Here is a 72,089-nt window from a genome sequence, read left to right as displayed (position 1 = left end):
CCTGACCAGTCGATTGTTCGAAGAGCCTGAATTATTTCAGTTGGCCAAGATTTCCTTTGGTTGGCTCCAGCCCTATTCATTAAGAAGTATGTATTTATATTCAGCAAACCCCCGTCATGAGATCCTCACTCAAATGTTGCTTAATCTAAGTAGCGACTTTGTGGCATCATGCTTTTCCTACTCAGCCTCACCCACTTTAAACCAATGAGAAAAGGACAGAGAAAAAAAGAAATACAGAAATTTCTCATGTGAAATGACCAACACGAATAAAGGACAGTGTTCATGTACAACCCTGTCATTTTTAGTAAGCAGCTGATTAAAAAAAAAAAAAAAAAAAAAGTAATAAAAATAGGGTCTTAAAGGCTGTCAAATGAAACCTCTAAGCAGAGTAAAGTAAGTGACCAGTATCACAACCATCTCGTGGCCAGTCATACCTCCAAATACATGTGCCTATTTAAATCTTATACACTGCTTAAATGCCAGCTTAATCAGAGATGGCAACTCCATGTGCAAATCAATTTGATATCTACGGGGACTGAAAAGTGCACATCACACATTACGAGCCAGGATCAAGCTGGGGGCAGGTGCCTCTCTTCTCAGAATTACAAGGAGAGTTTGCAGACAGATATGAATTTACAATTAGTCTCATCCTGGCGACTTCTTAAGGTTTGTGACAGTGTCTGGGGTTCCACTAAAGGCCATGTGTGTGAAGCCATGAATTTCTTGCGACAGGCTATGATACCAGAGAGGCTATATTTAGGGAGGATAACTAGTACTGCACGGTATAATCTGACATTTGTACCACAAGGGAGTCATACTGCATTGCTCACAAATGACAGTGTCACTGTTGGTTTGTGTCCCCGGTGGAATAGGTTAAAGAGAACAAAACATGTTTTTGCAGTGGAGTGCCGCTCTGCAAGACAGATCTAATAAAACTGTATTTGATTGTGGGGGTATGATCTGACTGTGGCTGTCACTGGTGAGTGAGCCCCCTGAGCGCGGAGACAGCAGCAGTCTGGTTGAAAAGGAACAAAGAGTCCCTGGGAGCGGTCTCAGTAGACTCAGAAACAGGAGTCTGCATGACTGGCCCGCTTTTGATGGCTGACTTCAGCAGGGCATTTCCACTTCCCCTCTACTTCTCCGGCCCTCTAACCAAGGACAAAGAGAACATGCAAAAGTCCACCCATTGTTCTTGTGGTGGTAGTTGTAGTATTTCTAAAAATATATCCACTCCATATCAGCTATTCATGAATAAACATCCCACACATCCTGGGAAACGTAACAATTTATCAATCTACAGTAACAGTTTCTATCTGTTCCCTCATGTGGTGTCGTACTTTAAATTATAACGTCAACCAGCATATTTGAGCACCTGTCAAATCCTTTTAAAGAAAACAAGCATGATGTAATTCTGTTCAACCAGGCAATTCATTAGCCCAAGTCAAACGCTCGTCCTTCTGCAGTTAGCTGCTGTTGTCCTCCCCGTGGACGCCGTGAAGCCACTTAGGTCCGCATTCACCAAGGTGATCAAACCTGCGTCAGCCTACACCTGCCTCCCCTCTCTGGAGGAACCAGGACAGGCAAGCACAACAAAGCTGTGGCGGCACACTTGGGGAGTTCAGCTAACTGCGTCTTCAATCACCACATCTCAGCGCCATCCAAGGATTGCGGGCGTTTAGGTAAAAAAAAAAAAAAACGAAGCCAGAGTGTACATGGTGGGGTTTGTTTAGGATGCATAATGCACCAGCTGATTGATGTATGAGGCATATTCCAGCCACTTAGCCATTGTAGTGCTGTAGCAGTTATGTGACACCTTGCGTTTCCTACACAGCCTTGGCATGCTCTTCCAAAGTACTCTGCAGGAGGAGAAACAGTATCACTAATAAATACACATATGGAATATGAGTGCTCAAGACATCTTTACTATAAGACAGTAAAGCCATGTTAGCAGAGGCAGTGGAATATTATACCCGCTAGATGCTGAGTGGAGATTTGGGGATCAGCAATGTGCAGGCTGTTTTTTTTCAATGATATGTTTGAATTATTTCTTATGGGTGTGCATAATGGCAATATAAATCTTTCTGGGTGTGCAATTACAAAGACTGGCATGGTCTATTCCCCGCTGGGTGATCGCCTGCGAACAATGACATATTACCGGCTGGCCAGCAGTGGTCATTAAGAACTGATATGGGATTTATGGCCAGTCTTTAAACATGAGATGGCATTAAAGAGATTTGAATACAGTCAAAATGGCACAAAGAATCCTGCCTGAGCAAGATGGAGCTAATGAACTGTGGTTGGAAAGCACAGGGATATAAAGTTATTTTGGGTAAAGCCAATTTCTCATCAAGCAAAATGAGTCTGATTTTAATCACGGGTTGTCAGAGTCCATAACAAGCTCGCTGTGTTATTATGGTATTGTATCGGCGAGGTTTTATAGGGCTGTAATGAGCAAAGTTTAACAATTAATATATTAACACGTGGCTCAGTTTGCAACGCTGAAATGTGCGTTGAAAAGCACATGACAAAACACAAAATCTCAACGTGAAACATGACAGGCGCGATATTTGGAGAATTTCGCAGTGATACAGACAGTGCAAAATCACCAAGGGCTTCTGCATGACGACAAAGCTCTCTATATAACCACGCTACTAATTTCCAGTGGCAATTAAGGAGTCTTACATTCCACACGATACCTGCTGAGTGAGTATAAGGAGCTTAAACATCAGATGTGTTCATTGGAAAGTGAGAAATAAAGACTTTGCCTCATCATATTAGTGCCAGCCCTTAAAGTGACTGTTTATCATGAGGTAGTGCTCAAGGTTTTAATGAGCTCCCTGCCTGTTCTAGTATAATTCCAATTAGTCCCTCCGTCTCATATAATGGCATGATTACCTTGTGAAGCCTCCATTGTTTTCTGTACAAGCCTTGAAAGGAACCCTGACTATTTTAATCTGTTTCCCAGTGGCAGCACACCTGCCAAGCCAGTTACACCTCCTGCAGAATGATCACAGGTATTGGTTCATTAATACAGAGAATGGCAGTGTATGAATTCCCCCGGTCGCACCTAGCGGATAGATGAGAAAATTAATGTTATAATCTGATTTTGACTGCATTTCTCTCTCGGTGGTAAATTTACACTATTTCAAAATTACGTTCACTTAAGGAGGAGGTGGAGTTTAGAAAATTGGGATTCACAAAACAGCAACTGTTTCTGTTTCAGCTTCTGGTTGCGCTCAATTTTTTATTTTTTTTTCCTCAAAAAAAAATCTGCGCCCACTTATAAAGGGAGACTGATCTCAGTCAAAGTGATAACGAATCCTGCAGCTGTGTCAGCGTCTTAAGTAAGGGCCATTACCTCAATTTTGGTCGCTGCCATTTCAGAGGGAGAGAGGAGAAGGAGCTATTTTTGATCAAAACCCAGGCGAGAGGAGAATCAGTCATTAGCAGCAGTCATTTGCAGTGTCATCTTGTTTGGACAGCCTGTGGCTTCCACTTGAAGACAGTTCTGATTCTAAAGGAAATGCATCCACCTTGTCCCTCACAGTCTCAGCGCTCCCCCGCAAAGGCTGATTTAGCAACAAACTCACAGCACAATCAAAATGACTTATTACTGATATCGTTTGTCGTCAGGGCATGTTGTAAAAACGCATAACGAGAAGAAAAATGTGCAGTAACTTCATGCAAACTAATAATTGAGCTAATGTTGTCGATTCAATAACTTTCGCAACTGCAAGGGCAGCACGCTCTAAGCACATCATATTGTTGCCAGTATCCCGGTAATTGATTCAGAGCTCTGAGGACACTGTCTTGCACAAGGAATGTTTCATTCAAATCATAATTTAACAGGGTATCAGCAACAATGAGCACAATAGGAGAGGATGGTAATAGCCAGAACCTAAAACTGAATTTAGATTTTCTCTCAGATTTGACACTCGTGCAGAATAAGAGACAGGAGGGAAGAAATGGTAATCTGCAAGAAAACCCTTAAAAGAATCAATTTGGCAAGGTGTCTAAGAATGTGACTTTATCCGGCACTGTGATTCCGACTGTCTCCTGTAAGAGTGGGATGACTGTCTTTCTTCCCTGCTGACAGGCAGACCCAGGCCAAATTGACAGTTCTTTAAAGCGCCTGACAGAAAGCCGCATTAATTAAGTCATTGCTGGACTTTAATTGTGTTAAGAAGTTGAAAAAAAAAATCTAATATGAGAAAAGGTTACCAAGTCCTCCGTGGTGTCAGATTTTCTACTTTCTATGAATATTAATGTGCCTAATGAAGACAATCTTCGCTTCATCTCCCCATTGTTCTGTATTCAGGTGCCAAGCTTTCACAGCCATTGATTTGTTGTTAAAGAACAAATATGTCACGGGAGAAAATGACTGCCACGTCTTTTATCTTAAATTTATCAAGAAAAACGCCTCTCTTTTCAGTTGAAGTGTGGATCTTCTTTTTTTTTTTGTTATTCTAAAAAGATTTTAGCTGAGTGAATGTCATGCAAAAGTTGTCAAGGTGTGTTTTGGTGTTAATTAGATGTGGTAAGCCAATTTTGCTTTTCTGCTGTTAACAGGGAACAAAAGGAAATTCAGATTTCAGATGAGGTGCTGGGGACAACAAATAAATACGAAGCCAGCAAAGCAAACCAAGTCTTTGTCTCTTGCCAGTGGCATAAATTTATTTTTGCTGTTAGCATTCAGGGCTTGAGAATAACCATTCAGGTTTATATTGGTTTGTAAAGACAAAACACATTGAATGCTATCAGGATAGCGAAGAGTAAACACATTTAGAGGATCATGATGTGGACAAGGTGGAGATCTGCTGATGTGGGACTGTCTGCCATTGCTGGCAGATAAAAGTCATGTGATAAGATATTTGATGGCAAGTTACAAGTTCTTTGTGCCTGCCACAGAGCCTGGGGGAGAACAACACCAAGCACTCCCCAAACTTCAATATTAAGCGGGCATCATGATTGCCAGGCATATTGAAGAGACAGAAATTCAAATGAACCTCTCTCCCCGTGATAAGACGACCTGAGTCCTTGTGAAAGATGAGCTATGGCTATTTCTGGAGAACGAAGTGCTCGGTCTCGCCACAGGGCAAACCCTGAATAGCCGGGGTTGGAATTACTTGAAAAGAAGGCCTGGCTGATGTACTTGGCACTTGTCATTGAAGGAGTGTCTTTTTGTTCACAATGCCATAGATCTCCATCTGAGGAAATTGTACAAAAGGACTCATGTATTTGTGAATCTTTTTGTGAAAAATTAACGGACGCATTTTACCGAGGGGAAAGGGATAGTGTCAGAAAATTAATTTTACACGATCTCATCTGAATTTACTGTTTAAATTTTGGTTAAAAAAAAAAAAGCAAAACTGGCTCGCAACACGCCCTTAGTGCTCTCTCTCCTTTCCCCCCCACCTCACAAATGTCCTTGTCTCGGATGGCTGTTGAAAAGAGAGTAGTCACCATAGCTAATTTATGTTGTGGGTTGGGTGTACACAAAGTGTGAAGGATGGGGAACTATGCACATGTGGACGTGCCTTTATTGCATCTGACAGAGACGACTTCTTTCTGATGTCATCCCTCTGTGCATGTGGGAGTCAATGAAGTTCACATTGTTTCCCACCAGAGGAGACACACAGACACAGGAGGAATCAGTCAAAGCTGAGATCAAGTCTCCAACATCATCAACTCGCTGCTCCCTTCAAGGCAAACTGTGGCTTTATGTGTTAAAAGACTGTATGATAATTCAGGCCAACATGATCTTATTCAGTGAATGTGATGAATTTGTTAGTATTCGCCAAACTTTAACACAATGTCCTTTTCTGTCATTTAAAGGCCCAATCTATGCTCTATAGGTGACTATTTACATCTTTGACACTAGGATTCTTTATTTTTTGATGTTGTTTTGCACTAGTATTGCTGGGTAATAACAGCAAGAAAACACGCATGTTGTTTAAATTTTGTGTGGATTTTTTAATCTACAGATCCAAGTATTCATTTATTTAGCCTATGAGAATATACTTAACATTTATATGGGGAGGGAAAAAAGATGGATTATGGTTTTAATGTCCCTCCCCCCATAACAATTTATGTTATATAAAGCAGATTTCTCAAAGGTAACTCAGCAGGGGAAAGTTCGTGCTCAGATTTACTTGAGTTCCCATGTGTTATGAAGCAGACTTGCTTTTATTTATGAGGAAAGTTTAACTTCTGGCTTTGTGCTGCAGTGATTATAATTTTGACGCTGAGCCATAATAGAGTTCGAAATGAATCAAATCTAATGGTCAGGCACAGTTGATATCTTAAAAATTTCTCTTGATGTAGCGCTTGCTTTATTGTTATTATTATTATGCAAATGATTATTTATCATTATTACTATTATTTCTTTGTTGCCCTCTTTAATTGCAACCGGACTGACCCAAAAAAGACACAGGAGAACAAATGAAGAGCGGCATCAGAGGGAAAGTAATGAAACGTCTTTCAACAACACTTTGTCTCCGTTCCTTTGGCCAAGTCTGGGATACCTATTAACACTCCCTTTAAATTATTCATTCTGATGGATAAAACACCTCCACAATTAATTGCATGTGAGCCACCCAACCCCCTTAAATCTGTTGAAGAGGCTGAAATTCATAGCGTGCACTCGTTAAACATATAATTTCCTCATGCTGGACTTTTAAATACGGAGCTAAATGTAAAAATAATAACTTCTAGGTAAATACAGTAAAGGACGGCTGCTGATTAATGGGTGCAGAATGAAATATCTTCTCTTCGTCAGCCGCCCCCCCTTTCTGTAATAATATGCCTTGAGGAGAAAGAAAGGAAAAGAGAGACGCCCTTCTGATATGAAACTTTCCTATCGTTTGTATATTCCGTTTCATGGACATCACTTCAGAGAAAATGAGCACCACATGTCTCGCACGCTCATGTAAATTACATCAGAATCCCAACCTTGCACCATTCACTGTGAAAACGACATTCAGTGTTATATATTAATCATAAACATCATCAATGTATGCAGTATTAATTGTCCTACTTTCATAGGAAAAAAGAGGATTTGAGGATCATGTTCTTCTGTGGGGAGGTCTTCTCTGTCTGCGTTGTTAATTTGTAGATAATATGTAATATGACTTCATTACTAACTCCTCATTCATATTTGATTTTATCTGAAGTCTTGCATTTCGCTGTTAACTTAGGTGAACTTCCCCCGTTGTTTCCACCTGGAGAGGGATGGATAATACATTTGTGCCTCACATTCAAGGATTAAGTGGGCAGAAACTGCAGTATTGATGCAGGATACAAACATAAAGGCAGAGTGATGGCTGCTACTAAACTGATGTTAGTGTCAGTATTGACGTTTTAGGACAATGCCATTTTAAAAATGCAAACTCAGACGCTAAAAAAAAAAAAAAAAGTTGTGTGTAAAAAGTAATGCTGTAAGCAGAGAGTGAAAACAAGCTTTGTGTATTTGTAAAAGCAGCTCATCCAGGAAGAAGAGTGTGCTGCCCAGCTATTTATTGCTATGCTGCTGAATGCAACGCCAGCTCAAAAGGCTTCAAATCATTGGGGAGATTGTTAGGCTTCTGTGAAAATTACGGAAATGCAGGGGAAATGGATGAGCAACACTTCATAACAATTAATCAGAGGCCGCTGATTAATAAAGTTCATTTTTTATTCCCGATGATTCAGGGGATTATCAAAAGGACACTGTCCTTGTCATTTTGATTAACAAACCCATCCTCGCTCTGGAAGAGGACGCGCTGAAGGGAGACGCTTTCTTTCGCCCATAAAATAAATATTGAATGAGAATATTAACTCGTTAACCTTGACAAGTATTTGTAATTTTCATAAGGGGGTAAACTAGCAGATTCAGCACAAAAAATGCTGTGGGGGTTTGAGAAAAGGCACAGGAAGAGGGGCGGGGGGACGACAACACACAACAAATTAGAGAGAATGAAGAATGCTACTGCATGAATCCTGTCATTTTTATGGGCTGCAATGATTAATTTGTTTGTTCAAATTCTCAATTAAGCCAGGAGGAACTGGCAGAATTAGAAAAGGAGAGCAGTGCAGTGCTGTCTTGGCTTTGCAAGCACCCTGGGGAGATATAGCCCTACCTGATCTCAGGTCATCAGGCTGTTCTGCAGACAGCTCACAGAGCCTGGAGCACGGGTGTGGTGTACGTCTTCACTATTCATTTCAAACGGCGCAGAAGAAATGTAAATCAAAATATTTCGTCAGCCCCCCTGATAAATCACTCTGGCTTTTTCTTTCATTTGTCCAGGTCGCCTTGTCAAGGGTAATGCCCTTAAAATGTCAATTGTCAGCGTGAGCATGCATTGCATTAGATATAAAGTACAGTTCACCACACACAAAAACAGCAGTCAGTCGCAGTGCTATACAGAAAGAAATAAAATATGGAGCTTGCACTTCCCTTTTCCCTGGAGGCACTGTGCACTTATTATTTGTCAGAGTGACAGATGTTTTTCAAATGATGGTGTCTCATGTGTGCTGAACTTCTACCAAAGCCCTACCGTGAGAGACTGCGGGATGCTATACACCATCTGATGGAAACCTCCACGGACTGAATCCCTGTGCTGAGAGGCTTTTCTGCAGGGAAGTCTAACAACAGAAGAAGAGGTTGTCAGGGTGGTCTGCTGAGGTGATCGCAGCACTTTACCGAGTAACAGCAAGCTTAGACCCGGACCCCGGCTCACAGGAGCAAATATGCAGCAGCACAAAACTCCGAATCCAGAGTTAGAATTGCTCATTAGAATTGAATTTGCAGAGTGCTGTGAATTTGTTTTGGTGGCTGCAACAAATATTATTTACAGCACAGACATACATATTAATACAGACAGAAAACTAATTTGCAAGTAACTCTGCGACTGCTCAGTTCCACTAACTGAGCAGAAAGAAAGAGGTCATTTTGCGATTTTTTAACTGTGTGTGGGAGGAAAACACTCAGGTAGCATCATGGAGCTAAAATAGTTTTTGGCGAGTGCTTGTCGAAATATGAAGTGTCTACCAGCACAGAGAAGGTCAATGAGGTCTCCTTTTTTTCTGCTTTCTTTTGCAGCTTCAGCTCAAACTGTAAAGGGTCAACCAGGAGCAGACTGCATGTGAATTCTATTGGCGATATCTGTGCACTTTTCTATAGATACTGCACAGTTTTAGTGTTAACATATACATGGTTGCTTCGCCAGTACACAATCTCAGACACGCAGCAGCTCTCATGCTTTAAAGTACGTGTGCTTAACTTGAGGATATCCCAAAGCAAATGTACTATTTTTGTTCACCTACATTTATGTAACATCTGCAGCACATTGTAAAGCTACATCTGCACTTTTTCCACTGTGAAACATCTCACTTAAAGAATTGACCCACTGATGTGTGGATATTATTTTCTTTCTTTTTTTTTATTTTCTTTTTTTTTTTTTTTTACCATGCTTGTTTATTTTACATCTTTATTAGACTTTCCAATTTTGCTCATAGTTTACCTCTATAACTGTTCTGTGACTGAAATCAAACTAACGGATACATCTTGCGCATTCAAGTGTAACTTGTCAAGAAAAAAAAAATCATCTGGAGAGAAACCTCTTTCTGTTCTACATACGCTGCAAATTCTCCAAGTGAAACTGCAACTTTGTTATTGTGTTTACGACCATTATATGATTTTTGTAATGAAATCACAGTGTGCTTTCCGGACCAGTGGGTGTTTTTAATAGTGTTGGCCACCTTTCTTTTTTTCCAATTCAAGGTGTCCTCTATACAGTATGTATATCCATAGCAGCAGCATTGACTAGAGCCAGCACTTGTGAAACGAAAATGCTTATTAGTCAAACAGTCCCCATCGGAATAATGCCACGGTCAGCCAGTGGTGAGGGATAACTCTGCGTGGATGACACTCTGGAGCCTATTCTGTAGGGGATCTGCTTTAGTACAGCGTGCACAAACATGATGTATGGACACACAAGCAGAGAAGCATCATGGGACCACACAATGGAGGAGCCGCGGATGAGTTACTGTAGCAAGAGCAGGGCTTGCATAGAATACGCTCTTCAAAACAATGACAGTATGTTCTAGTTTCTGTTTAACGATCCATTTGCCCCTGCAACCTTGATCAAAACCGGTCGGCAAAAATAAAGCAGATAAAAATGAAGACAGAATGATTATGGGTAATGGTAAAGCTTGCGTCCTTCATAGAATCTCCTAAAATCCTTGGGAGAAAAAAACAAAAGACATGATACATTAACAGACATCTAAAGTCATATGGCTGCATTTTCATGCTACATAATGAGTGAAGGACTGGTTGTACAAGGAAGTGAGATAATGAAATCCAGCTGCTCATCTTCAGGGAACAGCTAGAAGCCTGGTGCTGTTGGAAATCATTTCAAGGCTTATTGTTGTTGTACTACTGTAGCTGATGAGCTAACAGCTAATTCACTACTGGGCCAGAAACCTGCTAACGCTTGTTAATCACAAGAGTGTTTCTTCCAGTGTTCCTATGTTTTTTTTTTTCTTTGCCGGAGTGCAGAAAAAAAATGCACATATGATCGTGAACAAAGAATGCGATTAAGAACTCCAAAGGCATCATAAATTCAATTGATGAAAATCTCTTTTTAAATGTTTCAACAACGCACATTTATTTCGTGAGACAGGCATGAGGAGGGGGACAAGTACAAGTTAAAACAGACTCCCGCACATTATATAACTTGCAAAAAACGATTTATTTGCAACGTTTCTGTGCTGGACTGTAATATGACTACTATCTGAAGGAATAATGACAATTTTTGTTATATAGCATGTGAAAATGAAATGAAGATGATCAGCTTGTCTGGAATAATTGAGCTGTATATTATATTATTTGGTCAAGAGTCACTCAGAAGGGAAAAAGCTCAGAGCTAGTGACAACACCTCATTAGCTTGGTTGCTAACAATAAGTTCACATGGTTTCTTTAGATTTTGCATTTAGCCATTGTGACTCCTGTCTTCTACCTGATTGTGAGCCATTTTGTCGAGGAGTTTATACTCTGTTTTTGTGGGAGTAAAAATGGATTGAGCAGAAAACAAATTAATGATTTTGTGCTCCAACCACAATGGCAATAGCTTGTTTTGGGCCAAAATTAGCAACAGATAGCAAGTCCTTGATGTTGCTACTTAAACATGTAGGATCTGTACAAGGTTTTTTTTTTTTTTTTCGCTTTGTAGAGTAAAAAGATAAGATGAGTCTGGAATAATACCACAGATTATTTTTGTTCAGCAAAAAATCACTGAAACAGTGAAATGCTCAAAGCTAGCAAGCCTACATACCTGTCAGGTGACAGGCTTATTAGCTTGGTTACTAACAAGGCAATCAGTTCACACAGTTTATTTAGATTTTTGTCATGCCTTTTTTTTTCTTTTTTTCTTTTAATAACTGACTGTAAACCATGCCTCTTTAATGGCGCAGTTAGTACATGAACAGTTTTTACTTAAAGACTGCAAGTTAAAATGGATTGAGCCACACAGATAACAAGCTAGCCTTCTTCATGGGTTGTTTTCGACCAAAGTCGGTGTCACAGTTCACCGAAGGTATGTCGTAGTTTGTAGCGGTTCCAGTGAAACAAGCTTATTTTGGTTTACAAATTTTTTTCCGTTTAAAATGCCGTTGTGACTGGGCCTTAACAGAGTTATATTTAGTCTGACTTTCATTGCCAGGGCCCTTCAAGTTTAATACAAAGAGGTTTGTCAAAGCATCATATATTTATGTGGAACATTTGCTGCGTATGGGGAAGGGGAAAATCAATTTCCCACCCCTCTTGATAATTGATCGTTTTTTCTGAGTGTACTGGAAAAGTGACAGGCCAGGTCTATTATATTTTGAATGGTAGTCAAGCAGCCAACACCCATTCTATCTATCTATCTATCTATCTATCTATCTATCTATCTATCTATCTATCTATCTATCGTTTAAGATATATTTAAACAAATGAAATAAATTCAGACAATGCAAATGAAAGGGGATGTTTGAAACAATGGATGACTTGAAGCAGGGACTGGGCTGTATACTTTACTGATTTAATTCCTCTTCTCCACTTAACAGTCTCCGACACCTCGTCATTAGCCGGTAAACCTTCTCAAAATAAATCCAATCCCATAAATCTACCTCTGAAGGAATCTGATACTTTTAAAAAGTGACAGCGACTGACCTTGAGATTTATTTTTGTCACACCAGAAACTGTCTCCCTCAGCAACGAGAGATGTGCCTGTCCAGATGGTTTTGTGTGGCATCGTCTTGCTAATTGTCAGTGATGCCATCAAAGGGATGTAGCAGACCTGACAACTTAGCTGATGAGCAATAAGATGAGTATGAGGGGGGAAATTAGAGCCAAAAACATGTGACAGTTATTTTGTGCAGCCTACCTATGCTTTTAAGCACTTTAAACCGTTTGGCTTCTTTTGTTTCCTGCATTTGTTGCAGACTAGAATAGAGCAGAAAAGAAAGCTATTATTATTAAAAGGGGGTTCAAAATAATAATTACTGTGTAATTATAATGTCCGATTGAATTATGGAGGCTATAAATATCTCTGAACATGTAATAATGCAGAAAGAACAGGTCCATACTGGCAATATTAAATAGGCCTCTGAAAACTGTCTCTATGATAATAACATGTTACATGTTTTTTGCAGCTATCACCTGTCTTAGTTCACTTTAAAGTTGAATAAGCTGCAGCACAGAAGCCCAGCAGTACGTCCCCGGTGACTGTAAAACATGCAAGACAAAACATATGACACAGGGGATGATCCTGACCTGAGACTGACATGTGCTAAAGTACATTATAGTCATTGCCAGGATAAAGGTCACATTGACTCCTGTTATAAATTGGACAGGACAGCTCCAGCATACATGGAGTGTCAAGTGTGAGGAGGTTTGAAAGAAAATCCCTTGGATGTTTCAGGACACACACACACACAGGGGGCTGGATAAAAGTGTCTACATCTCGCTCTCACTTGTGATTAGCACACTTAATCATCACATTAAAGGAGAAGTCCAGGCTAAGTTCATCATATAATGGAGATGCAAGGGAATTTGATGCAGTATTAGGTTTTTGGAGTGGTCATCGAAGTAATGCCTAAAGGTGAGATAACGGTTCAGGTTCAAAGTTAATCACTGTTGCTGTTTATAGTTAATGAGTGAATTCACAGTTTCTACTGTTCTGTTGCAGAAAAATATATATTTACATATTCATTTGAGGCATGATAGTCTTTGACTAAGAATACCCCGCCTGAAACGGCAGTAAGCACAAGAGCAGACATTTGCTCTGAGATACAAAGGGAAACGACTTGAAAGGAAATAAGCAAATGAATGCAATGCCTCATTAGGCGGGTTTTATTTGACCGTAGCCAATTAGAGGGCATCTGTAATTTAAAACAGTCAACCTAAAAAAAGATTCAACGAAGAACACATTTCCCTCATGGGACTGAATCCTTTGCCTTGTTTTCATTCAAATTATTTTTTATACCAGTGACATTTTCTATTTGAGTGAATATAAATAATACACAGAGGACACTGAAGTTCAGAAATATGCAGATATCCAGGCTGCGTTAGGAGTTTGTGAGCTGAGATGAAAGCGCGGGGTCTGAGGGATTTCGCAGAGGTCAAGGTTGCTTGCCGAGGTGTTTGGCCTTGCTCTCGGCTGGCTGTGCTGACTTGTTTTGCCGTTGCTTTGTGATCAATATCCCTCCCTCTGTCTTAATCAACGACCCGCTGAGGTATTTGCGGGCTGTTACCTTAATGACACAAAGGTGCACTTTGAAAACAGAGCTGCAGTCGAGGCAAGACTGACAGCTGGTTTAGCCATGAATCACACCTGAGTGCAGATTAACGTGGCACTCCTCACAAACAGAGACAGCACTGAAATATTGATAGGGAGAAGTAGTTTCTGAGGCTTGTGCGAGTGATCCGCATCAAAAGATATGACCAAAACAAGATCCCGACTGCTTACTTTGCCGGGGGAGCCTCGTGAAAAATAGTAACACCTGTATTGCTTATACTGGTTGTTAAGCATTGGAATAAAATTTTGTGCAATATGCATAACCAAATGCTGGAATAATGAGCCATCTGTATGTGTGGTCCCTTCCTTGGAGATGCCAAGAACGGCACCATCTGTGATGCAGCTACCAGCTGTTTTCCTTCTTATTACATGTTTATTAAAAGCTGAAGTTGTCCTCTTCAAGAAGAGGAAAAGAGAGCATGGGTGGCAGTGTTGGTTATCTGATTGCCTCCATCTCCATTAGAAACAGACTTGAGCTCTTTTCCTGGTCCTATAAAAAATACACTAACTGTTTCAACAGAACAGAGGGAGTGCTAATTAAATACTCCTTCTTTTTCATCAGCGACTCGCAGGAAATTAAGAGAACAAACACAAGATTGACTGGCAGCAAAGCAACAAACATGAAAGAGGATGAATGAATCTAATCCACCAGGACTGGAAATAAATAAATAAATGATGTCACTTACCCCACCTTCACTTAGCCCTTTGGGTTTGTATTTCAAAATCCCTCAGCAGGGTTTACGCATCTTTTCTATTTGCATTGTTTTCAATTTTCAAAACCTATTAGCAAGATATCGATCGACCACAATTGAGCATTTATGCACAGCAGGCAACCTACATCCCTCAAGTCAGAATCAGATCACATCTCCCATAATTGAGGGTGGCAGAACTGCAGACCACCCTCTGCAACTGTCAACAAATTTCAGGAGCTCAAACTAAGATGCGTCAGGGATGCATCCTGTGCCGAGTGATGGACACTGAGAAGGAGAACTGGAAATGTCCATCAGCATCCTCTGCCATGAGCTGAACAAGACAGGTCAGGTCTGAATAGACACTGACAAACCCAGGGTGGACACACTGTCGACGCAGACTAAAGCAATAGCAAGGGACAAGTGACAGGCTGTTCTGATGCCTTACCTAACTGCAGCACACGCACGCGTGGAGGCAAAAATAGTGTGCGGCCAGTCGGACACCCACGTGCACGCTCACCCGTGTGGACAGACAGGCCTCACACCATTAAAAAGACACATTTTTAAAAATAAACTTTGAGCTGAATTTGAAAAAAGCCCAAATACTGAAGACAGCACTGTATGTTAATTTGTGTGATGAGAATTTCAAGCACAGAATGTCGTCTAAAACAGCAAATTGATATTTCTGACAGTGCATCCATTTCTGAGGTTAGCGTGTTCACTCTGCTCAATGCTCAATAAAACAAACAAAATGCCCTCTATTTCTCTATAAACAATTACCTGCCATAGATTGTAACCTTATTGGATTTAGTGAAATGTTTGAAATAAATCATTAAAGGCGCTGACAGGGCATTTATCTTCACTCTTGCTTTAATGCTCTGTGCACAACACAGTGGATGAAGTCAGTCAAGGGTGTGCGTTGTGTGTTTTTTTTTTTTTTTTTTTTTGAGTAAGCCGGGCCCCAGTGTGCCTCAGTGTGTGTGCTTGTAAGAGCACTGTTGCGTGTGTCAATCCTCCTGTGGAGCCATGTTCTCAAAGCTCTTCATTTTGAAATCAAGCATGAATAATTAAGCCATTTCACAAGGCTGCTTTAACGATATATTACATGAGAGGAAATAGGTCAAGCAGCAATGTAAGAAAGACTGTTTGCATGGGTGTTATTGGGTTAAAAATGACGGTGAACAAACCCCCCACGTCCCATATACTGTACTTACTCTGCAGAATGACTGACAGCTTGAGCTTCAGACTCATTTTCCTACAGATATGAAAGCTTTTCCTGATATAAGTCATGCATTTGTTAGGGTTACATGTGGGTCATGGTGCCATTCCACCTAAGATAATACATCTGCTTCAATGTTCAATAGCACACACAGGGCACTGACAAGCAAAACAGACAGTTACAGTATATAAATGTGTATTATGTGCACATTTTTCAATTTCTTTTTTTTCCCCCAAAATTCATTAATCAATACTGATCTTTCTTTGATGAGCTCACAGTAACATTTTACCCACATTAAACACTTCCCCACAGATAGATACTTTAACCTGTATTCATTCATATTTGGGACATTGCGCAACCAAAAGTATTGTTGCAAAGAAAAGCTGAGATATCCTAAAATGCTCCATTGAGCTAATAGGAACTGCGGTTTTTGTCACAAAGAACAATGTGCATTTTACACGTGCTTATCTGATTCTCCCCCCCAATATAAAAACAATCTTTAATAAAATTATATTAAAAATCTATCTCCTGCTGGACATTTTACCCTCAACAGTCACAACAAACATGTTTTGTTCACAACTTTGCCAGGCAGCGAGTTGCAAAATTGTTCAGTTTGCTGTGTTTTGACAAGAGTTGACGACATGTCTCTGCTTGCTTTTATTTTCTATTTAGGTTATGGCACTAACATTCACTGGGCATTCTTTGTAAAATCTGATATGCTTCAAAATGGATATGGTTGAGTCTAACAAACAGTGCAAAAGAGATTTCATTAATGTCCTTCTGTGATACACACAGAACCTGCATGATCATTTTTGTCACACAGTGCAAACATGTACATTGCAACCGTGGAAGTTATTTTTTTGCGTGTACATTTTAAGATAAAACTGCAGCACTGAGTCAAAAGTAGTGTAAGGTATTAACACCTGTCAAGAAAAGAGTGACAAGTACCCAGTTGTCAACGACCAGCATTAGGTACAAACAGTAAAACAATATCACTATGGTATTTGTGTCTCTATAGTATACTACAAAATTGTGAAAAAAAAAAGGAGTAAGTTCTGACTGATGTGAAAAAAAGCTCCAATGATCTCTGTCATCTGTTACATTCAGCCCTGAGGACAAACATGCTGAGTCCCACAAAGCTCCTTTAACTGTGCTTTCAACAACAACAACAACAACAACAACACTCATATCAGCTTGTTCAACTCACCTACTTTCAACTAAACTGTGTTCCTCTTCCACAGGATGGGACCACATACGATTGTGTGCATAACCACAAACACCGTTTGTGGAGGAATGGTTATGTTTCTCGTAACCAGTAAACTTTATTTGCTCCGTTTCTTGAAATATCTTAATGCCATCATCAAAAATCTACAACCATGGCATCATTTCAAAAAATGTTAAATGATGTTTGTATATGTTTATGTGATCACAGATTACTCCGATCCTGTTTCATGTCTGTGTTTTGTTTTTTTTTTCCTTTTTATTCTCCACTGTTGAAAGAAGTTCATATTAAGCTTGCATCATTAAATTGCTGCAATGTAGTCCTGCTCTGGGAAATTTTATTTTTAACCGCTTGTCAATCATATAACTGGAAACTTCAGTTTTTTTTTTTTTTTCAGACATCCACTGAGATAGATCTTTGTTTTTTTTTTTGTTTTTTTTTAACTTTGGTAAGCTTTCACAAGCATTACATAAATTACATCTCAATATCAAGCTGCTGCTTTTGACTGTATGCATATGTTGTTGCACTGCTTTGAAAATTATGAAACCACACTTCAATCACAGGCTGTCCATTGTACATGAAATTTCATCTTTGGATTAAAGACAGGTTTGGATTTCCAAGACCGTCCTCCTTTTATCATGACTAGAACATTATAATTAGATTTCCTATTGTGGAAAGACTGTAACTAAATAGTTCGACCACATAATATGAATGAGGCTGGTCTTATATTATTGGAAACAGTCTCGGGCGAGTCCAGATTTCACTCAAATGGGTAATTGACCAGTGTGGATCTGTAAAATGCCTGTGTGTTTTTTTTGAGTGCTCTAGATTCACAGACAGCTTGTAAACCTCATAATGTGAGCAGGTCTGTGAAGTCTCTAAGATGATGCTTGTTTGGGTTCACTTTGAACTCACTCTGCTCTCGCACGTCGCTGTCTGTCAGATGTTTGCTGGAGCCTATTGCACCGTCAGACAAATTATAAATTAATTTCAAAAAAATTCCCCTCGATAATATTGCTATGCCAAAGCTGTAGAGTAATTATTTGGACATTTGTTTCCAGAATTTCTCCTCTGACCTGGAAACAAGTGCCCAGAAATCTTGTTAGAGAGTTAATGTTTACCAAACCACAAGTCTATAATGATCAACCAGACAAGGCAGTCATTTCAAATTTTGTATAATTCCTGTAAAAGACACTGAAAAATCTTGACACATTTCACACTCTGATTTTCTAGAATACAGTTGTGAACTGTGTGAGCTCATGTGCAACCAATTAGATATGTTTGAAATGCTAGAGAGTGGGAGAAGACAGACACAAATGTCAGAGATGAGAAAAAGAAATAAAACAGCTTAATTGCAGTACAGTCCTCCTTCTTATAGCGCTGGCTGAAACCAAAGAGTCGAGGTTCATTTTCTCTGAGAGCCCTTGGTTTCATAGGGAAATCAGAAATACAGAAATTTAAAGGAAAAACATTAATTTTCTTCTGTTCCTGAATGCACATTTTGTTAGAGAGAAGCATAACAACAAGTGGAACGTCCACATGGGGCAATTACAACAATCAGCGCAGACAAAAGTGACATATTTATGTGTTGTATTATGAAGATATTATGGCTAATATGATGGCAAACAATTGCTTCTGTACACATTCAGGAGAAATGCTGCAACATTAATATTCATTTGCAGTCGTGTTTCAGACTAACTGATGGATGTAAGTCAATATTCACTCTCCTTTTAGCTCTGCTCTGGCCTCCACCGGCTCCTGAGGGAAATATCTGCCTCTTTAGTTGCTAAATGCTTTGCTAGCTCGTTGCTAATTCTGCCTGCTGTCGGACAGATATTGTACAGTGACTTTTTAGAGGGCTTTTATTTGACTAGATATGACACCGATTAGAGCAGCAAACAACAATCTGAAAGAAAGCTCTGAGCTGAGGGAACTACAAAGCTGGGGATAGCCATTGACTGTATATAAAGATGGATGAGAAGATAGTTTCTTGAACAGCAGTTTTGAAACTCAGTGTGGTGACTTCATTAGTTGCGGTCTTGGCAGTGCCCAACTTCACCTAAGTCCTGGCTCCTCCAAAAATGAGCAAAGAGATGGAGCATGAGTAGAGCTGAGGCTGGACATGGACTATCCTATGCAGATGCCCGTCTGCCACTGATAGCAGCCTCACAATTAATCAGGCATAACTTAACACCTCGCTAGAATTTAAATGGCTGAGTTATATAAAGATTCCCTCCCTGTACAGTTGACATGAACAAGGAAATTAGCTATACACACCAAAGCTGTTTGTTGTACCAGGTTGTAAATATGCTTGTTTCTGCTGTAAAGTGGGACATTTTAACATGGGGGTCTGTAGGGGTTGATCCACTGTGGAGCAGCCTCTAGTGGACATTTGAGGGATTGCATTTCTGCATTGGCTATATTTCACAGCCCCACAGGTTGCCGCTTAGGGATATCTCTCTTTTTATATTTAGTTTATATCCGTAGTATTTGAACTGATTTCAAACTTCTGAAGCATTATTGACTTTGAAGACAAAAACACAATGCTCAGTGTTAAAAGTTATTTAACCTGGAGGCCCATACCAAAGTACATTTTGGTGAAAACTGGAGTTTCAGATGCTGGTATCAAACTTCTAAAACTCCTGACAACTGCATGTCCTGCAGTTTTTATACCAGGTTATAACACTGACAGTATGTGAGACATAACATTCAAGGTTAACCTCAAACTCAGCACCAAAAACAGTGTCAGCCTCTGAAAGGTGCAAAATAGACTGTGAAGATGAATCAAACTCTCAAAGTGAAAATGATGAGAGGTCAAAACTCTGGCAGCAGTCGAAAGACACTTTCTGGAGCCGCTTTGTTGACAATAAATAATAGGCAGATTTTGTTGACACTTCAGAAGTGCCATGGGTGACTTCCAAGGAATGTGGGCACATTTTCTGTTCCAGAGCTCTCTGGACATCAGGCTTACATGGGTGTAAAAGCTCAATCAGACATTCCAAGAATGCAAAACCTCTGTTTCTTGTTCTTTGCAAGAGAAGCAGCTCCACTTTCTCGATGAGACACGAGATAAAAGAATTACTTATCTGATTTCTGGCTTTCAGAAAACATCTGCTTATGTAACTGGGAGGATTTTGAATTTAAATCGAGTGTTATTCTTGTAACTCAAATATATTTTATTTCCACTTAAGGTTTGTGAGCCTGTCATCAAACACTGGCCAAAGTGCACAGTCATTAATTAAGTTTTGTTGTCTACTTTCTCAGCATGTGTGCTCCATATTTGCTTTTTCACTTCAGTAAGAGCCACAGGTGGCTGCAAAAAAGCACTAACAAGATACATGTTTGTCACATGTTACCGCTGCTGATCATAATTAAGCGAAATCTGTCGAAGTTGTATCCCGGAAAATCCTCGAGCAGCCAGGTATGAGAATTGCAAACATGTGAGGGAGAAAAAGCTCATCAAGACTTAGGGGATGACAGATTCCACCATCTGCACACGGTTCTGCCACTTCCACTGATTCACGAATGCTGGGTAGAAAGTTTTAAATGCAAGCGCTGATCACAAACTTTTTTTTTTTCTTCCCACAGTTTGGTGAACAAAGGTGCGGAGAGGCAGATGACGCAAGGACGGAGTCGGTGTCAGCGGCAGCGGAGCGAGGCCGGTTGCGGAGAGATAAGGTAGGCGGTGGTGGGCGCTGGTGTAACGCCTGTCACCACACACGCATGCTTTGTGTACACACAGGGTGTTAAGAGCTGTCAGGCAGGTATGGCTCAGGCTTGATCTGAGCCGTGATTGATCGCACAGGTTCAGGTGGAGTTCACGGGAGGTCTCTGGTATCATTGGCAAAATGAGTGACAGACACAAAATAGGGTGATGGAATATTATCAGGAAGCCATTTGTAATGCGGGGCGAGCCTGGATCTCTAAGGGGTGTTGTCTCTCTGAAATGAAGTCATCCATCACCTCAACTTCATATTTGATTAGGTCATGAGTAGCTTTTAAAGAGAAAGTGAGGCTTTACGATTGTGCTCACCAATAGAGGCTGTAGTGTTAAAAGAAAGACAAAAAAAAAGTCCAAAGTGTGGAAAAACATACTTCAGGATCAAAAGTAAGAAGTGCAGTATTCTCTTTGAAAAGTCTGTATGAAGTCTGGCAGCATGGAAATACCACTTTGTGCTGGTGCAGAAGTAAAATATTTCAAGTTTGTTGCGTTGCACTTTGTCACGTTTGGGGAATAAGATCGAATTAGAGCTGATTAAACATTAAACAAACTTCAATTTAGCAGTTTTATTCAAAAAGTCTTACCCAAAAGTGAATATTTTTTAGGGTTTTGAAGTGTTGGTCAGGGAAAACAAGCAAGTTAAAGACATCAGTGCGTACCCCCCCTTTTTTTGTTGCTATTTTGTATGAACCACTAATGGAATGTAACCGAGTTTTGACTTCACTTGAGCTTTTCCATTTTATTATATTTTTAACATTTGCTGCTTTCACTTAAGTAAAAATGTCTGAATGCTTCCTCCACTGCTGCCGTTACACAATTAATTAAAGAAAATAATTGGCACATGAATGAAAATAATCCTAAATTGAACTGACTGACTTTAACTCATAGCCATGATCACAAGAGAGACGTAATCAGAGGTGCATGTGAAACCAATGGGACTTAATGTGACAATTTAATAAATAAATGCAAATTAATGTATATATCCTGACAAGCCAGGTATCCTAAACGTTTGCATTGTAGTTATGCATTCAGTTCCTAGTTTGTAAATGTAGCATTTTAAATCAAATCACCACTAAAACACTCATGCGCTCACCAACAAACTGCATTTTCTGAGTAACTTCACCAAATCATGAAGATTTAACATTATTCTTTTGATCAGGCCTCAACAGCTGCATTCTGTTGGGGAGGAAAAGAAATCAGTTGTGGGGAAAACTTGTTTGGTGTATTTGGATCCTCCTGTAAACAGCTGATGAACAGATTTAAAAGAAAAAAAGAAGAAAAAAAGAGCTCTCAGTATTCAGGTAAGCGTTGTAACACAAAGCACGTTGTTCACGTCCAGCCCCGAACAATAACTGCAGCGGTTCATTCATATCTGCTGGAAAAATCTTAACAAAACTTGTCTTTTCATCCAGCGAGCAAAGCGGGGAGCTGCAGGAGAGGCTCTGAAAACAAGAAAAAGCTGCATGGAAAGGAAAAAAAAAAGAAAAAAGGGCACCGAGCACAGAGTGATAGGAAGCAGCAGCTCCCCAGCCTGAGCTCCTGCCTCTTTTCTCTGGCCTCTGTTCCTTTAATAAACTCATGGTTATCTAGTGTAACAAATGTCTCGCTGCCATCATCAAGTCCAGGCGAGGAGGGAGGAGTTTTTAATGTTCAGTTTGTTCTATGGATCGATGTCTACTGGCATCGCCTCTCCCCTCGCCTGCACCGTGCGTAATATACTGTACCATTACCAAACGCTTTTTACGCGCATTCCCTCCACATTTGATCCAGCGAAAACTGCTTTTGCGGGACTGACTGACACCCGTCGATCAACATATGTGGCACTGATGGACAAAAACGGATGGTGAAAGGAGACGATTCGCAGCCCGTAGGAGGAGGAAGAAGAAGAAGAAGAAGAAGGTGAAAGAGCAAGCCCGATTTTTAAACATCTGCTTTCGCCCTTCTTGAAACAGCGATTGGATTTTTTTTTCCTCATAGTGAGAGAGATTGAACTACTCGGAGAGCCAAAATAAAGACTCGCACACACACTCTCTCTCCCTCTCTCTCTCTCTATGCATGGACTATCGTAGACCGCATTCAGATTTCACCTGGGCACAGTAGTGAACTGCGACTCCAAAAAAAAAAAAAAAAAAAAAAGGAGGAAACAACAGGCACCCAAACTAGCTGCGGGTAAGCGATTTATTTCATTCAACCTGTTTAATATGTTCATGGATTATTATTTTTTTGTGTGTGTTTTGCTTCTGTGGATAGCCTGCTCNCATTCAGATTTCACCTGGGCACAGTAGTGAACTGCGACTAAAAAAAAAAAAAAAAAATGCCACGGAGGAAACAGCAGGCACCCAAACGGGCTGCGGGTAAGCGATTTATTTCATTCAACCTGTTTAATATGTTCATGGATTATTATTTTTTTGTGTGTGTTTTGCTTCTGTGGATAGCCTGCTCAGGGTTTCCCTTTCAAACTTTTATCATGTGGGACCCAGGAAGTGTTAGAAACCCTGCATTTATCTGCCCCATCTCAGCAGCTATTTTTTTTTCTTTTAAATCTAATTAGTTTGGATTTAGTGCAGAATTATATAACTGCATGTGCTGTATTGTAGTATATGAATGCAGATAGCCACTCTAGATGGAGTTTATTTAATTACACTGACATTTTTATTTCACTCTGAAGAAACTATCCTGTAAAAAGTCAGATCAGTAGTAGGACAGATGCAGCATCAGAAGCTGCACTTGTGGCTAAATTAGTACCACTAATAATGCAAAAAAAAAAAAGAAGACAACAGAGCAGTGCAGTTTCCCTCCTCCTCCTTCAGTAATTCCATACAAGGTGTTTATTCATTCATTGATCAGAAAGTTTCTTTGCTCACACTTAAAGAAAAAAAAAAAAAACCTGTCTCCCTGCGATTGGATTGGACCCGCATGAAGTGCAGAGAGGGGCTGAAAGATGTGGAGCTGCTGTATCCGTAGCAGATGAACTCTGTATGAACTCTTCATAATCTTATGGACAAATGGAGAATGGGTTACACTCACTCACACACACTCAGACACACACATGCAGTCCATCCATGCTGCTGGCGGGGAGAAGTGGAGGGGTGGTGGTGGTGGAAGGGGGGGACAAACACACCTCCACGACACACAGATCTGACTTTTTGTGCGATAATAATAATAATATAGTTTAATGCAGCTTATGTGCAGTTGTGCTGTTTGTGTGCATTTTTGAATTTGTTGTAGCAAAAAGGTGAATCTTCGAGAAGGGCCTGTGCTCACTTTAGGCCAGCGTGTTAGTTGTGTTTATTGTTTCTCTTTATAATGTAAGATTTCGCCGTTTTGGCGACACTTAGCCTCAGCATGTCTCTTTCAGAGGACACACAAATATCCCGCTAACCTTATCCTCTCTGAAAACTACACAATGTCACCAAACCAGCCTTACCTTTGTCCCTTTTTTTCTGCAGTCTTAGCATTTTTATGTGTGCGTGTATATGTAAATTATAATATTCTCCCCCAAAAAACCCCGGCCTCATTATGATGGAGTTGGTGGATTAAAACGAGATTGATCAAGGGTATTTCAGCGTTTGAGGATGCAATTACTTGGTTGTGGTGTGTTGAGAAGTTATCAGTCTTTATTATGGTTGCGGATGTAGCAACCAGATGGCGATTGTTCTCTGCCAATAATAGCGTCTCTTTATACCCGCTTAAGATACTGAGACCCTTATCTGCCCGGCACACTCTCAGTTTACACACACACACACACACACCGGCACTCATTGCCATACAGTCACACACTAAATATTTTTCCCACATTTCAGCCTCCAAAAGCCCCCTTTTCTTAAAAACAATGCCCCCAGTTTTTATTCAGAGAACTTTTGAGGAGATGCCTAAGTGATCCCTTTACACGCTCTCAGCTGCCTCGCCTGTACTCTGGTAAATGTGTCAGCCCTATAGAGAAATAAGCCTTCCAGAAGAGTTTCTTCATTGTTGAGGTAATTGTCTCCTCTTTGACAGGCACATTCATCAGTGGCTTAATGGTCAATCAAAAGTTGGCAGGCAGAGTGTTTTCATTCTTTCCTATCCACTACATTAGGAATACTTAATCAAAATGTCTCCCGGTAATGGCTGTGAAGAGTTCATGACTGACTGATCCGTTGTCTGTGCCGATAGAAAATTAACAGCTCGGCACTGGAGAGATGTGGGCCTGCAGATAAACAAATTGTGCATTAATATTTCATCTTCAAGACCTGGGATGTGCTATCAAGCGGTGGAATATTCCTGGGCTGTGTTGTCATTTTTCTCGCGTTCTTTTTTTTTCTCTCTCTCTCTCTTCTCTCTCTCTTCCTCCTGTATTCTTGAAGGCTCTTTGCAGCTGTAACTCATTTCACTTGATGACTTTACTGGGGTTACAGAGAGTGACGACAAATTGATTACCTGGCAGAGCAAGAATGGAGCGAAGAGAGGCGCAGGCTGACAGTCATGTTATAATAATATGTTTAATGATGTGTGGAGGGGGAACAAGGAGAGAGGAGTATTGAAATAAGAGCATGGAAGATGCAAAGGAATAGGTTTCATTTGTAAAGATGCAGTATCCCTCTTGGTGGAAATAGTGTTTTGCAAGGTGTTGTAAAAGAGGAAGAAAAAAAAAAAAAAAACGCCATTCCCAGCTCAAGCACATTCCGCATCCAGGGTGCTTGTATATTCCTCTGGGAATTGTATTATTAATAGGCATATTTGTAAATGTGAGACCACAGATGCACTAGTAAAGGCCAGTTGTATCTGATTTACTCCCTTTACATACATGGTTTGTATGGTAATTTAAAATGCCAATTACTCACCGGTCCAGAATAGCATGCACTAAACCTTTGCTTTATTACTGAGAAAGCATCACTAAGACACAGGCTATCAGGCCACAGACTCCAGGATGAAAATTTGTGTATCAGGTTTATATATGGTGTAAACGTAAAGCCCTATAAGTGCATGGGATGCATTTTTGAGTGAAGGGGGCCATATGTTATTTTGCGGCCGTGGGAGTATTCCTCGTACTGTTTTTTTTTTTTTTTTTTACAATAGCTCTGTGCCTCAAACCGTTAGCCCAATTTGCTGTTAACAAGATAAATTGGAGAACAGACAAAGGCATTAAGTGTTGCAGTGCCAGCTAGTGACTGACAGCAGCTTGTGGGAATTGGCTAGCAGAAATTCCTCCTAAGTGGTTTGTTCAGAAAACATCCTACGATCAAGGCAGATGTTGTTTATCCAGTTTAGGTAGAAAAAGGAAGTCCATTTTGAATGACAAAAACTGGGAGGAAAATGGCAGCAAATACAAGGGTGTCTTATTGTATTTTTTTTAAATACCAGATTAGCACTCTCTGTCCCCTGTATTCACTCTCCTTTTGTCTGAAGCCTTTGTAACAACATTCCTTTTTTTCCCCCTGTGATTGGCTTAAATTTATTTAACCACTGGTATGAATTGAAATTAAAAGGAAAATGATCCTGTCTCTGGATTTAAATGCAGAAGTATGTTTTTTAAATTTTAAGTCCATGTGTGACTGCATGGTTGCGTTTTTTTGTTTTTTAAATAAAGTTTTTTTTTTTTTTTTTAATGCTACGCTTGATGTGACACAACTGAAACATGAGGATGATGATATTGATTTTAATAATTTTTTCTGCAAACTCGTGTGTGTGACAGCTTTTATTTTGGTCATTCTGAGCTTCTTTATGTACTCGATTTGCTGCAGCGTTACACATTTAGCATCTAAAATTAATTATTATAAAAAATGGCCGTGGTTGCAGGTGACCTTTTCACCGCTTATTCTCAGTGCTATTCCAGAGAAAAGAAACAATCCATGAAAACAATGAGGCAAACCTTCTCCTTGGCCTTCATGTGATTGTGATTGTAGCTGCTCGAATTGTTTCAATGTGCAGTTTTAGTTCTTGGAGTTTGTGCATATTCAATCATCCAATGTAAAACGCAGCACTGAATAACATATAATGCAGTTTCATGTTTTGCAAGGGTGTTCGGTCACTTTTCCAGCTTTTTTTTTTTTTCAACCCACGCCGAGGGCAAAACTCTGCCTTAAGTAAAGTTACCACGAGATATTATCATTAGTAGTCATTAAATCTGTGTATTTTCTCCACTCTGTATCTCTGATGTCAACAAGGCAGATATTTTGTTTTGATCAAATCCAGCCTTGAAATTTTTCGTTAGCTTATGAGCAAACCGAGCCGTATGCTTACACTTTGTTGCAAAGCTTGCAATTTTCCAACTTGCAGGCGCTCCCCATAGAGATACCCTTTAATAACTTTCTCCTCATCAGCTAGTTTTCTTGCTGTATATTCTTACAACAGTAAGAAAAAAGAAAAAAGAAAAGAAACAGTCATATCAAGTCAGGTGGTTTTAGTGTGATCTCATTGCATTCTCTTCCTGCATGCTGGTAGGTGACAGGTGGAGATAGCTAATAGTTTGCGAAAGCTTTTGTTTGCGTGAGAGGCAGACAGGGTGGTGCACTGTCTAGGTGATAAGAACCAAGACTCCTGTGCCCTCCAGCACAGTGATCTCTCTCCTCCGCGCTGCGCTCTCCTGTGTGGAAAAAACAGCCTGTTATGATTGGTCTCAAGGCAAGTGCCTGTGCAGTGTTGCACCTCTCTACAGCAACTGCTCATTCACCTTGCCTTCCCTCTGAGACCTGCACTAGTTTCCAGGCAAATGACACAATTTGATATGCCGTTGGGGTGATTCATGTGGATAATGTTTCCATGTGATCATCACTGCAGAAAAGAGACTATTTCTTGTTATGATTTTTTTTTTTTTTTTACTCATTAAGTCTGACAATAACTAGAATATTGGGAGAGTTTATTGCAAGGAGGCTAAAACTCATTATTTCTGCTAGACATTCCAAGTACAAAAGAAATTATGTTATGGTATTTTGTCCAGGTCCCTACAGATATAATGATTTACAGAGGAAAATGGGGAGGAGACTTTATAGCTTCGGTTGTTCATTTATGTGGACTTAGAGGATAAGAATGCAAGGCAAGCTTACAGTTAATACAGTAGCACTGTGGGCCTGGTATTGATTGTGCAGAGGAGGTATGGTATGTCTTCTATGGTTTATGGTAAAACGTACTGCAAGTCATGTGCTTTGTATTATTGTAATGATATACATTCCCACCGGAGTTTATATCTTTTGTAATTTATATCCTGAGCGGTTTTTGTCAGGACATCATGTGTGTCCATAGTGAGTCAAGGAGATTTAAGTGAAGACCTCCACCTTGTAGTTGTTGACCTACATGTGTAGTCAGTCAGAGGGCATACGTGTTGGCCATATGGTTAGGAGGTTTTCATAAACAATCGCAGCCGGATCAGGTTAACCCAACCTGAGATGCTTTTGAAAGAGGTTGCCATATCACAGTTTTCGAAAAAGAAAGTGTCATTTTTAAAAATGACTCTCCTCTGATTTCAGAGGTGGAGACCAGCTGAGGTTTCTTCGCTGCTTTAATTCAAGAGCATGTGATTGAAATTATTACCATGAACTCACGTGCTACAGTTAAATTTAATTTATATCATATACTGCACAATGACGTAAAAGGCCTGGTAATGAATGAATATGACATTTCCCTTCAATATGCGAGCGCCAAAAGACAGAGAAAACATTAATCTTAAGTTATCCGCGGTGTACCTGATTTGCTTCTTATCAAATCCTTAATGAGCTTCAATTAAGATTTATTATGCAAATTAACCCTCAGCTGCTACTGACTGCAGGAGCAGGAGCTATGACAATATTGTGCTAATGGTGTGATCTGTAACAATTACAAAGGTAAACTGCCTTCACACTGCATGCTCCGTGAGCCTCCGAGAGGTCAGGCCACCGAATATGCGTTCAGGTGTTGTGGAGATTTGGAAAATTGTTTATTGAGTCTCTGTTTAGGTGTGTTTTAGATAACAGCGGATAGAAAAGGGATTGTTTCACTGATATGAGACATTTTATAGGCATTGCTCTGCTTGTAGTGGCTGCTTTTATAAACTAAAAATCACCAAAGCTCAGTGAGTTCATACATTTATAAGCTTACAAGGAAAATGATTAGTCTGTAAAAACCTGCTTAAACAAAGGAAGATAACAGGTGAAGTAAACCCGACTAGATTATAGATAAACCTAGAAATGTGGGCTTGCAGCCAGGTTCAGTTTTCCGATCACCGTGGTTACCACAGACGACGAGGTTATGACCAGAGGAAGTGCTGCTGGACACTTTATTCTTGCACTGTATGAAGTTGTGAACCTTGCACCTTTTGTAACTTCATTTAGCACGAGGCTGATGGCTTCCTGACAGCTTTATAGCCTGCGTGTTTTATGAGTCGTCATGCAGTGCAATTACATAGGTCCTAATTTGATGAATCAAGTCAATGTTCCACCGGCTCCGTTGACCTTGGTGGCCTGTGATCGTCCGTCTCTCTTCGGGGGTCATGCAGAGGCTTTCACACTCCGTACAGTTCAGTCACACTCAGGCAGAGAGAAAAAAAAAATAAAAATCTTCAACATGCACCTCTTATTGCAGCCAATCATGACTTGTACTGATTTCTAATGAGCAACTGTGTTTTTGTTTGAAACGTCTTTAGACCCTCAGTCCAGATGATTCAGTGAATCAGCCAGTCAAAGCAAAAATCATGCATTTTAAATTCAACTGTACTGCACTGCAAAATTATTCCTATTTTTCTGATTTTTATATTCATAGTATATGACATGCAGACTTTATGCTGAAAAATATTCATCTTCATATTTAACTCCATCTCAGTATATTTAACTCACATTTGTTATGTGACTATAGAGACAGACACAATTATCAGGGAGGAATTTTAGCCTCTTTAATATGTTTTTCTGATATTTATAGTTTTTTTTTTTATTTTATTTTTTTTATACATCAGAGCATTAAAAATGATATATATACCTATACTATAACCAAAATATTTTATATATCAGGAGCTAAGGTGTTGAAGAAATAGTAGTTAATTAACCGTAAATGTTGTAGATGGTTTAACAGCATTTTGTTTATTGCTTTTAATGGTCATCATAAATATTGTATAATAGCTAAGTCATAACTTGAATTAGGAGCATCGAATTAGAAGCCAACCAGCATTGTTAGCTGGCTAATTGTTCCATGTATTGTTAATGCTTTCTGTGCTGTTATCTAACAAGCGCTTCTCTCAATGGAAACACTGATTTGGGGGCTAGAAACTCCAGCTTTCTAATTAGCAGAGCTTTCAAATGCTGAATGGCTCATTTGATAATTTTTGTTAGCAGCAAACAAGTTTTAATGTCAAACTGAATGTAAAGTGACAAGAATAAAGAGTTTGTTTTTTCTCATGGTGGGGGGTCCAGTGGATCATGCACTCTATTAAACACATTACCATTCGGCCCCCCGTCACACTTTGAGGTGCAGTTTTTTGCTGAAGTCAAAATATGGACTTGAATGAAGAATGATAACGCCGGTTTACTGTGTAACTAACATGTTTTTCTTGATCCAATGAGAATTTTTAATCGATGATAGCTGTGATTAAGATTTGATTGCACAGGTGGATGTTTGTCTGCTGCATTCATCAAGTACCAAAAAAAGGCATTTTAATGGCTAAAATGTTTTATTTCAAATTTTTAAAAAAAATCTTTCTTCATATACATTTAAACTGACATGTTTTGACATGTGAATAGTATTAGCCACAAATACTAAAGCATGTAACAGTGTTGTTGTCTTTATTAGAGACAAAAAAAAAGTCTAAATGAATTGAAATGACCACAGCAAGTAAAATCCAAGCAGAAGAACTTATTTTAATTTATTATTTTTTTTGCTGTGAAATAAAAACAAATAGAAGAGATGTTCTTTGCAATTAATTGGCTAAAATAACAGCAAATATCGGTAAGCAGCCAAAATTAGATGTAAAATATTTTTTTAAAAAAATCCAATATCCTGTATCCCTTAAAAGATGCCCAGTGTTTTCTTTGTTTTAACTGTATCACTGTACCTAAACTACGTCTGAGACTGTGTGCAGCGTTGTGTTAAGAACCTTCTCCTTAGGGCTGTGCCTGCCTGTTTGTGTCTACAGTATGTGCTGAGCTAGTCTGTTGAAACAGCTTAATTGATACTCATTAAACAGCAGTGACAGCTTAGGTGTCCGTGATGAATGTAGAATAATTCTGTTGTACTTACAACTTGATTAAGGAGAAGCACACAACATGTCAGTGTTGTAGCCTATGGCTCGGTCCGTATGCACTTTCCAGCTACTTAAAATGATTTCTTATTGGTTGTGCTACCTGCAGGCCGCCCTTAAGTTAATCCGAAGCAATCGTGTGTGTGTGTGTGTGTGTGTGTGTGCTTGAAATAAACTTTTCAAACTATGCATATAAAAACAAACTTGCTTGAGGATTAAAAATAGCTTTTAGTTTATTTGACTTTGATTCGGATAGATTCTGTAGAGAGTGTAACACCTACCAATAAACTTCATCTAAAACTGTGAATTATGTTGACTTTTCTTTGTGTTTATTCAGCCACAGTCTGGCATTTTCATGCAATAATAAAGTCAATGGATGTCAGGCAGATGAAAAATGTGCATCTTGTATTATTTCAGTTAGAAATTAGAGGCATTTGGAATTGGTTCAAAATTGACTGTCTTTGTAATGAGTGCATGACGAATGGTATAATTTAGAGAAGAAAATGAATGCTGGGAAACCAAAAATATTATTCTGCACCATTTTATATGCCATGATATTCCATGAAGATGAACTAATTTCACTAAATACCCCATAAAATCTACTCATAATATTTTTCTACATCGTCATAGAAACATAGTTCACACTGCGAGGATCGGGTCACTAGGGCATGTGGCAGATAATCAAGTTATCATAATGATCTGATTTTGTTGTATAATTTTTTTGTTGTCGTGGCCTCGGAGAAAACGCTACATTAAAAACCCTTATCACTTGCAGATTTCAAGGCCCGTGTAGCTTCTCGCATTGCTGACGTCTGATTACCCTAACACTCTGCGCCCTGAACAGAAAGAAGCCTTTTCTCCATTTTGAGAATACATGAAAGGAGGGGAATTTCCGCAGAGGATGGATTTACAACTTTATCCTCACATGATTAATATTACACAGGGAGGTCTTTGTACAGGAAGCAGCATGTCTAATTATGGCCCAACTGTGTCTTGACTGAGAGCAAACATGATGCCAAAGGCTGCCAGTAGGAACTGCACCGACACGTCACACAAACGGTTCATGTGGGTGCGGGGTGATGTCATCGTCACCCAGATTTCATGACGCTAAGCCCACAACTGATTGAGCAACGGCAGGAGTCGGGCTTTCAGTGTAAGACGTCCAGCTGGCAGCGAGCTCCGTCGAAGCACTGTGGGCATATGGGTTTTAGCTTCAATAAAACCCAGTGAAATGTTGGGTTTCATGTTTTCAAGGTTACACATTTCCACCAAACACATAATGATACCCATGACCTCACTGATGATAACTACAGTATGTCCACATTTTCTGTACTGTTGAGAGCAGATGCAGATTCATCACCCTCCCCCCTTTACAAGAATTTCAGGGACTCCGTGTCCTCCCACGTTTGCCTGTTCATCATATATCTCAGCCCAGACATTCAAGAGGTTGCTAGCCAGGCCAGCCATAAGTCATCCTGTCTATCAAGACGAGCCCGTGTTTCTCTGCTTGATTTTCAGCTGTTACTTGTAAACCAGAACAGCATTCTTAAGATTAACTGAGTGACAAGGAGGCCTCTAAAAGCAAACTATAATAGTACGATATGTTACAGTCATGTTTTATGGCTTTTAGTGCGTCAGGCCAAGTATGTGTGCGTGTTTGTGTGTGTGTTGAGAGAGATCAGCTTAAGGATCTAATAGGCCTGCATTGCACCTCAGGGAGCGTAGAAAATAATGGTGCTGTGTTACTGCTGTTTTTCATTAGGCTGATAATGATAATACAGGTGTACACATCACAGGAAACCTGGCTGGACCTGGTCATCGTCACAAGTGCCCATCAGATCTGAAAAGGTTATTCTTTTTCGTCCTCTTTTTTTTTTTTTTTTTTCCCCCCAAAGCTTGTTTTCAATATGTCGCGTATTCCTTTGAAGAATATGTTTTTGTCTTGAAGTGTGTGTGCATGCGTGCCTCCGTGTCTGCCTGCAAAAAGTCATTGATATAGAACTAACTGTCAAAATAAGTTGTGTTCAATCCAAAACCGTTTAAGGTGTCAAGGACACATTTTCCTCCCTCCCATATCCTGACAAACATTGAGTCAGCAATTGTCTGTTGTATTTTCAGTACTGGTATCTCATGCTCCCCCCCAGGCCATTTTAAAGTTGTAGAAAGTGGTCATTTTCTCTGTGTCAGTAGGAGGTCAGTGTTGTGGCAGTCAGCAAAGCTATTCAGTCTGGTGAAACAGAGTCTATTGGGAACCTTAAAGACATTTTGTCCGGTGTAGTCGCCGCTCGCTGTCTGTCTTCATGCCTGTCTCTCTGCACTCACGGCGCTCGTAAAAAAGTCTAGAAAAGCTTGAAACATTTGTTCGATTGCTTCCAGATCTCCAAACTTTTCCTCAGACCTGACGCACCTCAAACTGCTCTGCTGTCAATTCTAAACTCGCTTATTAAACCGGCATATGTTGTTTCTTATCAAATATTTCCATTTGCATTGCCACCCGTCCACCTTCCTTCTTCTGTGTGACCATTTGTCCTTCTGTCAAAACTAGTTCTTGTTATATTTAGCTCTCATTCAGGGTGAATATCTACCTGTCCTTCCAGCTCTCTGTCTCGCTCACTGTGTTAGTGACTGACATGTCCTCTCTGTGCTGTATAGAGTATCCCTGGTAACTGTCGCCTGGGGCCTACTCATCCCTAAAATGTAACAGAGGTCACACACAGATCATTGCATTTGCCAAAGGCCCTGACTTTAACACAGAGTGACCCGCGCAGGACACAGCGGTACAGCGGCTGGTCAGTGATGGATCTGGAAATAAACACGAGCGTAGTCTGCTCCATCATCACCACTGTAGAGTCTGGTTGTTCACAGTCTGGTTGTTCACACTTGTGTAGAAACTTGAATTGGATGAAACTGAAAGGTGAGATTGGAGCGTTAGGATCAAAGAAACATCTATGATCTGACCTCACCTGGAACTGAATTGAAAAGAGACAGTATAGACAAAAGATTTTTTAGGAAATTATAAAATCACGTGCCGATTGTGCCACAAACAAATATGCTAATGAGCATTTTGCTTGAAGTCAACTTGAAAGAAAAAAGTAGTCATGGCTACATCACTGTGATTGCAAAAGTATTTAAAGGTGACCGCTATGTGGTTATCTGCTCGCGGTAATAATGACATACTAAGTAAGTCGCATCTGATTAATTAACTAATTAAAGCTGAAGATATCAGATGTCATTTTAATGATCCTGTTGACAGCTCTCAGTCTGCGCTTTAGCTGCTGAGCTAACGCTAGCTAGTGTTCGCTAATGATACACTGACAGGTTGTCAGGACAAGCGACTGCTCAGCATTTAATGTCCAGATCAAACCGATTTTAAGGTTTAATTTCCTTAATAGTAAAAATGCAATGCGATCTATTTCAATTTTGAAAGGAAATGAAATAGAATTCCCACTAAAGCTGTCTGAGTGTATAGACGCAGGTTGCATGAATGTTTACCAGATAATCAACTGTTTTATGCTGTAGGTTGGCAAACAAGATAATAAAGTCAATATTGTGACTATTTATGAAATCCAGCGATAAAATGTTGCTAATAACTTTTATTTTCCCCATGAAATAATGTTAGACAGTTGCAGGGATAGGAAATGTTACATCTTAAGGGGTTCATTGTTGAAATGGAGGCTCATCGTCTGAACATGGCACTGACGGATTTTTAATCTTACTGCTGGTGTTTAACGGCAGGAACAAACGTGCTTGCAGGTCGAAACCTCATTAAATCTACAAACAGTTACTCCAACAATGTGTAAAAAAAAAAAATTCCGCTACCACAATACAATTTATATCATGCACTTCCGCTGCATTTGCTTTCCCACCTTGAAGCCTTTTGTAATCAGGAATTTGTGGCTCCCTCAGTGAATTAGATGATGTGGCAGATCAGTTGCACCCAACTCCAGAGCATCCTGACTCTACAGCCTTACTGTTACTCCTCGGCTTCAGTGTGTCAAACCAGGTTTTTTTTTTTTTTGTTTTTTAAAAAAAGCCTCACAGACCACAAGTCAGGCAAACAGCACTTGTTGGTGCCATATGACTATTTACAGAGTGTGATAACAGAATGTGTCCCTTCATTCTGCGACTGAGGGTCACTTTGTAGTTTCTGCACAGGTACGTCTGGGAGACTATTTTCAGGTTGTCCTGGTAAAATATGACAATTTTTCACACACTTGGACCCCTTTTAGTTTTTGTATTGCTTGGGAACATGTTTGCATTGTGTCATTTAAAGACACCAAAATGACCTTTACACCAGTCTGCTTTCAATAAACCTCAACCCAGGAAAAAAAGAGTGAGGTTGCAATCCGTCTAATCCGTCTCTGTGTGTGCATGTGCCTTTGTGCTTATGTGCCCTTTCAGTTAGTTGTTTGAGGGAGTTTTGCATGTGTTAGTGTTGTGTTTGCATGTGTTTCCTACATGCTCCATGGCAGCTCTCACACCCTGGCAGCGACCCAGCTGAAAAGTTCCGGTACTGTCCAGACGCATCCTTTAGGGACCTCATCAGCCCCTGAATTTCCTTCCCCTCACGCCTGAGGGCATCCATATTCATTTCCTCCTCTGATTTGGGGAAAATGATGAAAGGCTGGCTTTTTTCCCATCTCTTATTTCCTGCCAAGGTTGCCTGCATTTCAATGCGACGTAAATCTGCAAAGACCTGCAAACACGCTCCCATTTGGACATGACCAGTTCCATGTTATTAGTATCATGCCATGTCAAAAAAGTCCCAAGGTTATCACTGTAGTAATACAACACCTTAGGACTTTGCATGTGCATCAGTGCTCAGTGCAGTATCATAACCCTTTTTAGTTGAGAAACTAGCTCATTGTTAAATAGCTCAAATTTCACTATAGTCTGTGTTTACTTCCCGCAGACTGCTTCCTCTGTTTCCATATGTCTGTTTCTCATAAAATAAATATCTCATCCACTGTCAAGTTATGAGGGCCTGATGATATCATGGAGATAACTGCATTGGTCTGAAATAAACCTGTGATTAAACTGGTGGGTGGGTATTTGCTCTTACCGGAGACGGGAAATGAATGTTAATGAAAATAACAGTCACGTACAGTAATAACCCAACTCTGTAATTATTGGCATGCTTTGATGATGCCATATATACTCAACACACACATGTGCCTACTTAACTTAACCTCAGGTAGACTATTAGCTCCGCTAGCAGGATCCTGCCCTCCGCTATGCACAACAGTGCTCAGGGTGGGGAGGCCTGGCCCAATGAAGGAGCGGGCTTTTGTTGCCGAGACAACTCTAAACACACATGTACACAAAGGAAAGGCCCCACTGTGAGAGAGGATCATCTCCACCTCTGGCTGGATAAAGAGCGGTGTCACTCCACTCACTGGAATGCACTCCTGCCCTACAGGCGTGTACAGCACAGTGTGTATACGGTTTGCAGGCATCCCACACTGATCATTATTCACGGCACACCATTCATGGCGTTTATACTTACACCTAGAACACAGTGTTTGTGTAAGTGTGTCTGTGTGTTTAGCAGCGAAAGCACACGAGCGGTTACTACAAAACGACGGCGTGTTTTGCCTGAAATAAGAAGTGCGATTCTTGCTCCTAATAACAGATCACAGTAACAAAGCTGAGATTTGTACCAAACACAGGAATTCAACTGATTGCACAATAATAAATTATTAATCATTGAAAGCTGTCTGGATGATTTTCAGTCTGTTTTTCATTACAGAATTGAAAGCTGAAGTCTGAAAACACTCTGAAGTGGTAATCTGGCCAGTTTTATATCAGATACTTGCTGTGTTGTCTCATGTTGTCACTGTGACAGCTCACTCTCAAAGATGGCACTTGATAGTTTTCACCAGTGAATTTAAGGAGCGCGGAACTTAGTCTGTATTGTTTGGCTCCAAATCTGGGCCACATACGATAACAGAATTATCCGTCTGCACTGTAAGCGTGTGGATACTCATGCAACTGTCTGTCATCTGAGGTCTGCAAGATGCAAAGTAGGTTGTGGCTGTGGGTGTCTGATAGACCTCAGTTTCTTTTATAGTGCATCTTTAACTCTACACAGAGAGCGTGTGGGCATGTATCACTCTGACCCAAACACACTTTTCCTGCTGACTGGTGCAGCAAAGTAGTTTGTGTGTAGCAGCCAGCGCCTCTCTCACCACGAGTGCAGGTTATATTTTGGTGGAAATGGTGTCACCTGTGCATTTATATAATGCAATTTCAGAAAATTAATACAGTTCATGTCGCTGTGGAGAGGCTGAGCTTTGTCTAAATTTCTACCAGCGCTGGTCATCCCTTATTTAAAGTCTGTTAACTTTTTCCATGAGGCTTCTCTTTGAATTAATAAAATTCTTACTCTGGGCTGCGCTGGTCAAGTTGCACTGGGATAATACATAAAGGAACTTCATGTTAGGCCATCTGGAAAATGCAGGTCTTAAAGAGGGTGAGTAAAACTTAAGCACTGCTACGGGACACAATTCAGTTAATTGTAAACAGCTGCAGGTGATATCACCCTTCAGACTATAGACAAAGCAGGGGCAAGAAGTCCCTCTGAAAAGCGCGGGATTTAAAGAAACACCAGAACCCAGTGTGTCCTACCGAGGAAAATACAAAGTGTCTGTTTTAACAATAAATGATGCCAATTTACTCTGTCCTCAAGTGACAAATGTTTTTTTGTGAATAGTCATGCATTTGCACTGCAACATCCTACAGGCAAAAACCCCCACTGAAAAGCCCATTAGAATCAAATGAATGTCAAATTCTGCTAAGTGTTTGCACATGACAAACATCCAACGTGGCTAATTGCAGATAAGTGTCAGGGTGAAATGTGTTTTGAGGGTAAGATGGTGCAAAATGGCGTCATGTATTTCTGTTTAGTGACAAAGCCGAAGCTCTTTTGGTTTCCTTTATTAAGTGGGAAACGTTTGTCTGCATCGTCAGTGTTTGTTTGTCACTAATGAGTCACAGTAGTTGTTAAAGGTCCCATATTATATTCCTTTTTAACAACTTAATTTAAGTCTCACTTGTCCTCGGAATGTAACTTTTAAGTTTTTGCTCAAAACACACATCATTCAGTCTTCTGTGCCTGTGTCACCCTGGTTTTTGTTCCTAGTGGGCCGTTTTAGCATCTGTAGCTTTAAATGCAAATGAGCGACTGCTGCCCACACCCCTTTCCAGTAGAGAGCTGTACTTTTCCTGTCTGTGTCATAGGTACCATTGCATAAATGAGGCAGACGAACTAATATGAAAGGTTACGGAAGTAATTCAGTGGTAAATGTTTAAACCAAAACAGAACAAGGAGAGAATCCTGCAGAAGTAACAATGTTAAGAAGGTGTTTCTGAATGGTTAAGTGAATTTATTAAATTATTTTTTTTGTCTTTTAGGAGTTAGCTGGTCAGCGTTATGATAGATAATGTGTAGTGAAGTGGCTAATGCTAACCTCAGCTTTCTCTGTCCAGATCTATTCACCTGTGAGCGGTGGAGCTTATTCCTTTATAACTTTCTAAGAGGCTGCAAAACCTGATTGACTCATTCAGACACTCATTTTGATCAGTAGAAAAAGGATAGAAATGGTTTCTAGTCACACTGATGACACATGATTATGTTCACAAACAATGAAAACGTGGATTTTATGCATCATGTGCCCTTTAAGGTCAGTTTAAAAAAAAAGTTCAACCTCATTTCCCATTACAAACATCTGCATTTCACGTAAAAACAAGAATACACATACTGCAAAAACAGTTTAGAAAGTAAGGATGCATGATGGTGTCTGTATCATCATCAGTAATGGGCCATAAATGCTTCAAAGTGAAATATTACTATCAGACCAAAATTACCTTTGACAGACAGATAACATCTGTCAAGCTTAAAGTTTATAGGTTAGTTTGAAAATGTTACATTAAAATAAATGTCACGTTTTAGGTGATATTAGGCATAATAATGTGTCACGTTCACTTCAGGAGAGTCTTAAAGTTCTTTGCTGACAAGAATAAGTTGGAAAATATCAACTCAAATCCAATATTGTACATTTTACTGTGTTACGAAGAGAAAAATGTCCTGGATTTATTTCCTTTATACATCTTGTATACGCTGAATCAGCATATTTTCAAACCATGAAAAGTCTTGAATTAAATTTAAGTTCATTTAAAAAGGTCTGATGATTTAATTTACAAAAGTCTTGAATATTGTATTACTTGTGCTAGACAGGCAGCAACATTAGTTGACTTGTCAAGCAACATTACACAACTGTAAACTACAAGTGAGCCTGGTATGATCAACTCATTAAGAGTGTCACGTCTCGAAGAAACATGTATTAATTATTTTTTATTTGCTTAATCCACTTACATTTTTTCCTGACAGTTATCTGAGTCTAGGATATATTTAGCGATTGAAAGAAATGTCTAAATTAAATTAATCTCTATACAGATGTAAAGTGCTGCCAAAAGTGGCATCACTGGCAATACATTTTTTACTTAAATAAATAAATTGTAAGCCTTGTTATCCCTTCCTATAATTCTTTGGTCATTATGAGAATATTAAATTATATTCTCTTATGTGATTTCTAAAAGTTTTTTTTTAATTGAATTTATTGATAGTTGCAAAAACTCTGTAAATTTAGAGAATAATTATACAATTTGTTGATCATCAGAAAAAATAAAAAATAAAAATAAAAAATAAAAACTGCTATTTGTACCTGAGAACATTCTCACGCTGTATAGACAAAACAATTGATTAATTAATGGACAAAATAATCATCAAATTAATAATGTGAATAATGAGGTCTGGTATCTTAGATCAGTGATTGCGGCGACTTGTCCTGTATTTCACATTGTCTTCCAGCTTGTACTGGAGTTGTGCAGCTTCCCGTGTTGCCATGTAGTAGTGTGACTGGGCACCATCTTGTGTCCTGAGCAATAGCAGCAGGCTGTTCCATGGCAGCGCACCAGCTGCCTGGAGTCGAGAGGAAAAGGCACGGGGCTGGCCTATCTCAGATTTGGGTCTTTGAGTTATTGACCCTCTTTGATAAACCCCTCTGAATGACACCGGCATAATTCAGCCTAAAAGTTTGCACTGTCACCGGGATGAGCTAACTGTCTTCCCTGAATATATGGGTGCAATTTTCGAAATAGGTTTATAGCAATTCTTGAGAGAGGAGGGCGAGATAGTGATATTACTGACTTTATCACTGCAGCTGAGCAGCATCTAGCACCTCTCCCCTCTGTATCTCTCTATTCCTGCACTGTAGAGCAGTGAAGGATCGCAAAGCACATACATTGTAGGTATTACTAAAGCAGAAAGAGTCCAGCTCCTAATGGAGGACAGGGAAATGATATGTCATTATTACAGTAATGCTGTTTTTTCCACTCTTATCAGGAGCGTACATGTTTTTTTCTTGCCTCTGGTAGGATTTTGCGTTTACTTTATTAGTATCCTAACTCAGTGTATGTTGCGTTGTTTCTCTTTTGGATCTCGTGCAGTGGTTATCTGGATAAGCATGTCGTGTGGTGCTTTTTATCAGATGGGTAATTTACTCTGAATTAGTATTCAAGTGCAGCTTCTTATGTTGCTATCACTTTATTGTTTCCCTTCTCAAATGTGATCTAACGTGTAATTTAAGGACAGGAACAAAATATGGCCAACTTTTTTTTTTTTTTTTGGTCAGATATATCAGATTTTTAGTGATAATCTCTGTATATTCAGTCCAGCAAATACTACTTGAAATGAGTGAAATAGAATCACAGTGAACGTAATTTAATAATGAGAGACTTGTTAAGCAATAGGCAAAATAATGACTCATTCTGTCTATAAACTGCACCTTTAATCCCGTCTAATTTTTCCCCAGCCAGGCTGCATTCTTAATGTATTTTGTCAGTGCAATATGAGCAGCTCATTGTTGAAATCTCGCTGAATCTTTTTTTTTCTTCTTCTTTTTCATTTCATGTGTAAGACAGAATCCGAACCCATAAGAATCTAATATACTGAGCCCAGTATAGTGCATCCCATAAATTGATTTTGACCCAGCCTTTGAACAAAAGGAACACTGTTGCATTGCCATCCACGGCTGATGCCACTCCCTCTTTGGCTCACGCTGAATACTCCCCTTTAATAGTGTGATGGGTGGTAGCTGGCTGAAGAGAGAGAAAAAAAAAAAGCGCCTTATTTAGTTAGTCGAGCAGAGGTAGGCAGAGCGAGGATGGGGTTTCTGTGACTGGCACCGATCAATCACTCTGTGAGGGGAAGCTAATGAAGCAGGCTATGGTTTATTAAAGGGTTAGCAGAGAAAAGATTACTGCGGGGCCTCAGCTTCCCAGAAGCCCAGTGAAGGAGGATACAGTGCACCTCTAATGGTTAGAGGCTAGCCATAAAGCAATCAAGGTGTTTACTCTAAGCTGGCTCCTATTATGGGATCTGGGTGTGAATAAAGATTAAAATCTCTCTTTTGGCAAAAGTTACGGAGAAAACAAATGTAACACCACCAAAAAAAAATAAAAAATGTTGCTGGTTTACGTAGTTGTTTGGTGTCAAACTGTGTTGCAAAAGTACTGAAGATAACGGTATAGAAAATGCGCTGTTTCACATTATGTGACCTCTGCAAGTTTGCCATTGTTTTGGCATTTGAAAATACAATCCTGATTTAAGACAAACACTCATTGGATGAAGTCAGTAAAATAACCTTATTCCGAAGAAATATGAGCACATTGAAACCAAGGCACTCTCTCAGATAGTTTGAAAGACAAATGAGTAGCAGGGGAGTGAAAAATGCAAAGCAGATGTTTTTCTCACCGTTGTTAATGGCAGCAAGACATTACTGATGCCATTACAGAGACCTTTTATGGCTTCTTTTAATCCCCTGGCCTGCCTGAGGAAAGAAACCCCTTGTGGTGCAAAGTAGCCTCTTTACTTCAGAACGACAATTTGAACCCATTTCCAACTCACTTCCCTAATCTGCCACAGGGTTTTACATGGCCTCTGTAATTATTCTGCGCTGAAATCAAAGGTAAAGAGGCATTAAAATACACCTCTTAGGTAAACATATGCTGCTCATCATGTAGGGCTTCACTCAAAAGTGTCTTTTGTAACAAATAGTGCCAAAATACTGCAGCTCGTGCATTGCCTTTTTTTTTTTTTCCCCGCCTTCTGCAACTTATTTTTGTACATTTGGTTCACATTTTCAAACAAAGCAATCTCAGATAATGAGATCCAATCACTACCTCCTAACTCCACTTCCACATTTGCATCGGATTGCTAGATTTACATACGTTGCAGTGGTCGCTGTCTGCTTCGTGCATCAGACCCAACCTGTAAAGCTCAGAGGAGCACTTACAGGGGTCTGGTTAGGGGCTAAAAATGAGGAGGAGATGAACTATATGGCTCCATCCCACAGTCCAGCCGACAGTATATCAGCGGAATCGCAGCCGTGTGTGTGTGTGTGTGTGAGTGTGTGTGTGTGAGTGTGAGTGAACGAATGCTCTACCCATAAATATCTCCCCCAACCTCCCCCCCTCACACCACCCCAAAGGGGCCTCTCTGATGGTGATGGCGAAAGGATGTCGCTGTCTGGGTGATTGAGTGCTGCTGGTCCTGGCCCTGGGCACATCCCTGCGCTCTGAGCCCAAGTGGGAGGCCTACCGCTGAGCGCTGGCCTGGAGGGACTAGCCTGAAGGCGAGCAGCCGCACAGCAGCAGGATGTGCCTCTCCTTCTGTCTCTGAGAGAGGAACACCAACTTCGTGCAACTGCTTCTATTACCAGAACAGAAAGCATTTAATTAGCTGAATATTTGTATTTTCTTTTTTTTTAATTCATACACTCATCTACTGTACGTTATATCTGTGTGCACTGGCCTTATCTGAACTTGCACCCCGTCTCTCTCTAAGTCATTGTCACCCTCACTCACTCAGAAATCAGAAATAATCAAGGCGCAGTAATTAGCCTCACTTGCTGCATTGTAATTGGGGGCAGAAGGAGGTTGCTCATTCTATATTTTTTTTCCCCCTGTTTGGTAATTGCGGACTTTAATGTGCCCTCTGTTTAATTTTTTTTTTTGATCCTCCTAAGCCCGTTCCCATAGATGCCGCTGTTATTTTAATGCCGTGGCTCTTGTGCCTTTCATCAGTCATCAGAAGCTCCAGCGTTTCGAGAGAGGGGAGAGTTCATTTTGGAAACCCACTGTCTATTCCCTTTTTGGGTTTCAGCGCCGTCAGCCTTCCCACTGCCTCCACCATGAGATCCTTGACACTGTCCAGGTCCGTCCTACTTGGCAAGAGGGAGAGCTACAGAGAAAGGCAGAGTTTATTTCCTGTTCTTGTGAATCATATATCAGTACAATTCCCCTCTGTGCTGTTTGGCAACGGCGGAATGACGGGTGTCATTTATCATACGGCCTGAAAGAGGCTGTGGGAAAAGGGATTTGAATTCTTCTGGAAGTGTGTGGACTCTCCTTAGCGGTGAATCATTAAACGGAGGAGTTTTTCAACAGGGATATGAGTAACTCCTCGCACTGCTACTTTGTTCCCCCATTTCACTGGCTGGCGCCGTCATTAAAAGTCTCAAAAATAAGATTTACTAGTTTTATATAAATTGTGAAGGGACATGGCATTTAACTTGTAATTGGGGATTTTGTCCTGCTGAATCCATTAAGTCACTCTTCAGTCTTTGGTTTGATGCAGTTCCCTGCTCACGCTTTGCAAGAATTATATTTAAGCTAATTTGAATTTACAAATTTGATTAGCACTGCATTTGTCAGCTTCTTGTTGTCCTGCTAAGTGATGACATTTTCATCTTCTCTATACAGTTATTTTCCTCTCTCGGTTATGTTGACTGGTATTTAAGATTGTGCTTTATAAACATTTTGTGTTCCTTTGGATTTTTCTTTTCACTTGTCAGGGACGGTTACTATTTCCCACATTTTGAGCTGGGTGATCAAAGAAAACGACTTTTGATAAGGCTGTCACCAGCTCTTCAGCTGCACTGGCAGAAATAAACGTGTCAAGCTTTAACTTATCCTCAGAAAAACATACTCCTAACCCCTGCTGCTCTAATTGAGTGTAACTCCCAGAAACCTGTGAACACACATGCAAAACTGAGTAGATCATAAATCAGGCTTCTATAGACAGCCGCTGCCCCCCACCCCTCCCAGAGCCTCCCCCAAAGGAACTACTGGTTTCCATGAGCTGGCTGGAAATCAACCTTTTCTTTATTTGGTGATATTTTTGTACCCACCATCCCTGCTTTTTGTTTTTTTGTTTTTTTCATCTGAAAGTTAGTTGAAGTCCTCATCAAATGAAAAGTGTCAATAAGGTATCGTATAGGGAAATGGGTCTTGGTTGTGTTTCAGCTGTCAGCAACTGTTAGCTGTCTCTCATGTGCAGATCACAAAGTTAAATGTGCTGTCAGCAAGTCCTCAGCTAGAAATAGACGTGTTGAGGTTAGCCTGAGAAGCACCGCCACCCCCTGCTGCCCAGCAGAATGTGGATCCATCAAACAATGTGAACACATATCAAATCTGAGCGTAGAGGTGTAATGAAGCACATTTTCAGGTTTCAAGGTGTTGGAATCTGCTATAAAACAAAATGATCCACAGCTACCTTTGCTCTGTCTTTGTGCTCAAGACTGCATTAATAACACATCTTGTGTTGTTTTGTGATATTTACCTTTCCGGCTATAGCGGCTTTCAGTGCACAGGTCTGGACTTCCTTGCTTCTTGCAGTTATGTCTTGATGTTTTCTCAACTGAAGCTCTGAGTGCGTGACCTCTCCCAGAGGCCCAGAGTCCCGGGCCAGTATCTTGACATGTTAGCCTGCCACCGCCTGCTAAAGAAGAGTGTAGATGCCCCTGAGGTAAATGAAAACATTTGGTTCTTGCCAGACCTGTTCACATCTCAGCTGGGCCACATGAGCTGGCAGGTGACGCGTGTACTGAGGAGAATCGGAGACCGCAGCGGTGGCCTACTTCTTTTCTTCCACACAGGCCGTCCAGGCCACAACCCAGAAACACAGATGAATATGTTCTTGGCTCAGAAAACACCCTGGTGAAACTGACAAAGGCTGACCTGCATCCAGGTGAAATTCAGGCTGATTCTTAGCCTTTTCATGCTCAGGGATCTGTTTCATTCTCCGCCTGTGATAGCACAGTGCTAGTCTGTTTTTTTGAATTAGTGCCTCAAGTTAATAAAATCCATTTGTCAGTGAATTTAGGGGGTCTGTTCAGTTGCTTTGCATTCCTGATCATCGCCCGTTTTGTTCTGTAATTTTCAGAAATAGACTTGACACAGTGTCACCATCTCATATCAACATCTGCAATTACCAGACAATCCTCATTCAGGTCCCATGGGGAAGTATGATTGCAATTAAAAGCACGGGTCAAATGTTAATTAAGTAAACTACTTGAAACTGAAAACAGCGACAGTTTTAAATGTTTTTACTTTTAACCTTGCACTTCTTTTTCCACTTCCATTTATATTTGCAGCCTGGTGAAAATTACAGCGCAATCAAGTTAGTTTTTTTTTCCCTCGTTCACTCTTTGGTTTAACGCTGAAGGAGTTTTCACGTCTATAAGTGGTTGCGTAAATTTCAAATAAAAATAGTGTAAAACGTTGAGTGTTCTTTTGCAATACAGCGCTGTCAGTTAATGTTGGGATGTTCTCCAGTTGACTTGAAGACCGGTGGTGGATAACACTGCAGTTCACCGGGTTATTAAATCAGAGGGAATAACAGGCCAAGTTCTGGCCATTCTTGTGATTGATGAGCCAAGCTTTATTTGCTGAGGCGGTGTGTTTGTTCCTGTGTAATTGTCTACCAGATGGCTAAGCTAACTGTTCTTAAATGCCTTCAGACCTGCAGGGGTCCTGGGTCTTAACATTTTCCCTGCTAATGACATTGTGCCTGCAAACGTCTCATGGTTTCTTTCTTTTCTTTTTTTCCTTTACTTTTCTGATCTCTAGTGTTCAGGATCAGAATAGCTTTGCAAAGCATTTAGTTCAAATTATTTCCTCTGTACGATTCTGTTTTTAATTTGTTCAAAGGGGATGTTTTGAAGTCGCTCTGTTGGTAAACTCCTCTGTGAAAATGAGCTCACTCAAATTTGAAAGGAGATGAGAGAGAAAGAGAGAGCGAGAGAGAGAGAGAGAGAGAAGCAGGACTCGACTCTACCTGTGAGGAGTCAGATTGGAGGAGAAAATGGATCTAGGTGGCAGTGCAAGTCATCAATCACAGCCCCTCAAGGGGAGCTGCAGCTAAAGCTGCTCTGAAGTGCTATCTGTCAGCTGCTCCGATCCAGCCGGGGGACCAGAGAGGGGCCATATCGCCACCCATCAGCTCATACCCAGCACACAACTGCCATGTAAACATGTGCAGGTGCTGCTGTCAAAATAACCCTTGTCCCAGTTCACAAGGTCATGCATATTTTCACAAATGGTCATTGGGCCTTCTCATGGCGACGATTTGTCCCCCTTCCTTGTGTTTTTCAAAAAAATACCTCCAGATGCTGCAGTTCCTGTAATAGATTTTTGATTGTTAACAGTGGTGGGTGGTTTATTGTAATTTAAAAATGAGTGTGCTGTTTCTCCCTGTGCTCCTCCGTCCCTCCCATCCCGATGCTGAATAAAGCCACCAAGTGCTTCTCTGCGATGTCGAGCCGCGTCTGTCGATACCTCTCAAGATGGATAGTTGTTCTGCATGCTTATTGATTCGGCGCAGGCCAGAGATATAAGTATCATTTGTCATTTCTGGAATTATTTGGAGTCCTAGTTAAAACCCAGAGTGGGGGGAGATGGCCGTGCCTTAAGGGGGGGTTGGTAGTTGGTGGGGGAGTAGCAAGTTGTCTGGGCTTTGATGAATGACTGCATGGGTTTTTGGTTTTTACTGCGAGCGCCGGGGCCCTTTAGCTGCTATTTGCTTTCACCATGGTCCAAGAAAAACAATACGATGAGTCCAAGGACTGAGCAGCATCTTCCTGTCATGTAGTGTAACGCGGCGAGCAGGGTGGTCCGAGCAGAAGAGTCGGGAGGAGGGTGGGCCTTGGACACTACACGCTGCTTTTCCAAAAGACCCAGTAGGTTAGAAGCCGTCCCGCTGCTCTGTGGTCCCAGCTGACGGCCTCGAAGCACATGCGATGAATTTGAATATTTAGCATTCACAATCTACAGTGTAATGACAAACAGATTTTAGTCTTTAAAGAGAGAAGCGGAGGGGTGTTATTTGGTAACAGTAGCTCCAGCGTATCCCCTGTGACTTTGATTATGTCCTGTCTTGGGCAGCAGGCCAGCAGCAGAGCTGGCTTCATTACTGTATGGATCATCTTTTAAGACCATTTAAGATCAACGAGAGCTATCGTCCACTAATGACAGAGACTCCGAGAAGTTCATTACGCTCAAACCATTTGATTCATTCAGCCGAACAGTCAGTTATCAGAAATGCGGCGTTAACAGATTTATTTTCTCCTTTTTTTTTCTTTTCTTTTTTGTACGTTTAATGAAATTGTTTCATATTCGTTTTTTTAGAGCGCGACTTGAAAGTTGAGTCGGATTGTTTTGGAGTTTGTTGAAGAAAAAGTGTTTAACAGAGGAACATGTTTAACAGCAACAAAAGAGGAGAGAAAAGAAACCCCAGACACATGAATGACAAGTAATTATTTCCCTTGTCCATCAAACTGTGTTTTGATGCAAGGATGCGATCAAACATGATATGAACAATTTCAAGCCTTCAAATGAAAATGATTCTCAAATCGTGCGAAGCCTGAGTGTGAGCTTTTGTGTTGAGCTGCGGCATGAATCATTCATAAACATGCACACACACACACACACTCGAACACACTGGGCAGGGCAGCCTTTTGCCGGACCAATATTATTGCCACAGCTTTTCAGTGCTAGATGACCATTGTGTATTCATTTCCATTTTAGCGTGCCAAAATGTCTTCTCACAGCTGGAGAGGGACGCAGAGAGAGGGAGAGAGAGGGAGAGCGACAGCTTTTTGTGTCTTTCAGTTTTGGTCGGTGAATATCCCTATACGCAGCGGGCCGACCGAGTGCCCCCCAATCTCCCTGCACAGCCTTCAGACAGGACAGTGCACCAGGCCTGCTATGTTTGCAGCACTCGTCTCCTCTCACATGGGCAGAGCAGGTTGCCATGAGGCCTTCAGAAACACTCCCAGATTATTAGCAGCTTTACAATGCGATAACGGAAACGGGGTTATATTAAAACACCTCAAGTCTAATCAAAACTAATGGCGATGATATAATGTAAGCGTTTGTAGCGAGCACTCGATTGCTACAGTATGCCATGAAAGGGGGTATTTGCATTAGCGGGGCAGTCTTCTCCATTTTGTTTGCCAGAGCAGTGAGAGGACAGACAACAGAGGCCCTGCTTAATCCCTTTGGAGAACTAGTGCATGAATTGATATATCCTCCTCTCTCGCCGTCTCTCTCCCCCTTGCTAATGTCTTTCCTAGAACTTGAACAAACAGCCTGTGCGTGTAGAACACATAAGACAGATGTTTAGGATTACTTTCACCTCATTGCTCTATTGTGTGCACTTTAAGGGAGCTCAGCTGATGTGGAATGCCACTCATTCAGGCTCTGTGCTCCTACAGGGCTCCTCCTGCTTATCAAAGTGCCATCTGCACTCAAGACAGAACAACACAATTTTTAAGAGTGGGATGCTGGGAAGATAGATTCAGTGGGAGGAAAAAAAAAAAGAAGAAGAATAAGTCTAATATTGCTGAATGCTTGTTTTGTAGGTTAACATGCTAACATATGTAACTGGGGGTTATTTGTGTTTGGGTTTAGTTTTTTTTTTTTTTCCTCCATTCATTTGTTCTTTTTTTCCCCTTTAATGAAATAAACCTCTTTCTCTCCCCCCCTCCGTCTCCCACTCATCTGGCTTTATGTGTGTGTTTACAGATGTAGAAACAAATGGGCCAGACCCACATTGATATTGTTGAGGGGTGACATTATCTTTTAGCAGAGCACTTATCTAATCTGGCTGCTGTGGGAAGCCGGGGGAAGTGGCTATGGGACAGGGGCCGGGGATACTGCATCTTTAATTACCATTGATATCGCAATAGAGAAGAGAGGGATGAAGGAGCGCAAGCCCGCGGGGGGGAGGATGGAGGAGGAGGTTGGGGATGGTGGGGGGGAGTCGAGAGAGGGAGAAGACCCGTGTTCACTTTTTAATTAAGGCTCCGTAGTGTAACTCGTCAATGTACATTATTGGAAGAATGAACGTCAATGCCATTGCTTTTTCTCCCCCTCCTTTATCTCTGTCAATGATTCAAAGACATGATTTATGGTTCGTCTCCGTCTTTCAGGATCATCCATCAAGCGCTGGCTCTGCCGCAGCGCCACCCGTTGTAAATCATTCTGAAAGCCTGTCACTCATTTCCATTAACCGTTCCTCTGTCGCTCTGGTCTCCGCCTCCCTCAACCTCCTTTTTTTTTTTTTCCCTCTCTCCCCCCTCCCCACCCACCATTCCACCTCCTTTCCACTCCTCTCTCCTCCCCCTCAGTGCACAACCTACAGCCACGCAGGGTATCAGTTCCGTTCCGCTGCTTCGTCCGCCTACCTTCTTTTCAATAAATTAACCACTTTCTCCCATGCAATGAATAAAAAGGCTCTGCACTCGTCTTGCAGTCGGCACCTACTCCTCCTCCATTATAGCTGAACACCTTAGAAATGTCACGCCGTTGACTCGTAGGCTAAATGAGGATATAGCGCAGAGAAAATATTTTTGTTGCACCGACTTCTCCCGTGGTAATATTTGAATAACTCTGATATGTTTGCAGAGCGGTATTAATGAACATACAGTCGCTACATATAGGGCACTGCATCTGGTTTTATTATGCTCCTTTTTATTGAGGATAATTTGCCTTTGACGCATTCATTCTGAAAAGTGCTGTGTTCAACTTTAACAGTTAATGGAAACAATATTATGTCTGTAATTATTTCATGTAGTAAAAGCTCCACTAAGTGGGCAGTCCTGCCGTTAAAGGCTGTTGGTTTTCTGTGAATTCTACCACTAGTTTAATTCAGACACTCTAACAATGACTGTAGTCTTTAACCAGTTTTTATAGAAACAGGTCTTATGAACAGAAATAATTGGCTCAATGGAGTGACTGTCAATCTCTTACAATGGTTGATGTGCCTGCTCTGGGGAGCCCAATTCACTGGCTTCTTTTTTCATTCTAATCAACATCTAGATATCAACACAGCAGAATACCCACAAACAGCAGAAAGCCTGTTTTGAGGGGAAACTTTCAACTATTGGATGCCAACACATTTCACTATTTGGGCAGCCATTGTTCTCAGAATGGGCTGTCAAAGTGACAATGCGCACCAGGCAAATCCAGAAGTTTGCACTTTTCAGAAAACAGCGGGCCCTAATCATTTTGTGGAGGACACTTGACAATAAATTTGCCATTAAAATGAATCTGAATAGGAGGGAGCGGGGCTGTTTTGAAGCATTTCTGCCTCTCTTACTGTTGCTTGTCTTGTCCCACAGAGCTCCAGGTTTGGCTGGCTTGCTTCTCTCCCTTTATGCTTGCCATGAAGCAGCCTTTGGTCCCACTAGAAACTGACAGTACCATGCTTCAGCTGCAAATCCACTCTGTAGCCTCATTGTATTTAATGAAGGGAAAAAGTGGCAATCTACTATTAATGAACTTGGAATGTAAAAAAATGCCTCCCTTTGCTGAAAACTGCATAAAACTGCTTGTACAAGGAAAGATTTGGCTGGAGCCCATCCAGAATCTAATGAAAGATCCATACAGGGACAGAGCGGGCGGGAAGAGTTAGTGAAATGCAGATTGTTTTAATAGAATACACACAGTCTCTTCCAGCTGCACTATCAGATTCATCAAGGCCTGACCTTGATGGAGGGCTGTTGTTGTTTGGGAGGGCCAGTGTTTAGGGTTCATGCAAAGTTTATGATGCGGGGACTGTATGCGCTGTATATACATCTTCTGCTCTCAGGGGACACCTAAATGGAACACAGTTCATGGAGAACAGAGCGAAGCAGACATGCCACTGGCTTTTGATACTTTAATATTATATCATGAAATGAAATCACAAGGAAATAAAAGACCAATTTAATATTAAAGGCAATTAAATCCTGGATATTGCCTCTCAGATGCAAAATAAAAAAGAATCCTATGATGAAGCAAATCTTTATAAAACAACAGACAATGATTGAATTGGAATTGAAAACCTCTTTATTTAGTCGAGCTTGTGGGCATGAAAAACAAACAGCACGTTAGGCGACTACAGGCCATCATACCTTTCACTCAGTATCTCATAAAACTAGAACAAAGGCCTTATGTGTTCAAGGCAGTGGTCCTTTAAACGATGGCCCACTTTCCTCCCTGCTGCCACGCAAACATTCCTGACTGACATTCAATCAGGGAAATTTGAACCGAAGCAAGATGGTCTTTTATTAGTACCGCCCTGTTTGCTCGACTGGTCAGCTCCAATATGCGAAGCGGTTTGAGTGGCGTACTGTAAGATGATGGGTTCACTCTCTGATAAGGGTGAATGAGGGGTAAACTGCTATTCTGCAGAAAGGAACCATCAGACCTCATCATGTCGCTCCTGGAGAGCCATGTCACAGGCTCTTCAGAAACCAAGTGACAGAGCGGCGCGAGACTGCTCCCCTCCTGCTAGTGGAATATACACTGGAGCCGAAGCCGCCCTGCTTCTGCTCCACCAACTGGAACTTTATCAGTCAGGGCAGAAAAGATCATCTGTAATCTGGCAAATACACACTGATGCTTTTAAGCCACTTCAGTTGTAACATTATCCTATGTGCTCTTTGAATGGTTTATATTTACCTTTGCCTGTTAGCAAAAGAGGACGAACAGGAGACAGTCGTGCTGTGTACACTGTTTTTTTTTGTTACTGCTCATACACAACCGCACGCCAGTAATTTAAAGTATCGACTCACTCAAATTGCTGCAACATATATTTTCTCGGTTAGTGGCATCTCAGGCAGATAGTTTTGGATTTTGAGATATCTGTCTCCCTCAGTGCAATGAAATTCTGTCTGTGGTGCTCAGATTTGCAGTGGAGGGAGAAACTGTTCAGATCATTTACCGAAGCAAAAGTACACCATAAAATACTCAATTACTGGGAAATACCCCTGAATTCAAAATTTAGCTGAGTTTGACTTTGAAAAGTGCAGAAATGTTGTCAATAAAATGTGCCCAGAATAGAACAGTAAAAGCACTCATTGTGTAGAATATAGTGGTATAGTAGGAAATTACTGCAGTGTCATTGAAGCTGCATTAATGTGTAAACAGCACTTTAATGTTATCAGAGGTGGAGCTGATGTTCACAGGTTACAGGGTTTTATAAACTAGTAACTCAAATTGTACTTAAACACAGTACTTGAGTATTTATGTACTTAAAATTACTACAAAACCTTGACAAATAACACCTATCTGCATATCTGGTTCCTCTTAGAGCAAAGTGAGATAATGTCAGATTTTCTTTGAAATTCAGGTAAACGCACCCTTTAAAACTGTCTCACTACAGACTGGTTCTGCCCATGTATTTATTAATATAATGTATCCTCACAGCAGATATTCATGTGGCTCTGTGCTGCTAGTCTTTTTTTTTTAAAGTCTATGAGACAGGGTGGGAATGTTGCTTGTATAATTGTGTCTTCCGGTGCTGATAGGGGACCCTTTGGTGAGATGCAACACCAGGCAACTGCATGTGATGTGGCGGCTGTGGCACGTTCAAAGTGATGACTTAGGTGCTAGAGTGCAGATTGCAATGCTCTCCCACCGCTCACTTCCAATTAGGCAGCGGGCCGACTGATGCGTCTCGGAGCAGAAGCTTCTAGTAGGCATCAAAAGGAGCAGCGTCGCTCAGTGACATCATGGAGAGAAGGGGCTCCTGGAGTTAGGTGCTGCAATCTGATGTGGCTCAGTAAATACCGTGATTAGCGTCCACGCAACATGCAAAAACAGCCTCTTTTTTTTTCTTTCTAAAATTCCCACAATTGTATCATTACATAAAACTGCCCCCCATAACTCAAACTAAACATGCACGAAGACTGTGAGATATTTCCTCGTATTTATTGGTGTGTTGATTGCGCATTCCAAAGTTCTCTGTGTTTTTAGTTAACAGAATGTTGGTTGTGAAAACATTTTTGATTAATTGCCATAATTATTGTGATCATTTTTGCCCAAATGAACAGCCAGATGGCAGGATATGGTGTCATATTTGCGATCCTATCATATTAATCTGGCTCTGGGTCCATCTGAGCACATTGTGCCATTTGTTGTGTTCACAATCTGTCCTCAAGTTGTCCATGTCTTTTTTGAGCTGCGAGTTTTCATTTTATTATATTAGACTATTAAATATTAAAGTTGAGGGTGTATGAAAGCAAGGCATTTATCTGCATGAATAGCTTGTGTTTAGTGAAGTACGTAATGCGCTTTAAGTAACATCTCCTTCATGCATACAAAAATTACAGACGAGTGTTTCCGTCTCATGGTTTTGCAGTCAAAGCCTCAGAAAGATCCAGCAAAACCACTTTGTGGGGGTTCATGGCTGCTTTTAAACCTACTCCACATTATCTCATCTATTTTCTTGTCCTTTTTCTTTCTACCAGAATATGTACCAGTACTGCTCACCATTTGCAGCTAAATACAGAGCGATATAGACTCTGTTACAGTCTGTTTGCAGAGTTTTGAAGTCTGCTAAGAGCGTCATCGCCGTCATTTAACACAAACGAAATAATGGGTCAGATGGGATCTAATGACACATTCCTATTTAAAAGCGAGTCAAAAACGCTTTCATTCTGGGATATCAATTAACCTCCAGAAATATTTTGTCAAAGGGAGCAGCCTGAGTGCGATTGTTCTCTCTTTACTCTGCAGTGTCCTTGGGCTCGGGGAGACTGTTTCCTGACAGGGAACAATGAAGAGAGAGGTGTTTACAGATCTTTACAGATGGCTTCGGGGCTCAGAATTAGGTCTTCACCATTTCTCATGTGATTCGGTTCAGAATTAACTTCAGATGTGTCATCAAGACTATCATCAGGATGTGTGACAATGTATGCGTTTGATCTTGACGTGCACTTCTCACTGAGTTAGTCAGATATCACTGTCAAATATTAAACCTTGTGGCATGTGTGTGTCTCGTTCTAATGATAGCTCACTGAAGAAATCGTGGTGACTTTTATAAACACACCATCCTGTTTCCAACATTGCGAGCACAGGAAAAAAAAAAGAAAAAAACAGAACTTCACAACTTTGTTTGGAATTATGTTTTGTACAGCGAGTACTTTTTGACTGACATTTCACACCTATTTATAACAACAGATGAGCGCAGTGACTAAGTGTTTCTAAATGTACAGACACAATTAACTGGGTACATTGCTTACATGTGAGTGAAAGCAGAAAGGAGAAACAGACACGCAGCTCTACATTTACTGAGACAGCCCAGAGATTGTTCAGTGATCTGACCTGCGTTGTTAGTGTGTGCTCTGCCTATCCAGCAGGCCTCCCTTTTTTCCCCTCTCTCTCTCTTTCTCTCTTTCTCTCTCTCTCTCTCTATGTCTCTCTCTCTCTTTTCTTCACATGGCATAAATCCGGGAGATGAAAATGTCATGGAGCAGGTTCATTTTGCAAAGAGGTTTTGATTGCCATGTGCGTGTAATTGATTGTTCCAAGGACAGGGGGAAATCTAGAAATGTCATAACAGTCCTGCTTAGGTTGGTCCCACCGCTAGGCAATCAATGAGAAGTAAAAAGAGATATTGATTTGCGAGCAGCAAAAACTGTAGCTTGAGACAACTAGAGAGCACTGGGGAAAGTGGCACAGACGTGCAGACCTGTCACTGGCACCTATGAATTACCCAATCTTCTCTGAAGATAGTGTTACCTCGGATACTCTCAAAGTCCTGCGATGGGTATTGCAGCTGTCCATTAGCTAAGCTCCTCAGGCTGCTAACTCTCTGTGGCTTGTCAGATTAATGAAGGAAATGTTGACCTTCTGAGGGATAAATGTTGATGTTCTCACCATTACAAAAGTTTCTACTGGCATGTTAATATAGGAAACAGAATGCCCTTTTACAGCTGTCACATACATTTCTACAATGATTGACACATTTTGAATGGACTCACTTACACAAAGCAGAGGAGGATCGTGCTCTATGAAGATACTACTGCTTAAAGTTGAGTTGTAAATATATTGTCATCGAGGCTTTTAGCACCAATCCATTTAGACAGCATGCTGCCATGAGTGTAGCAGTAAATATAATCTACTATTTTCTATGCAGTTAGCTGGTTTCTGTAGATGTCGGGAAAAAGCCTTTTGGCTCAGAAACAGGCTGCTGCTTCTGTAAATCCAGGCCTTGCTATGCCAAGAGTCTGTTCTAACGGATAAAGGTTATAAACACTTCAACCACCTGATTTATGATGGACACCTCAGGTTTTTTGACCTTTGCATATCTCTGTCTGAAGATATAAATTTGTAGTGACACAGATTGGAGGCTTTACAGCAGTTTATGACATGCTAAATCTCAGGCACGGCATGCCAGCCTCTTGTTTCGTAAGGCTAGTTAGACTGGGAGTTGCCTTGTTGGACTCAGAGACAACATGTTCAAAGCAGACACTTTCCTCTTCCTAACTTACCAAAAAAATGCCCCAAAAAGAGCAAAAAAGCTGGTGACTTTTCTTTTACAAGAGGATGCACGAGTTTTACTTTTAATGGAGCACATCTGTTGTTTATTCTGTGTTCCTGACAAACTTGTTTGTCATAATGTAATAATCTTGAGGAGGTGCTCTGTTGCTTTGCCATTGCCCTTGAATCTGATCTAGCATTACAGAGTAATGCAGCCTGGCATGGCGGCAGTACTGTGGTGGATCAAGAGCTGGCAAAGCCTAGTTACAAATGGTGTGAGAGGCAGAGTTAGACATGCGGGTATCTTGGAGTGATCCCTTCTAGAAGGTTAATTGGTGCCTCTGGATGTCTGCTACTTAGGGCATCTGATAGAACGGCATAGAACAGCGGGAAGGGCAGCTGTTAATCTCTGTCAATTCATCCTCAAATACCAAGATAAGTACAAACATTCACACTAAAACTGATATAACTATAAGCGAGTGGATGTTTCCAGGAAAGCAGCGCTTATCCCTTCTTTGTAAAATGCACATTTATTATGCTAAAAGGAAAGTTCATGAGTGTAATTTTGGAGGGGGAACAATTTATGCTTATTTAACAAATTTGACCTGTTTTGTTAAATTGTAGATAAAAAAAACTAGTAAAGAAAAAAAAATCTTAATGTACATGTTATCCAAAAAAAAAAAAAAGATTAAACCAAAACCTCCACTTAAAAAAAATTAACTTTTACAAATGTCAGTTTTTTCTTTTTATAACATCTGACAAAATCAGACAGTTTCGACTGAATTTGAATCAGCAGAAAGTATCATTATTTTACAGATATTTATCTCTTTTTAAAAAGAGAAAGAAAAATGGTTATTTTACAGAATTTCTTTTTTGTTAAATTACAGATAATACCTAGTGCAATCAGAAAAAAAAAGACTTTCGAAAAACTAAACAGGTCAAAATATGTGCTTTTACTGATTCTTTTTTTTTTTTTTACAGTGTGTAATCTTACAATGACACTTTTACTCTTATTTAAGTAGATAAAAATATAGTTGTTTTACAGATATTACCTCTATTTTCTAAATTTTTACAGTTTTTTGAATATTTTATGTTAATATTTGCCATTATTTGTACTCTTTGTTTAGTTTACAATATTCCACCATTTTTAAGAGATTTTTTTTGGGGGGGGTACACTTTCTGCCACATATTCACAGTTTATTTCGAGTGTTTTTTTTTTCCTTTTTTTTCCCTCTAGGTGAAAGTGAATTGCATTTATTGGTGAATTTAAAGTAGATAAAATATGCAGGAAATAGCTTTTACTTTAAATTATGGCGTGTCCTAGGAATGAGCAGTTTCTACTTAACCACCACTGGACTGGAAAAACGCTCATCTCCCCCACTTTGGTTGCACATTCTTACCAGTCTTTCAGTCTAAGTGACGACTTTGAAGGGAGAGGACGTCAACTGGGAGCTTGTCATAGCCATTGGTGTTCTCCTTCACTGTGAATACTATATATAAGACTATAAATAAAACATACCTCTGTGCTCTTGACAACTCTCTCCCTTAGCATCAAGGGTGTTTTGGAGGCCATCACTGATCTCGGCTGGCCAATCACAACATCTCTCTTGCGGTGGATCAAGGTCACAGCACATTGGGGCTCTTGGGCGTGCGAGTGTGTGCGGGCTCTTGTTCGGCAGGCCCCATTCTACGTGTTTGTTTTGAAAGTCCGAATCCCATCTCCATCTCCATCCATTAGCTGGCAAGCAGCTCATCTCCAGGGTTTCTCTTGAGGCACTTGTGAAATATTGATAAAAAAAAAAAAAAAAAGTCTTATTTTCAGAAGGCAAAGAAGATGAAGACATTCTATGAGCTGCCCAGTGTGGGACTCCTGAGTGCTCGGCTTCAGCCATCCCCTCATGCAGTGCCCTCTATTCAGAAGAGAAATATTAACCACATGAAATGCATAAGTGCCTGGACAGGGCTGTTATGTCCTATTCATATTTAACTCAGAGTACATCTGCCACGTCTCTCCCAAAATGCACATTTTCCAGCATGACTATGAGGCGGAAAATATCTCAGATATGTGACAACTCTGACAAACTGCATTTATTGCAGGATGCCTTCAAAAGATATGCAAACACTGGTTGTGATGTTGTTGACATGGGTTGCTGGGTGGTTAGATTTATAATCATCTCCAACAGTTATTGTCAGAAAGGTTGTTTTAATCTTCTCTAGCTGCGTTTCATATTATGCCAAGCGGACCCTGCAGCCACATGAAATACCCTCTATGCTGAGTCAGAGTTTCCACTAATTGGATGATGGGAAATGTGTCAATTAGAAATACTGTTGTTTAATTATCTGTTAATTGAAGCAATAATGTTTGTGCTCTATGAGTTGAGAGAATGAACAGGTGAATAATGAAAGAAGTAATTGCTGTTTATGAGACTGTCAGGGAAAATATAATGACGTGACAGATTGCCAGTAATCTTCTGAAATTTTGTATAATTGTCTGGTTTTAACACTGATAATTGAATCGGTTTTTCCACCAGCACGATCAGCATCTACATCAGGACCAGCATTCACATTTGCAACATATTTTTTATCTTTGCTGTCAACAAAACCAGCTCCCTGATGTTGAATTGCAGAATGCTGAAACTTTCTAATGGTGGCTAAATTGTCTTGAGAAGTAATGTTTTCTCATCTTTTTCAGTCAGGCCTTTTAATTTATTTCTAGATCAATGCGGGGCATTAGAATATCTGAGTTTATGTGAAGCCATTCCTCACGTGTAGCTTCAGGGAGGCTGAGATGTTATCCAGAACAGAAGGCTTACATTTTCATTGCAGTTTTGAGGCATCCATAATCACTATGGAATAGGTCATTTGCAATAACACTTTACAGGCCCCAGAAGAATCAATTTCCTTTTGTCACTCAGTAGCCAATGATTGGTGTAAACATCTCAACTTGAGGCCAGGAAAACCTTGGACGCAGCACTAAGTCAATGGTCTGTCGTGAATCAAACGGTGCTGTTACACCAGCAGCAGTCTGTTAGTAAAAACATTATGTCCACCTACACTAACCTCCCAAAGCACAAAGCAGCTGCCACTGTGGTTTGTTAATTGCCTTATATTTGATGCCATATAGATTGTCGGAATATAGTAAATTATAGATTGCATCGTAAATGCATTCAACAGATGTTACACATCGTATTTTAATGGTATTTTCTGTGTCTCTACCTTTTCCAGTGTACATGCCTGATGAAGACCCTGCTCTTCAGGACTCCATCACTGAAGAAGATGGAGAGAACAACACTCCGACTGAAGAGGAATGCTCTGAGAAGACCAGCCCCAAAGTGTCTGATGACAGAGAGCTAGACAACAAGAGCACCAACACGTATAGCAACCAGAACTCTCCCATTAGTGTCTTTTCCAATCAAGAGGCTGAGTTGGAATCCCGCCTTAGCGACAGCAGCGACAGACTCTCAGACTTCAAAACCTCATCGCCACCTGAGAGCCAGAAGGATGAAGAGAGTCGCAGCTCCAAACATAAAGAGGAGATGGGCAGCAGCTTGGAGAAAATGAGGGCAGCCTATGCAAACTTTCTCTCAGATTCCTACTGGACGGGGATTGGAATGGACTTGAAAATGGGCAAAAACACCAGCAAAGCCAACTGTGACAGCACCAATGGAAGCACCAAGAGTGAGTTTGACTGGCACCAGGACGCGCTCTCTAAGACCTTGCAGCAAACGCTCTCCCCAAAGCCCGCGTCCAAACCCAACCTCTTTAGCTCTGTCCACCTGTACAGGCAAACCACCAAACCCTGCGGCTCGGTTTTCACAGGAGCCAGCCGATTTCGCTGTAAGGATTGTAGCGCAGCTTATGATACTCTTGTGGAGCTGACGGTCCACATGAACAAGAGCGGACACTACCAAGACAACAACCACAACAAACAGAGCAACTCCTCTGCCTCGTCCTCTAAATCTAGAAAGCGAAATTTGCAAGATATGGAGGGGAAAGAGGATGCACAGAAAGTTTTAAAATGCATGTTCTGTGGTCACTCTTTTGACTCGCTCCAGGATTTGAGCGTCCATATGATTAAGACTAAGCATTACCAAAAAGTGCCTTTAAAAGAGCCAATCCCAGTAATCACACCCAAATTATTGCCACCAGCAAAGAAACGAGCCTTCGAAACGACAAGACCTTGCTCCCCCGACTCCACCACTGGTGTATCCGGCTACACTGAGGCACAACGGGCTGCCAGCATTTCAAATGCCAACAATAACCGCTATGGATATCAGAACGGAGCGAGCTACACCTGGCAGTTTGAGACGTGCAAGTCTCAAATTCTCAAATGCATGGAGTGCGGAAGCTCCCACGACACTCTTCAACAACTCACCACGCATATGATGGTTACTGGACACTTCATCAAAGTCACAAACTCAGCTTCTAAAAAGGGTAAACAGTTAGCACTTGACCCTCTGGCCGTAGAGAAGATCCAGGGCTTAGCTGAGCCTGCTGCCAGTGACACTGAGGGAGAAAAGGTGTCTCCAAAAAACCCTTCCCCTGGGAGCTGTGAGAAGGATAGCCAGGGGGAAGGCACATCAGACAAAATGGAAGAAACTGAAACTAAAGATGACAAGCAAGAGAGTGAAGATCAAAAGGCAGGCAATGGGGCTTTTAAGTACCCTTATCTCCGTGAGGAGGATCTTGAACAGGACTCAGGTGGAGGAGGGGACATTCTTAAATCTTTAGCCAACACAGTGGCCTCTGCCATCAATAAAGCTCAAACGGGCACACCAAGCTGGAGTGCTTACCCGAGCATTCACGCTGCCTATCAGCTCTCCGGCATCATCAAAAGCACCCCTCTCTCTGCATCTCCCCCTACTCAGCTAAAGCAGACATTTAACCACAAGCTGAGACCGATTGCCCCAAAGGGGAAGTTATACCACAGTGCTGTGGGAGTTGAGGCTCCCCAGGGACAGCATCAAAACATGGACATCAAAAAAGAAAAGGTTGGCATTAGCGATGGTAAAGAAAGTCAGAATATTAAGTTTGATCTGGTGGAGAATGATGACAGCGATTGTCAGGATGATTCCTCTTCCTCTTCAAAGCTTGATGCAGACTGTGTGAATGAAGGGAGCGAAGCGATCAAAGAGAAGTTGAGCCCAGATTTCTCTGACAGAGGCAAGACACCGAGTCCCACTGCCAGCAATGGACGCAGCACTACTTCAGAGCCTCTCAGTGACACTCCGGATATACTTGGCATAAACCCTCTTAGTGCACTGCAGTCAGTTCTGAACAATCATCTGGGCAAAGCAAATAAGCCCAATAACTCAAGAGTAGATAAACTATCTGCTCACACACAGTCTATTTTTGCTGACATTAACCGTGGCAGCGAGAAACCAGCTTTAATGCTCCGAAATCCTGTAAGAAATAGGCCTGATAACAGCTTTCTCTTTGTTAGCGATGACCAGCCAATAGACCTGACAAAATCTAAACACAGCAAGGCCAGTTCCTTGCTACTGCAGCCCTCCACCCCGATGCCACAGAAATACGCTCTGTCTGACATAGCTGACATGGTTAAAGTTCTTCCTAAAGCCACCACACCAAAACCCTCCTTACCGTCAAGGATTCCGACAATGAAACTGGAATCAGATGTTAGACGCTTCGAGGACGTGTCTGCCGAGGTGTACTCCGTCCACAAGCGTAAAGGTAGACAGTCAAACTGGAATCCTCGCCACCTTCTCATCCTGCAAGCTCAGTTCGCCTCCAGCCTCTTCCAAACCTCTGAGGGGAAGTATTTGCTCTCAGACCTCGGCCCTCAGGAACGGATGCACATCTCCAAGTTCACCGGATTGTCGATGACCACCATAAGCCATTGGTTAGCAAATGTAAAATACCAGCTGCGGAAAACAGGAGGGACCAAATTTCTGAAGAACATGGACACGGGCCACCCTGTCTTTTACTGCAATGACTGCGCTTCCCAGTTTAGGTCACCGGCCACGTTCATTTCCCATCTGGAATCCCATCTCGGGTTCCAAATCAAAGACATGTGCAAAATGCCGGTAGAGCATCAGACGAAGGTGGAGGAGCCAGAACTGTCCAAGGCCCTCAGTGTCAGAGCCACGGAGGCTCTAGTCGCAGAGGAGGACACTGACTCGAAGTTCAAATGTAAGCTCTGCTGTCGGACATTCGCAAGTAATCACGCAGTCAAACTCCATTTGAGTAAAACTCACAGCAAATCCCCTGACAACCATTCACAATATGTGGAAATGGACAAGGAGTAGTTTTTCATATTGTTGCCACTTTTTTCTCCTTTTCTTCCTTTTTTTTTTTTTTTTTTAATTTTAATACACGGGTCAGATATTTCAACCATTTTTCAATTAGCATTGTGTAGTGTGCATCATTATGACGTTTTAAAAAATTTCATGGAGTACAGCAAAGACACACTGGTTAGAAATTGTGTAAGGAAACACTAAGAGATACTTTTGCACCCTGCTCAAATGCATCACCAGTAATGAAATGTATTACTGCTTGAAGAAACATAATTGCAGATGTTTGCATGCAATAGCCCTGGCTATGACTACTATTTATTTGTATGATATGTCAAGTTTCAATTGTATTTCAAAGACAAAATAATGAACTAATTGTACTTTACAACCTGTGTGATACAGTCCACCTGCGCAGACGTGCAGCTGGTACAACAGGCAGCCTGAGACATGATAACACACATGCAGACCTGTACAGTGTATTGCTATGTAAAGATGTTTTGTGTTGCAATGATAGAAGAGGAAAAAAAAGCACTTTAATAAATGTTTAATCACCAGTTTAGACTCGGATTCTGTACATGACTCAAAAGAAATAATTAGACCGTTTGGAAACAAGGATATTTCACATGTAAATATATTTTAGAAGAAAAAAAAAACAAAAAAAAACGTGCGTTTCATGCAACAAGGATAACAACAAGACAGATGATACCTGTGATACCTGCACCTTTTTTTACTTATTCGAATAAAGAGTTAACATTTGATAATGGCTTGTATTTTTTTTGTGTGTATTTTCTGGACTAAGATCAGTGTTATACACACTCATGATGCAATGATTCAAACGGTACAATTCTAATCAGACATATTATACTGAGTGCCTTTATTGTCAACTGACCATGTGAAAATGTGAAATTTGTATACAGGCAAACACAAATTCAACATATTTGGACAATGCATAATAATAAATGAATATCTGACTTTAGTATTTATTTGGGCTGAAATCATGTATTCATTTCAAGAAAAACAAATTCTGCTTCCTCGACATATGTTTACAAGGAATGCGGAATATGTAAACCAAGTAGCTTAAATTTAAACTCACATTATCTTCATTATCTGCTGCAAATGTTTTAATTGGTGGTCGAATCTATATGAGACAAAGGACAACATGTTCACACTGTACAGCACACCACATTCTATTTTTACCTTGTGACTTTTAGATACACTTCAAAGATATATCTTCTTGTCGGGCTTTATTGCTTTCCTGCGAACGCCGCTGCTGTTGCTGCAAGATGGTATCATAACAATTAAACATATTTCCTCCAGCTCTATTATTTCAAGGCTATTAAAAATAATTGCCTTCTAAATTCATAAACATTTTATGCAATTCATCTCTTTTCAAGCAATCAAGTCCTCAATTAACTCCACCCATCAAATCTCTATTTTATAACAGGCAACTGACATTTGATGGTAAATGGGAAAAAGCACATGGGCACTGTGGTGATTTGAATGCTGTGACACCAACTTGCCCCCTATTGTTGGAAATGAGCAGGCAATCACGTTGTTCATCAGATGACTCCTAATGCAGTTAAAGTATTCAGCTATAATTTCTCCCTGCATTTATAATTACTGTCAAAGACCACACACCTCAGTGAGCAGATTAAAGCTATAAATTATTTAGTGCCTTTCTTCGCCGATGGATCTCTGATTTGTCTGCAGGGCCATTATGTTTTAGAGGAGCAACTTATTTTAAATTGAAGCAAGCATTGTTCTTAAGCTGCAGCAGAGCGCTGTGCAGACACAAAGATGAGGGCGCCACTGGTTGTTTGTGTTTATTAATTGAAATTTAAAGCGAGCCTCTGCATTTTACTAACTAAAGGGGACATATTGCAGCGTGTTTTATTGAAAATGCATGTTGTTTTGGCTTAATGTTATCCACGGCGATTCCCTATATGTAGCTACAAATCATTATTCAGAGCAGATTTAGGCTACATTTTGAGGAATCAGCACAACCTCAGTAGAGATTCACCCAAGGCTAACTAAAGAAAAATGCTATCATCAGTGTAGTCACAGAAGGAAATTAGTTGTCTCTGACCATAATTTGCTCTAATAAGTCAAAGTCAATGTAGGATTTATTGTTAGTACACAAAAAAAATAAAAAACATTGCTGTGTGCCTGTGAAAACTTTCTGAGGTTAATATGATTCTCATCGTGCAATCAGCCGTCATTTAAAGGTGTGTTAAAATGTGGTGGGTGGAAATCAGAATACGTGTCAGATGCTCCTGTTTTTCATTCTCTCTAATATGAATGCAAGATTTATTAAATACTGATTTACCTCAGATAACACAGCTCAGGTAATTGAGTGAAATAAACCCATAATTCTTCGGATGCTTTATATTAATTGATTTTGGATGTTTGCATATTAACACTCGTAATCGCGCCGTATATATAACATGTCACGGCTAATTACAGAGCACAGTCAGCTTTCTTTACGCACACACACATATGCACAGACACATGCACAGTCTTGGATTTTAAACTGATTCTCATACATATTAATCACAGCAGCGTTCTCATACATGGACAAACACAGTTTATATTCAAGAAGTAAACATATATATATATATATTTTTTTTTTGCACAGATGACACTGATAAAGCCTGACTCCATCCCTGGTTGACCTTAAAGAAAAAATAAGAGAAAACGCAGCCTACTATCTCAAAATGAACTCACACACACAATATATGGGGTAATTTATTATTTTTTTTCACTATTTGCGCCACTGATTTTACATGTATTTGTTGTGAAATGTTTCAAAGTCTCGACGTCTGACTCCAAAACATCAAGTGCTGACATTATTCCCAGCTCCAAGTTACTTTTCTAAAGCACTTCTAATAGCTCGACTGAAAATAAAAAATCAAATTATGCACATAAGTTGCATCGCAGACACAGTGAAACCCAACCTTAGCAAAAAAAAAAAAAAAAAAAAAAACGACGCCAGCTCGCATTTGCAAATCCTTTGTCAATCTGTCATTAAACATGCTATCAAATAATGATAAGTGCACGCCGCTTGCTTGCCTGCTTGCTTGCTTGCCTGCTTGCAATGGCGTGCGTCTCGCTGATGCTGATGTGCTGTAATAGGGCAAATGTGCAGCAGAAATTTTTTGCCTGCTCGGATACACACAAAACATTTACACTGTGCCTGACTTTGCTTTGCCCCTGTGCCAGACAAGCGTGGATTCACTGCATCATCTGGCCTGTAAACGGGAGGTTGGAGGAGAAGGGGAGGGGAGGGTTCAAAATGTTCATCACACAGCAGCAGGGTAATGACTAGCTCATGTGTTTAATGAAGGGCTTTAGAACTTATAGCTATAATGACCCACATCCTAACTCCCTTTTCTCCCATTTATTCTCCCCAAAGTCCTCAGGTTATTACGTCCCTCTGAGAAATATCCCAGAAAGAGCATTACAACTCTCTGTTCCTTTTCACATATTAGATATCACAACGCTTTATCGTCCTTTTGCCTACATTGCGAGATTGAAGATAAAATACCGTGATGTTATATTTAAATGCAGGGGGGAGCAAACACTTGGAAAAGTAGTGAAAAATAACGCACCTAAATGTTATCTGCTTTTCTTATTTTTTCTAAGCTCCATAATGAATTCTACCTCCTGAGAATACGAGCACTGCGAGACAAAGAGTTATGCATGTATGTCTGCTCTCCTACATACATCATATCTTCCAAATAGCCCATAGTCCTCCGCTGTTAATGGTGTTGCTTCAAATATGCTAATTAAGCAAAAATAAGTGATGAATGGAATACATTTGATCAATCAAGTAGGCCTAAGCCCCTGGTGCTGCACATTCATTGTACATCATGAATATGAAACCAAAGTCATTTATCAAATATCAGTTGCACATTTGTATCTTATTAATCATACATGCTGAAACTTCTGTCTTGTCAAAAAAGCTGAAGGTTGATGAAGCACTTGCAAAAAGGATTAAACTCAGGGAACTCGGGGTGGTGCTTCACTTATAATGCATGAGATATTTTGGAACTTCCAGAATCTTAAACAGTCAGTCGATCCCAGCTCCTGATGAGCCTTTGCACATTTTTAGCCTTTTAATTATTTCTACCCCCCTCCCCCCCTCTTTTTTTTTTATTTTTTCTTGCCCTGGCTTTTAGGTGTTCGCTTGTAATGATTGCTTAGTAATTACCATGCTTTTAAAGGGGTTATTGATTAATTTTATAACTTCTGAGGTGTTACCAGAGAGCCCAGCTGTAACTGTTATTTGGGATTTTAAGGGGCTTTGTGTTTTAAAGACCCCCTGAGATGAAAATCCTTTTTTATTTTGCTAGAAGACACATCATGAGATAAAGTCAACAGAAATAGTGCTGCGTACTGATGCAAATGTGAAAAACACACAGATTCAGACTTTCAGGGTTTCATACGTAACAAAACAAACAGAACCAATCCTGTCAGCTTGCAGCATTTCTCTTTCTGTGTCATTATTTTTCTGCAGAATCAGCTTCCTGCTCAATTACTCTAATACTATTACTATAATATAACAGAATATTGGATAAAGATGATGCTCCTATACAACTACACTGCATTCACAATGACGCTTTTAGGTAACCGTATCACAAATATGTATCTGTAGAGGCTATAAATATACAGTCATAGGGTCGTATTTGAACCTACAGCATGACATTATTCCTCTACTAACCAAGTAATATTGGTACCTAAAGTTAACCAAGTTTCTAATACGTAAAAGTGTCTCACAAAGCATGATACTTTCCTTTTTTTAAGCCTAAACCTAACCAGAAAGCAGGCTCTGTGCTTGAATCCTCCGTCTTCCCTTCAAACCTCCTCATGTGGACTTTCGCACCACGTCTCAGGCCAAAAATTGTCTGAAAATGAATGTAGTTTATTTGTACACAGAACATAATTTTGTTGAGTGTTGAGCAGTTGAGCAGCGTATCATAGGTGAGCTGGTGAGCTGGAGCTGCAGCGAGTGGTTGAAGAGAGACGCAGGGACTTCATAGATCCTCATACTGCAAAGAAAGCAGCAGTGCAGAGTTACAGCTAACCCTTTATAGACATAAAAGGACTGTTATTTTAATGAGTATGTTCTAAAAAATAAAATAAAAAAGATGAGGGGCCTAATCAATGAGAGGGACTTTAACATGTAAATGATATACTTTTATTAACCTTTAAATAAAATTTCAATTTAAAATCTAAGCAGTACTTTACCTAAAATCCCACTGATAGGCACGTACAAGCAGCAGCCATCTATAACCACAACAGGATGTAGTTTGAAACAGAAATAAGTGATTATCAGGTATTTTCAACAACTGTATTCCTGCCTGTTGACATTCAGAACATGAATGACAATGTAGACTAATACTAGACTTGAAATAACGTTCACAAATCCTCTACTATCTACTTACAACTACATTTTAATGCGTTTTAAGCAATTTATCAGATATTTACTTATCAACACTGAATAGCAGAACTGTTACCAAATTTAGATAGTTGGTAATGTCAGAGTGAAGCATCGTGTCTTTTCAGTGGAAAAAAGCCTTTAGCAAAAACATAAATGAATAATTGATTCATAACAACACAAGTGAATAAGAGATGCCGAAGTAAATCAAATTTCCTTCCTTTTTAACTGATATATGATATTATATTAAACAAAAATGATGCCATTAGCTTTTGCCAAACCTCTGTGCAACAATATGTGGAGGTTTTCATTGCCATCATATAGTGGATGAGAGAACTAACACTTGATTGCCAGCAGTTCATCAGAGCATCCTTCATATTTGTCACCCAGCCTGCCTCAAGGCAGCGTGCTAGCTCAAATTGAAGCTGACATCTTCCAAATATGAAAGCAACAAATCACACATTTTTATTGGGCTTAATCTCCAGCCCAGCCCCTTGCAGACGTCAGCACAATCACGGGCGCTGCTCTAATTCTTGCCGACTGGCTGCTTGTGCCTCCCAAGCATCTCTGGACTCACGGAGAAAAAAAAAAAGAAGAAAAAAAAAAAAACGCAAAATGGCCAGACACCAGAGACAAGGGGTGACACCTCCGCTCATTAGGAGGCTTTAATACGGTGGTAACAACATGTGCAACTCATCTGACGGGGGCTGCGCTCTGAGTAATCCATGGATGAGCTGTAAATAAATATTATATCTGGAGACATGTTTGATCATATTGGATCTTGTGACAGAAGAAAAAGGGGAATGTCCAAATCTGACTGAGTGGATTTATTCTGTTGTTTGAACTCTAAGCAGGAGGCTGTTTGGAAAAAAACATTCAGCTACAGCCAGAGCCATGCAGTGTGGGGAAAAAAACATTTGTTAAACAGCTCTGAATGGTAATTTTTACTGGTTTATTGCAGATTTTCCCAGTTATGTTAAATTAAAGACAATAAGTATTGAAGAAAACACAGAAAAAAATAAACATTTACATGGTAACAGTAAAAAAAAAAAGAAATAAAAATCCCCAAAACTTTGATTAATGTCCACATCAAAACTCTTTATTTTAAAAAAAATTGCAATATATTATTTTACAGTGTTTTTGGCTATAAAAGCACACAGTTTTAATGTTTTTAAATCACCAAAATATATCACTATTTTACAGATATTTGCCATTATTTGAGAGATAAAAGTTATATATTAAGGATTTAAAATGGTAAATATATACTGTTATTTTTTTCCTTGTTTAGTTTAATTAAAGATAATATCTAGTAAAAGCTCTAAAAATTTATTGTAAAAAATAATGAAATTTTTTTTTTAAAAAAAGCCCAAAACGGTAAATAAAAATAAAAAATAAAATCTATATTTGTACAAGTAAGACAAAAAAAATGTTACTGTAGAAATACTTTTAAAAAGTCAATATTTTACAGATAATGGCCAATATTTTTGCTATTTTTTTGTCTCAGTATTCCAACATTTTTTTAACCAATGTTTTTAGCACCCTCACCAGATTATTATTATTATTGTTATTGTTATTATTATTATTATTATTATTATTATTATTATTGTTGTTGTTGTTGTTATTATTATTGTTATTATTTTACAGATTTATTTTTTTTTGACAGTGTAGAAAGATTGAAAGTAAATGCACATACACCCATGATAGCTAATAAGATCTAACTTTTCTGGGAAAGAAGTCAAGTCTGGTACTTTTAAGGTTAAGATCAACGTTACTTTATTGTCTCCCATTTGAGAAAATTGTGGCATAAAACCAGACATTGCCAGACATTAAAAAAAATTAGACACACATTTGCAAACATTAGCGTGAGATAAACCAACCGAGTGAATGAGTCACAAGCCGTTCCCACTGTGAGGGGACCTGAGTTCATTAGCACATACTCCGAGTTGAGCACATGGGAAAGGTCAGACAAAATCCCTTTGGCCTGCTGAATGGTAGACTGCTCAGAAATGTCCTGGAAATGTGTGCCTGGGTCACGCCTGGTAAACTTTTATTTTGTTTTCCATTTCAAAAGATCATTTTACAGTTTGACTACTTCTGGCAACTTTTCAGCCATAAAAGGTATGAGTTGTCTTAACTCATGACTTTAGTCAGTATTTAGTTTAAAAAGTTAGATTTCAAGAACTAAAACTGATTTTTTTCTGCTCAGAATTAGCAGACATAAAGGTCTGGTCCAGCATAACTGGATGACTCATGATTTTCACTGTGAGAGCACTAAATTTGTGAATGCACCAATTTTGAAAATCAGAACCTTTTTACAGGTTTTGGAGAATTTTCCTGCACATCTGAAAAACAGTTGAATTGAAGCAGAAGCTGCAGCTACGTAAAATCTTATCAAATGCTTTAACTTCTAAGACTCAAGTCATTTTCAGTTTGAACTACAAGTTTGTAACTGAAAAACGTCTGGAAGAAAGTGTAAAGTAAATAAAAGAAGTGAACTAACCTGACCTCTACAGCCAATCCCCACCTCTGAGGCTACACTGTAAAATTAATTCTGCAAGTTTAACAAAAAAAAGAAAGAAATAAAGAAAGAAAACTAAAACTACAAGGTAAAAATCTGGCAGCAAGGGTGCCAGACAAATATGTTTAAAAAATAAAATAATAATAAAATAATAAAAAATACTCTAACAGTCAAAAACTGTAAAAACTGTGAATATAATTTTAATCTTAATAATTATTATTTGCAAAAATATTTTTTGATGTGAACGTTATTTACAGTTTTAGTCTGTTTTTTTTTTTGCAGTTAGCAGTTAAATGAAAACTTTTTGGGGGCAATTTTACAAAATATTGCAGGTGATTTAACAGAACTAGTAAAATCTGCAAAATAATATTTTCCAATACTTGATATACATATTTCATTTTTCAAATAACAGCAGATAGGTGTAAAATTTAATTTTTTTTGCTGATTTAAATACAGGGAAAAATAGTTTTATCATCTAACAATAAAGACCAAATCACTATTGGTAAAAACATATTTTTTTTTTTTTTTTGTAATTTATCCAGTATTATCAGTTTTGCTCTTTTTCATTACAGGTTTAACTGTAAATTAATGTTTTGAGATTTTTTTCCTATGATTTTTAAAAATAATTTTCTGGAGTTCAACAGGGAAAATTTAAATAACAGCAAATTGACTTTCAAAACTGAAGAAAAAAAAAACACAAAAAAAAGACATTAATTTTTAAAACAGTGCTGTTAACAGTCGAATTGCATTGTGGGCATTGAGTATTTTCCAGGTTTTGACTGGTAAGAAGAATACACTGAACTAAACAGATAATATCTCAGATGATGCTGCATCGGTTTTGATTCCTGTTTTCAAACTGTCCACCACAAGGCTGGAAACATTGCATGAGTGCAATGTGTGGAGATTAATCAGATCACAGCTTAAAGTGTCGCATAAATGAGGCAAGAACCTACAAATCAATGAAGATAAATGATTCGATGGTACAGAACTGTGCGGCTGAGCTTCCCGACTACGTCCTGAGTTTTAATCTGGATAACAGAGACTCTGCTTCAGAACACATCCGAGCGGGGCCCATAAAGACTTACTGCTGGGAGCAAACAGAAACCCAGTCACTTTTTGTCAGATTCTAGCCAACAGAAACCCATTTTTCACGAGGCTCTGATACCAGAGTGCCAGCGTGTGTGACAAGGGGGCTTTAAATGTTCTTCAAAGATAAACTGAACTAAACAGCCAATGCCAGAAGGAACAAGATAGCAGTTGACTACAGCTTCCTGTAGGACCAGGCACCCGGTCCGTGCATTGTTGGAGTTATTTCCAGCACGATGAGTGAAAATTCAGCTTGTCTGACCACTAACACCAGGGAAAGGTGAGGTTCAGCCCAGACGCTGCTGACTGCAGCGAGTGGGGCATAGTTAGACATTTTCTGTAACTTTCTCTTCCCTGCAGCACAAAAAGTAGCAAATGTGAATTTTTCAAGAAAATATAATGTTTGCTAAAATATTAGTCGGCTTTAGATGCAAGCAGCTTTGAGGGGTTGAGCTCAGGATAAACCGGAAAATACTGGAGTATCACAGGAAAGTGTATTACTGTATTCTACTGCAGAAGTTTACAGTGTATTTGGTAATATTTTCTTAAACTGTTATTTACTGTGTGATAGAGTCCAGCTCTCTACAGCAGAATATAAGGCTTACTGTAACAATCTAAGTAGACTTTCCATTAATAATAATTAATTAAAAAATAATTAATGATTAATAATAATCACTGTTATCATCATCAACTGTAATTGTCTGTAAATTACAACATTTTCTTCTGTTATAATGTATAAAGGTAAATAGTGAGACAGACAAACAACAATGTTCTTTAATCTTTCTGATCCAAAATTGCAAAATTCAGATCTGGCAACTCTTAACTGTTCACTGAAGCACCTATACCAATGGGGGTATACAGCAAGAATTTAACTTGATGTTGAAACCGAAATGTAAAAATGTAAAAAAATAAATAAATAAAAACATTTTTTAAAAGCCTGTCACAGAGTAAAATATACAGTGCTAGCTTTACAATGTAAAACTAGCACTACTGTTCTTAGCTACTGACCTCTCAACCCCGCTTTGTGAACTGTTGCAGACATTTCTTTGTTGAATTCACTGTTACACATTCACACAGGTTTTACAGCAGCCTGCTGTTGACGCTCCAAAAAAAGCACCAGATTTATTTTTGCTGTATTTTGCTAGAATTGCTAGAATTTGAATGAACCAAAACAAGAAAAACCGCCGATAATAAAACCAAACCACTGAGCCTCAAGACACTGAAAGCTTTGTGGGGTTAAGAGGACCTGCAGAGTTGTGTGATCATCTCTCCGATCACTGTGGGATCATTACAGGAA

At 40.0% G+C, this 72,089-nt stretch overlaps 1 protein-coding gene across 1 annotated transcript; it reads left to right on the top strand.

Annotated features, from left to right (window-relative positions):
* The first annotated feature begins 22,972 nt into the window (after nucleotides 1-22,972).
* On the top strand, nucleotides 22,973-62,514 carry tshz2 (teashirt zinc finger homeobox 2). The gene is made up of 2 exons (XM_008287678.1): nucleotides 22,973-23,023; nucleotides 58,726-62,514. Exons 1-2 carry the CDS (start codon nucleotides 22,984-22,986, stop codon nucleotides 61,764-61,766), a joined length of 3,081 nt encoding a protein of 1,026 aa, XP_008285900.1. The 5' UTR covers nucleotides 22,973-22,983; the 3' UTR covers nucleotides 61,767-62,514.
* Nucleotides 62,515-72,089: the final 9,575 nt, after the last annotated feature.

The sequence above is a fragment of the Stegastes partitus genome, unplaced genomic scaffold (genome assembly GCF_000690725.1).
Source record: "Stegastes partitus isolate 25-593 unplaced genomic scaffold, Stegastes_partitus-1.0.2 Scaffold12, whole genome shotgun sequence".
Taxonomy (NCBI): domain Eukaryota; kingdom Metazoa; phylum Chordata; class Actinopteri; family Pomacentridae; genus Stegastes; species Stegastes partitus.
The sequence above is the reverse complement of the archived record's forward strand: the minus strand, read 5'-3'. Positions and strand labels throughout refer to the sequence as shown.

Coding starts and splice junctions, on each gene's coding strand:
- tshz2 (XM_008287678.1), top strand. CDS start 22,984: ATGCCACGGAGGAAACAGCAGGCACCCAAACGGGCTGCGG. Junction 23,024..58,725: donor GGCACCCAAACGGGCTGCGG/GTAAGCGATTTA, acceptor TACCTTTTCCAG/TGTACATGCCTGATGAAGAC.